The sequence below is a fragment of the Mesoplodon mirus genome (assembly GCF_964341445.2).
Source record: "Mesoplodon mirus genome assembly, chromosome: 6".
NCBI classification, from domain to species: domain Eukaryota; kingdom Metazoa; phylum Chordata; class Mammalia; order Artiodactyla; family Ziphiidae; genus Mesoplodon; species Mesoplodon mirus.
This window is the reverse complement of record NC_138982.1, coordinates 66765964-66838052: the sequence shown is the minus strand read 5'-3', so window position 1 is coordinate 66838052 and position 72089 is coordinate 66765964. Positions and strand designations below refer to the sequence as shown.

The 72089-nt window shown below is 38.4% G+C and overlaps 1 protein-coding gene across 1 annotated transcript; it reads left to right on the top strand.

The window, feature by feature from the left end:
• Nucleotides 1–38434: 38434 nt before the first annotated feature.
• Nucleotides 38435–56051, top strand: OTOL1 (otolin 1). The gene is made up of 4 exons (XM_082625866.1): nucleotides 38435–38803; nucleotides 41896–41985; nucleotides 54159–54230; nucleotides 54898–56051. Exons 1-4 carry the CDS (start codon nucleotides 38443–38445, stop codon nucleotides 55803–55805), a joined length of 1431 nt encoding a protein of 476 aa, XP_082481992.1. The 5' UTR covers nucleotides 38435–38442; the 3' UTR covers nucleotides 55806–56051.
• The last annotated feature ends 16038 nt before the right edge of the window (nucleotides 56052–72089 follow it).

Genomic DNA, 72089 nt, shown 5'->3' with positions numbered 1-72089 from the left:
TTGGGAATTCCCTGGCAGTCCAGCCGTTAGGAGTCCACACTTCCACTGCTGCGGGCTGGGATTCAATCCCTGGTTGTGGAACTAAGATCCTGCAAAATGCGCCGTGAGGTCAGAAAAAAAAAATTGTATTCTTTACTGCCAGTTCTGTCCAGGATGGATTAGCAGGCACAGGATTTATCTTAAACAACTAAATAAACAGACAAAATATATGAAACAATGGTTTTCAGATATTGAATAACAGGCAGTACATGAGAGCGATATCTGAGAGAAGGGAACAAACAAGGTGAACCCTATGATTGCTCAAGCTACAGGCTAAAGAGAGTTTCTGGGCTTCACTGCAGGGTGGGGGAGTTCATACAGAACCTGGCAGACCCTCTTAGTTGAGGAGACAGAGTGCAGAGTTCATGGAGGCCAAGCCACTTATAATGGAAAGAGCAGAGTACTCGAGAGGAAAGAGCTTCACAGCTAGAGAGTTCTAGAGACCTGGCTCTCAGATGTTTATGCAGAAAGGTTCAGACTAGTCAGAATAGTCCATGGAGCTCACAGAGTTCCAGGAGTAGTTTGTGTTTGTACCAGCCAGAGTGAAAAGCCTCTTTATTCCCAGGGATTGATAAGAGAGTCAAATAGCCCTGGACGAAGGGTAGACAACTATGACATGTGGGTCAAATCTGGCCTTTTTTGTACAGTTCATGAGCTAGGAATGATTTTTACATTTTTAAAGGGTGATTGAAAGCAAATGAAGAGTATGCAACAGATTATATGTGGCCCATAAAGCCTAACTAGTAACTATCTGGTCCTTTACAAAAAAAGTTTGCTGAACCCTATTCTAGACTAAAGGCTGTTCTAAACCCGACAAATAAGGGTTAAAAGCAAATCTCAAAAGTACCCATTTCCAAGTAAATTAACCACATCCTAAAGCATAACCTAAAAATACTTAAAGGGAAAAAACTAGTATCCATTTCCAAGAAAATTTCTGCATCCCTGAAAAATGTCCATAAATATTTAAAGGAATACAAAGCATCTAGTATCTGACAATGTAAAAATCACAATGTCTGGCATCTAATAAAAAATTATCATGTATTCAAAGGGCCAGTAAAAGATGGCCCATAATGAAGACAGATGTCAATTAATAGAAACAAAAATGGCATTGATAATATAATTTTTAGGAAAGGACAATAAATCAGCTATTATACATACACAATGTATGTTGAAAAAGGTAGAGAAAAACATGAGCATGATGAAGAGAGAAATGGAAAGTATAAATAACACCTAAACTAAATTTGTAGAGATGAAATATATGACATTTTAGATAAAAATATACTGAATGAAATTAATAGGTTATTAGACACTATTAGGAGGAAAGGTTAGTGAACTTGAAGACATAGTAATGGAAACTATCTTAAATGAAACAGAGAAAAGAAGACAGAAAAGTGAATGGAGCATCAGTGCACTGTGGGAAACCTTCATGTTCCCTCATATATATTCCATTGGAGTCTCAGAAGGAGTGGAGAGAGATGGAAGGAGGGAAGAACAAATGTCTGGAGAAATAATGGCAGAATATTACCAAATCCCATAGACAGCAAAAGCTCAGCAAAGCTCAATCAGAAGACACATGAAGAAAGCAACACAAGGCAGATAATCAAATTACTTAAAAGCAGCAATAAAGAGAAAATAATTAAATCAGTCAAAGGAAAATAATATATTCCATACAGAGGCACAAAGATAAGCATGACAAAGAAAGAATGCAAACTAGAAGATGGTAGAGCAACACATTTTAAGTACCAGAAGACATAATACCCCATCATTCTAGAAATCTTTACCCAACTAGAATATATTCATAAAATGAAGGTAAAATAAAGATTTTTTAAAAGACATACAAAAGCTGATAGAATTTATTACCAGCAGAGTAGTAAAACAAGAAATGCCATACAAAGTCCTTCAAGAAAAAGGAAAATGATGTCAGATAGAAATTTATACCTACTTAAAGAAATGAAGAGAATCAGAAGTAAAAACTATTTATGTAAATATAAAAGTTTTTTCCTTATTTAAAAAATTCATTAAAAGATAATTGACTCTTTAAAGCAAAAATAATAACAATGTATTGTACAGTTTATAACATAATTGTATGACAGTATGGGTAAACTGTATGATGGTAGTGGCATAAAGTCCAGGATGGGGGAAAAGTAAGTAGATAGGGGTCTAATGCTGTCTGTGAAGTAGTGTAATATTAGTTGAACATAGACTGTAATAACTTAAATATGTATACTCTAATCCTAGAGCAAATCCTACATATATTAAAAAGATGTTTATTATGAACAACTTTATGCTAATTAATTCAATAACTTTGATAAACAAACAAATTTCTTGAAAAGATACAAACTGCTGAAGCTCAAATAAAAAGAAATAGATGGCCTGGGTAGCCCTATATCTATTAAATAAATTGAATTTGTAGTTAAAAAATCTTCTCACAAAGAAAGCCCCAGGCCCAGAAGATTTCATGGTGAATTCTACCACATATTTGAGGAAGAAATACCAATTTTACACATTTTTCCCCCAAAAAAGAATAGGAGAGGGAAATTTCCAACTCATTTTATGACTACAGAATAATCCTGATACCAAAATTAGACAAAGACATGGCAAGAAACTAGAGACCAATATCTCTCACAAACATGAATGCAAAAAATCATTTGAGAATTAGCAAATTGAATCTAGCAATATGGTAAAAGAATAATATATCACAACCAAATGGTGTTTATCCCAGGAATGCAAAGCTGGTTTAACATTGAAAAAAGTAATCATGTCATTTTAATATTAACAGAATGAAAACAGAAAAACATATGATTTTCTTGTAAGATACCGACAAAGCATTTGAAAAAATTCAACACTGCTTCCTGATAAAAGTAGAAATACAAGGAAATTTCCCCAACCTGATAAAGAGCTTAAACTTACAACCAGCACTATATTGGGTTGCCCAAAATTTCCGTTTGTTTTTTTCTGTAAGATGGCTCTAGTAGCACTGAGTTGTCATTAACTTCATTCAAAACAATTTTGTTAGATTGTATGTGACAGCTGTCATATCAGCGTGCATTTAAAAAAAGACTTATCTGGGGCTTCCCTGGTGGAACAGTGGTTAAGAATCCTCCTGCCAATTCAGGGGACACAGGTTCGAGCCCTGGCCTGGGAAGATCCCACATGCCGTGGAGCAACTAAGCCTGTGCACCACAACTACTGAGCCTGTGCTCTAGAGTCCGCGAGCCACAACTACTGAAGCCCGCGTGCCAAAACTACTGAAGCCGGTGCACCTAGAGCCCATGCTCCACAACAACAGAAGCCACCGCAATGAGAAGCCAGCGCACCGCAACAAGAGTAGCCCCCACTCGCCGCAACTAGAGAAAGCCCGCACGCAGCAACGAAGACCCAATGCAGCCAATAAACAAACAAATAAATAAATAAATAAATACTTTAGAAAATAAAAAAAGATATCAAAATTGGTGAATTTTTGTGTAGCTGTTTTAATATGGAAGATGGAAGAAAAACAACATTTTCAGCATATTATGCTTTATTATTTCAAGAAAGGTAAAAAAGCAACTGAAATGCAAAAATAGATTTGTGCAGTGTATGGAGAAGGTGCTGTGACTGATTGAACATGTCAAAAGTGGTTTGTGAAGTTTCATGCTGGAGATTTCTCGCTGGACGACGCTCCATGGTCGGGTAGACCAGTTGAAGTTGATAGCGATCAAATCGAGACATTAAACGTTATACCACGCGGGAGATAGCTGACACACTCAAAATATCCAAATCAAGCATTGAAATCATTTGCACCAGCTTGGTTATGTTCATCGTTTTGATGATTGGGTTCCAGTTAAGTGAAAAAAAACCTTCTTGACAGTATTTCTGCATGAAATTCTCTACCTCAATGTAATGAAAACGTTCCATTTTTAAAACAAATTGTGATGGGCCATGAAAAGTGGATACTATACAATAATGTGGAACAGAAGAGATCATGGGGCAAGAAAAATAAACAACCACCAAGCACACCAAAGGCTGGTCTTTATCCAAAGAAGGTGATGTTGTGTATGTGGTAGGATTGGAAGGGAGTCCTCTATTATGAGCTCCTTCTGGAAAATGAAACAATTAATTCCAACAAGTACTGGTCCCAGTTAGACCAAACAAAAGCAGCACTCGACGAAAAGCGTCTGGAATTAGTCAATAGAAAATGCATAATCTTCTATCAGGATAACGCAAGACCACATGTTTCTTTCATGACTAAGCAAAAACTGTTACAGCTTGGCTGGGAAGTTCTGATTCATCCACCATATTCACCAGACATTGCACCTTCGGATTTCTATTTATTTCGGTCTTTACAAAATTCTCTTACTGGAAAAAATTTCAATTCCCTGGAAGACTGTAAAAGGCACCTGGAACAGTTCTTTGCTCAAAAAAATAAAAAGTTTTGGGAAGATGGAATTATGAAGTTGCCTGAAAAATGGCAGAAGGCAGTGGAACAAAACGGTGAATACATTGTTTAATAAAGTTCTTGCTGAAAATGAAAAATGTATCTTTTGTTTTTACTTAAAAACTGAAGGCACTTTTTGGCCAGCCCAATATTTAGTGATGAAAGACTGAATGATTTCCCTTTAACACTGGCAACAAGGCAAGAGTGTTTACTCTCCCTAATTCCATTTGGCATTATAATAAATGTCCTAGCCAGCACAAAAAGGCAAGTAAAATAAATAAAAGTCATATAGGCTGGAAAGAAAAGGTAAAACTGTATTCACAGAAAACATGACATTTTATGTAGAAAATCCCAAGGAATCTATAAAAAGCAATTAGAAGTAATGTGAGTTTAGTAAGGTTGCAGGATACTAAGTCAATATACAAAATACAAAATTAAATTAAATAAACAATATCTTTACATTAGCATCAGTATATGAGATATTTAGGAATATATTTGACAAAAGATGTTTAAAAACTGTATACTAAATACTAGAAAACATTATTAAGAACATTTAAATGAGACATGAATAAATGGAGGGATATACCAGTCTCATGTATGGGAAGAGTCAATATTATTAAGATGTCGATTCTACCCAAATTGAGATATATATAAAACTATATATATATAGTTTTTGCACTGCCACGAGGCATGTAAAATCTTAATTCCCTGACCAGGCATTGAACTCACACCCCCTACATTGGACGTGTGGAGTCTTAACCACTACCCCACCAGGGAAGTCCCCAAATTGATTTATATTTAACTCAGTCCCAATCAAAATCCCTGAAGAAATTTTTAGTAGAAATTGATAGGCTGATTCTAAAATTTATGTGGAAATGCAATGGACCTAGGTATCCAAAACAATTCTGAATGAAGCTTTTTTACACTACTGGATTTCAAGAGTTTTTATATGGCTACAATAATCAGATAGTGTCCAATACTGCCTTGCTAACTATAGCCACTACATTGTACAGAAGATCTCAAGGATTTATTCAGCTTGCATAACAGAAACTGTGTTTTTTTCACAAATACCTCTTGTTTTCCCCTCCTTCCAGGCCCTGGCAACCACCAATCCATGCTCTGCTTCTATGAGTTTGACTATTTCATATTCTTCATATAGTAAACAGTACTATATACTTAAAACTGTGCTGAGAGAATAGATCTTATGTTAAGAGTTCTTATTACACACACACAAAATAAATAAAGAGTGTGGGAGGAAACTTTTATAGGTAATGGATATGTTTTTTAAAATTATATATAGATGGATATGTTTATTGCACAGATTGAGGTGATGGTTTCATGGATGAATACTTATCTCTAAATTCATCAGGCTGTATACGTTAACTATGTACAGATTTTTTCCAAACACTATCCTTTTTTATTTTTCACTGTTTCCAATTACTGATTTTTTCCCCAAATTTACTGAGGTAAAATTGATAAATAAAATTGTTAAGATATTTAAAGTGAAATATGTATAGATGTTTTTATGTCAATCATACCTCAATAAAATGGCTAAAAAATTGTCATAATTGTCATAATAATAGATATCCAGATCAATGGAACAAAATGGAGAGTCCAGAAATAAATCCACCCATACATGTATTGATACAATTGGATTTTTTTCTTTATCCTTTTACCCCACTTTTTATTCTTCTTCATAGCATTCATCCTTGCCCTACAATTCAGTTGTTTATTTGATAATTATCTGTCTCTCTCAACTGGATTTTTTTTTATTGTGGTAAAAATCATACAACATGAAATCTCTCTTCTTCACAAAATTTTAAGTGTACAGCACAGTATTGTTAAGTCTAAGCACAATGTTGTACAGTCGATCTCTAGAACTTTTCCATCTCGCATGACCTGGACTCTATACCCATTGAACAGCAATTCCCCATTTCTCCTGCCCCCCAGCCTCTGGCAACCATCATTCTACTTTCTGTTCTGTGAGTTCCACTACTTTAGATACCTCCTATAAGTGGAATCATACAGCTTTTGTAACTGGCTTGTTTCATTTAGTGTGAGGCCCTCAAGGTTCGTCGTAGTAGCATATGACAAGATTTCTTCCTTTTTTTATGGTTGAATAATATTCCACTGGAAGCATGTACCACATTTTCTTCATTCATTGATGCATACATAGGTTGCTTCTAGCTCTTGGCTATTGTGAATAATGCTGTCATGAACATAGGTGTGCAAATATCTCTTCAAGATCCTGATTTCAATTCTTTAAAATAAATACTCAAAAGAGAAATTCATGGATCATATGGCAATTCTATTTTTAAATTTTCTTTTTGGAATATGCATACTGTTTTCCATAGTGGTTGCTCCATTTTACATTCCCACCAACAGTGCACAATGGTTCCAGTTTCTCCACATCCTCTGCATCACTTGTTATTTTCTGATTTTATTTGTTTTTGATAATGGCCATCCTAACAGATATGAGGTGATATCCCATTGTGGTTTTGATTTGCATTTCCCTGATGAGTAGTGAAGTTGAGCATCTTAATATATTTGTTGGCCATTTGTATGTCTTCTTTGGAGAAATGTCTATTCAAGTCCTTTGCCCATTTCTTAATTGGGCTATTTATTTATTTAGTTTTGTTACTGAATTTTAGGACTTATATATTTTAGATTTTAACCTATTATCAGATATATAGTTTGCAAATATCTTCTCCCATTCCATAAGTTGCCTTTTTACACTGTTGGAGGGAGGAATTACAAAGGGGCACAAGGAAACTTTTTGGTGTGAACGTTTATTATCTTGAGTGTTGTGAAGATTTTATGGGTATATTCATATGTTAAAACTCCTCAAATTATATACTTTAAATTTGTGCAGTCTGCTGAATGTTAATTATATTTCAATGTGTTGTTTAAAAAAAATAGTAAACAAAAGTAAGAGAACCTCATCAACCCCAGAAATTTACATTCAATTACCTAAAGTTTTCTTTTGTTTGTAATTACATAAACAATTTATATATTATGTATAAATTTACAGAACAGTTGATTTCTTCATCTTGAAAATTTTGTTACATGAATATGTATTAAAAATATTCAGAGTTACCAATACTTTCTTATTCATTATATAACACACCATAATTAAATATATACCATGCCAAATTTTGGGTAAGTAAAATGGATTAACTCAAATTAGAAAGTAATCCAATGGAACAATCTTTCGCTTAACATTTTTAAATGTGCTTAATATTGTCTGATTTCACAACTGAGAATTTTTACATTTTTGAGTTCCAGCCTAATCAGTTTCTCCCTTCATCCCTTTATGAAAGGAGGAAATTGAAAGCCCCAGGAAAGCTGGCTATGAGCAAAGAGAAGCCAGTCTGTTTTGTGCAGAGGAAAACAGGCTCTGGGGCTTTAGTACTCTGACTCTTCCCCTAAATCCCAGTTGTGGAAGTAAAAGACCAATACAGACATTGGAAGATAACCAGCAACAGCAACGGACAAAATACCTACTATTGGCAAATACTAAAAAAATAAATCAACTAAGGTAGTAGGAAAAATAGTTAATGCTTGTCTCACTACAGTTTAAAAAATTCCTTTACATGCATTATTTCCTTTAATGGACACTAGTCGTGGTCCCTGGAACAAAGCAAGTGCTCAATAAAAGCTTGACAAATGAATAGATTGAAATTCCTACCAGTGTCTAGCAGATTGTAAGTGCTGTATATTTGGAGATAATTCTGCATAATCTCTCACATCTGTACATTTTGTGGGCAGAGGAACTGACTACCTTTGTTATGAACTATCTTTTCGAGGATATTTGTGTAGTAAACAGCCTTGGAAGATAGAGATAGTATCTCCCTCCAGAGCAATGGGCAGGTTTGCTTACTGTTCAGTATAATAAAGATGTCCCTTTTTGGAGCAAAAGTCACACAAGTTTACTTCCCATTATAAAAGATTTGGGATCCTTATGCTGAGGGTTCCTCTCCTATAATGCACTGTATTTCACATGTATGTATCATTTCATCTTCTGGATGTCACATTGTGGGAACTGAGGCTTGGGAACTGGCACAAATGATGGTACTCAGGTTGTTGCTATTGCTCTGAACAATAAACTGTCCTTTGTCTTTGGCCCAGAAGTCTCACGTCTTCTACCAACATCCATCAGACTGTGGGAGGCTAAGCTTTAGTTTGCAAGTAGGTTAAAATCTCAGGCCCTTCACAGTTCTTGATGCTATACATGCTTTTTGCACTAAAGTGCATAATCTCAGGAAAGCTTGAAAAAAAAAAACAGGATAAGTAGCCTTATATTGGATAAGGAAAACAAAGAAGTAAGTAAAATCTAACCAAAAATACAACTTCCCCACTTCGCAGAACAGAGCTACTATTAAGAGACAAAATAGCCATCATCTTGCACTGGGGAAGAATAAGTGAAAGAGCCAATTGATGGTAACATCAAAACAATTATAGGGACCAGAGAAAATACAGAAATTGGAACACAATAGAATTGTAACACATGGAAAGTTGAAAATTAAGAAGTTGACTCAGGAAGCTCCCAAAGAAGTGTTATGTCATTATGCAGGCATCAATTCTTCTGCAATCTCTGGAAAGAAAAAAAATATCACTGAGTGATTGTTTCTGAAAGGGTGAATATGGTGGGATAGAGATCTACTTTGTATATTTTGAATTTTGTACCATCTTCAGGTAGTACTTATTCAAAAAATACATGTATAAAATTTAATTTGAAAAGCTTTAAAATGATTTTTTGGGTAAGAAAGCACGAATTGTTTTTAGACTAAAAAAACAAAAAACACAGCAGGTGCTTTACCTTTTAAAAGATTTACTGAGGAAACAGATTTTTTGGTTTCATGGAGATAAAAAAGTCTTTACCTTTGGAACACTACTTTTGTTAAGGAAATTCTTCAGAATAGGCTCTTTCATTCCAGGTTTGTAAGAAAAAAAATAGCCACCTATTGCTATTGAGTAGAGGTATGAGGTTACCTTGAATCTGAGAATACGTGCATTGTGCTCTATTTGGTAATGTCAATTAGATGTACGTATTTTATTTCTAAAAGAGGGAACAGAAATAGTTTTCCTAAAAGATATTCAATCAGGACTATTAGTGCCCTCTATTTGGGTTTATTAAGGATTGAATAACTATGAATTTGAGACGGTCTCTTCAGGAGCATAGAGCTTGCTTTTTAGTTGTGCTTCTGGGAAGTCAAGAGGGTGTATTCCAGTCAAGCTTGCATCAGTTGTGAGAGAGGCTGCTGTTGACCACAAAGTGTGGCTCGTGCTTGAACTTCTCTGGCCCAGTACCAGCAGAACTGTAATAGGAACAGCAAATGGGACATTTGTCTGGGTGGCTCCACTGCCATTGGTATAAATTGCAGGGGCTGCTGGGCTGTTTGAGGGGGCTCAGATAGTTATAACTGAGAATGAACTCTTTAGATTAAGTAAATAATGCTGAGGTCCTTAGGAATATCTCAGGAACAGACCCCTGGGGTAAAGATGGGGCCTCTTGCAATTGTAGAATAGGACTTGGAATTATACTAGTAGTGAAAAGACCTTCTTTGTTACTCCGAAATGTTGAAATTGAGTATTTTGATTTGATTACTGACTTAAACATGTTTTATTTGTTTAAATATGCTCAATATTTAAAAAATTTTTTTTTCAGACAAAATAGACTAATTTTTTAACTTTATATTCGACTATAGTTGATTTACAATGTTGTGTTAGTTTCAGGTATACAGCAAGTGATTCAGTTATACAGAAACATATATATACTCTTTTTCAAATTCTTTTCCCATTTATGTTATTACAGAATATTGATCAGAGTTCCCTGTGCTATACAGTAGGTCCTTGTTGGCTGTCTGCTCAATCTTTATTAATTTAATCATTGACGATATTGATAAAGTAGGAACTCCAGCGTGGGTCTAAGTGGGATTTACCTAGAGTGAAGTTGAGGGTTGGGCCAGCCAGATATTTATTTGCAGGGGGCTTGAGGAACCTTATTTGGGGAAGAATGAGTCAGTTTTGCTGAAAACACTCAGTGAACCAAACTTAGGAGGACATACTCTGCATTGAATGTAGTTGCCATTGGATTCATGTTTGAGTCCCATGTAATTCAGAAAGGCTGTGAGAAACATAGGAAGAGCGGTTTCAGTGAAAGTTTCATAAAACATTGAGGCCAATCCCAGGAGTGCTTTGGAATCCTGCTAACAAAGGCAAAGAGAAAGGAGAGACTGTTTCTGTCCTACTTTGCCTTACAGCCTCCTTGAATATAGTCTCTGAGGAAGCTGGGCAGCTTTGCTGTAAGCCTCACCAATATGTTGGATTGTGTGCAGAGCCTCCTTCCTCAAGTTGCTTACTTCCAAACTGAAGCCTCATTGAGTACTTATTGATAGAGTCTAGGTCATGTGAGTGAGTTTTTTGGGTTCTACCTTGAAGATGCAGGTCTCTTACGCTTAAAAATATTTTTAAAAAGAATTATAAAAAAAAAGAGGCACCTGTCAGAAAACTTACAAGTGTCCACTACAGCATGTACCTCCACAGTTGTTATGAGAGTTAGATATTCTTATTTTAATATGCAAATAGAAATAGTTTTGAAAATGTTTTTGTGAAATCTACACATTGCTTTAGATGTGGATAATCACCTGGACCAGAGGTCTTAAATTTAAAGTGGGATCCAGATACTTCTGGGGTTGTATGGAAAATATTGAGTTAGCGTTAAGGAATGAAAAGCTGGTAAGCATAAGGACTAAGAACTCTCCTGGGGGAGGAATTCATTTTTGAGATAAAAGTTGCCACGGACCATATATCCAGGGAAAACTAATTCAAAAAGATACACGCACCCCAATGTTCATAGCAGCACTATTTACAGTAGCCAAGACATGGAAACAATCTAAACGTCCATCAACAGATGAATGGATAAAGAAGATATGGTATATATATATATATATATATGCAATGGAATATTACTCAGAGCATGTCTGATATTGAATTTAAAATGATTGTTCTGGAAAACAGTATGGAACTTTCTTTAAAAACTAAAAATAGGGCTACCATATGATCCAGCAATCCCACCGCTAGGCATGTATCCAGAAAAGACAAAAACTCTAATTTGAAAAGAGACATTTCTCCAAAGAAGACATACAGATGACCAATAAGCACATGAAAAGATGCTCAACATCGCTAATTATCAGATAAAAGCAAATCAAAACTACAATGAGGTATCACTTCACACTAGTCAGAATGGCCAGCATCAAAAAGTCTACAAATAATAAATGAAGGAGAGAGTGTGGAGAAAAGGGATCCCCCCTACACTTTTGGTGAGAGTGTAAATTGGTGTAGCCACTATAGAGCACAGTATGGAGGTTCCTTAAGAAATTAAAAATAGAGCTACCATATGATCCAGCAATCCCACTCCTGGGCATATATCTGGAGAAAAACATGCTTTAAAAGGATACATGCACCCCAATGTTCATTGCAGTGCTGTTTACAATAGCCAAGACATGGAAGCACCCTAAATGTTCACTGACAGATGAATGGATAAAGAAGATGTGGTATATATATATATATATATATACAATGGAATACTACTCAGCCATAAAAAAGAATGAAATAATACCATCTGCAACAACATGGACAGATCTGGAGATTATTATACTAAGTGAAGTAAGTCAGAGAGAGAAAGACAAATATCATATGTCACTTATATATAGAATCTAACAAAATGATACAAATGAACTCATTTACAAAACAGAAATAGACGCACAGACATAGAAAACAAACTTATGGTTACCAAAGGAGATAGTGGGGTGGGGAGGAGAGTAAATTAGGATTTGGGGATTAACATATATACACTACTATATATAAAATAGGTAAACAGCAAGGACCTACTACATAGCACAGGGAACTATATTCAATATCTTGTACTAACCCATAATGGAAAAAATCTGAAAAACAATATGTGTGTGTGTGTGTGTGTGTGTGTGTATAGCTGAGTCACTTTGCTATATACTTGAAACTAACACAACATTGTAAATTAACTAGATATCAATGAAAGAAAAGTTGCCACTGAGGAAGGAGAATTCTAATGCAACCTGTCTATGTATTAGATTTATCTCCCAGGCTAGCCCTCTTTTGTCTCATGTTTGAGTTCTATGTGGAGCGAGAGAGAGAAACAGAAAATATTTTACAGTTGAACTTCTCTAAGGCATCAAGAGAATAAACAGACATCCAAGTGGCTGTACACAGCGGGGAGTGGTATTTCCCCGGCTTCACAGTGCACCGTCACCTCCACTGCTGGAGGGGGAGCAGAAGGGTTGTCCAGTAGAGACTTGGAGAAGGTGGGGTACAGTGGACCATGCAGGGCCTGTGGTGCCACCTGGCAAGACACCCATGAGATGTCTTAGAGATACTTGGGGAGGGGTCTTAGGACATAGATATGAAAGTAAGTAAAATATGAGTAATTACTTTTTAGGCAACATGGAAGCTGCAGAAAAAACATGTTATACACATATTTCATTTTTGATCCATCAATATATTGTTGGGGTTGTTTTGTGGGTAACTGGGATTGTTTCCATATGCACAGACTCACTGCTCTGATGGAATTCAAATAACTGAAGAAGGTTTTCATTTTAATTGGCACCTTACCATGTATTTAAAACAAACACTTAGACATTAATGTATATTACTGAGGGATACAGATTAGCAAAAATTAATTGATTTTATGGAGGGAAAGTATAAATCTGTCAGACCTTAAGAAAATGTATGATATAAAAGAAAATATTTTTAGTGTTTAAATTGAATTGCTGGTATATTGCAATATTTCAAAGGTCCCTGATGAGAGATTTGCCTATATTCTTGAACTCTACTTTATTGAAAAAAATCCCAATGTTATAAAACTTGAATATTTTCAGCAATCAAAAAGCATTTTCAAATATAAGTTGTTCAAGGAACATTAGGTCTCTTATTGCTTGAATCAATGGGAAAGAAGCTAAATGGTTTTAGAAAAAGGTTTGAAGCAACCAAAGAGATAATCTTTCTTTTTTTCTGGTAGTCAATCTGAATGATTAACAAGTATAGTGAAATGTCTAGCTGTTAAAAATTTAACTTTATTTACACATTAAATTACAAAATAGAAGGAAGCTCTCTGCCATTTAAATTTTCCACTATAAGGTTTATAATTTTACCAGAGTTGAAAACAAATGAGTATTTTTGTAATGAGATTTTCAGTTAGAGAGAGGATGAAACAAAACTTCATACAATTAAACTCTTATAAAATATAAAATTAATTTCAAACTATCTGGGACTTTCCAAGCTCCATGGTACTGATGAAATTTTAATTTTTAAATAGGTACATTTAAGGGAAAATTATATTATTAAAATCAAAATGCTCTGAAATATGAAGACTTTCTGCAGTCCTCTTACTCAGGGAAGCTTTCTCCTTGGACTTCTTTTTCTTTCATGTTTGCTCAAAGGAGTCAGGGTCAAGTGTACAGACCTGTTACATGAGATACACATCTGAAAAGTAAAGGTCAGAGGGAGATTCAGTGAGCTAAAGCAGAGAGGTTTTCTGGACTGAAGCCCAACAGGGAAGATTTACTTGGAAAGAAAGAAAGCTGACAAGCTCCTTCAGGTCAGGGTCAGGAATATAATCTGCTTGGTGATGTAGCTGTTTTATAAAAGGAGCTTTATTCTGGGCCTTCATTGTTTTCCTCCTAATAAATTATTTTGAGTACAAATGTACCCTGAAGAGGAACATAAAACAGTTTATGAAGTCATTTGGTTTTATTTATAACTATATATAATGCATATATTATAAAATGCATGTTATAAATATGTATTATGATATATATCATATATAAGATATGTATGTATGTGTAATACACAATTTATGTATTTGTTTTTCTATGGCTCATAATTTAAATTTCACCCTGACACATTTTCTTTTTCAAAATTTAATACACGGAAAGACTCCTTTAATTGATTGTGATGGCCATTAAAGAAAAGCTAATATTTAGAGACTGTACGAGTTAAAAATGCTAACTCTATGCCAGAGTATGGCAGGGTTCTGGTGAGAGCTCTTTTCCTGGTTTGCAGACAGCTGCTCTCTTGCTGTGTCTTCACATGGCGGAGAGAGAGTAAGCTCTCTGGTATCTCTTCTTAAATGAGCACTAGTCCCATCACGATGGCCCCACCCTCATGATCTCATTTAAACCTAATTATTTCCTAAAGGTCCCATCTCCAAATATCATCACATTGAGGAGTAGGGCTTCAATATATGAATTTTTTTTTTCTGGGAGGAGCATAATTCAGTTCATAGTAACTACATAAGAGGTGATAAGAGTATAAAGATATGGTGCATAAAAAGCAATCACAGGGCCTCCCTGGTGGCGCAGTGGTTGAGAGTCCGCCTGCCGATGCAGGGGATACGGGTTCGTGCCCCGGTCCGGGAAGATCCCACATGCCGTGGAGAGGCTGGGCCCGTGAGCCATGGCCGCTGAGCCTGCGCATCCGGAGCCTGTGCTCCGCAACGGGAGAGGCCACAACAGTGAGAGGCCCGCGTACGGAAAAAAAAAAAAAAAAAAAAAAAAAAAAGCAATCACAACCAGTCCATAGTGAGTTGAAACTGTCCAACAACTTCTTGGAGAACATTATTTTCAATTTTTTAAGTGTAAGTAATGTAATGATTTATAAATGCAGCTACATATATTTTATCAGCACTACTGAGGGCTTAGGCAATGAGGTGTTTTAAGCTATCTAAGTTTAGTGGTACATAAATCCATCCAGTGCCAGCACACCAGAGAGGGTGAAGAATTATAGGCTGGCATGGATTCCTAATGTGACTCAGCCTAGCGTGTGATGCCTGTTGAACACTCTCAGATGAACTGATGAAGATTTCTGTGGTCCACGCTCCTTTAAACTTCATGCTCAAGGTTGTTTCTTGTACTTCAATGATAAAGTCCTACACAAATACCCAGAAAAGAGGAAGGATAAAATTCACAGATACGTGTGGACTAGAAATGGAAAATAGTACAAAACAGGCTTATGAGCTGGGCTTTGACACCAGACAGAGCTGAGTTTGAATGCTGGATCTACTTCTCCCTGGCTGGTTTTCTTGAGCAAATTTCTTAACTTCTCTGTGTTCAGTTTTCTCATCTATAAAATGGGGATAACAGTACTTCCTGCACACGGTTTCATTTACTAGTAAATTAATAATTAAATATAATTATTAATATGTTAATATTTATAGCTTTCTCTGTAACCTTCTAACCACAATGAAGATGGGTGGGTCTTTACTCATTTAGCGCCTCTTCTCCTGCTGTCTAAGGAGAAAGGCTATACAGGCAGATTTGGTAATAACAGAGGAAAAATGATAGAAAACCAGACTGTCAGAGCAGCAGGCCAATCACACTCTGACAGGGACAGCACGCATCAGGGACTCAGGCTCTTCAGAGCACATTCTGGGAAACAGCAGTGTTGAGGCAGAGGTGGATGAGGACAAACATAGTGGTGGGATGTGGGTGCGAAGGGGTGCACTGGGAGGGAAACACTGTGTCCATGGGCCCACATATATTTTAGTAGACAAAGTCTGGATTGGAATCCAGATTTAACTGCAACCCAGCTCTGGACTACAGGAGTTATGATTCAACAGGAAGCGTGTGCAAACTCCTCATGCAGAACCTTGTACATACAAGTGTTTGCTAGCTGGACATTTTAGTACATTTTTAGAGACAGACAGCACCTGAGAGCCACCTACTCTAATAGTTCTCTAACTTCACTGTGAAAGTGTTTGTATAAAACATAGGTCCTGGGCCTCCCTGGTGGCGCAGTGGTTGAGAGTCCGCCTGCCGATGCAGGGGATACGGGTTCGTGCCCCGGTCTGGGAGGATCCCATATGCCGCGGAGCGGCTGGGCCCGTGAGCCATGGCCGCTGGGCCTGCGCATCCGGAGCCTGTGCTCCGCAACGGGGGAGGCCACAACAGTGAGAGGCCCGCATACAGCAAAAAGAAAAAAAAAAAAAAAAAAAAAAAAAACATAGGTCCTGGCCCCCATACCTATGGATTCTGGCTCAGAAGGTGTGAGATGGGACCCTTTTCATCTCGTATTATACATTTCTTTATTTTTAGTAAACACTTCTATGATCCAGGTGGTCTACAGACTATAGCTTGAGCCTAGACTCAGATGCTGTCATTTGGTAGTTCCCCTTCCTGGAGCTATTCTAGAGAAACTCTCTTTTATGTGCACAATAAAGAATGTACAAGGATATTTATTGTGACATTTGGTAGAGGTTAAACATTGAAATAAGCCTAAATAGCTTCCAATTGATAAATAGTACACAAAAGTGTAGTGTATTCATATGATGGAATGTTAGGCAACAAGTAAAGAGACTAAGGGAGAGCTATGTTATGATGTGAAAGATCTACATTTACTTTCATATACTTTGTGAGGAAAATATCTACTTCTGCTGCTATACAGGAGATCTGAACAAAACTGTTAAAATTTTTTTAGGTAAAAATGTTTTTAACTCCAAGCAGTATAATGGTTTTAGGTAGTTACAGAGAAAAAGAAATGTAAGCAACCCGAGAAACGAACTTTGTGCAGGTCATGGGCCATTACTTCAACTTTAAACCATCTTCCACTGTTATTCACACACTGCCTATGAAGGTGAGTCCAATTCTAAGATACATTGCTTAGTGAAAGCAAGTTACAGAGCAAGATGTACCATGTGGAGCTATTTATTAAACATAAAGCAAACAATACTTTTTTTTTTTTTTTTTTTTTTTTTTTTTGTGGTACGCGGGCCTCTCACTGTTGTGGGCCTCTCCCGTTGCGGAGCACAGGCTCCAGACGCACAGGCTCAGCGGCCATGGCTCACGGGCCCAGCCGCTCCACGGCATGTGGGATCTTCCCGGACTGGTGCACGAACCCGTGTCCCCTGCATCGGCAGGTGGACTCTCAACCACTGCGCCACCAGGGAAGCCCAATACTATTTTATTTATGAGTAAATATATGTATGTAGACATAGGATGTATTTGCTTAAAAAGGTTTGGAAGGATTCAGATGTGATAACAGTGCTCCTCTTTGGACAGTGGGAATAGCAGACAGCAACTGGGGTGTTGTTGCTTGTAATGTTTTATGCATTTACAGGACAAATGTATTGATATATTACTTGTGTAATTAAAAATCTATGACAAAAGACCTGGAGGAGACCAACGCTTCCATTTTATAGAGAGGAAACAGATATTTGCTTGCCAAGGCTCTCAGAGAGCATGGTAAACTCAAAGGGAGAATTCAATGTGCTTGATTGTTTATTTCAGGGCAGTAACTTTCTTCATCATGCCCAGTTGAACTCATCAGGCATTTTAGGTGAAGATATGGTAGACATAGACATATATATCCTCATCATCAGGAGTCAGTGGTTTTGAAGGAAAGGCCAGCTGGGCCTGGGGTGGGATTCTCTAGGTAGTGCCTTGATTAAACTTGCATTTGTCAATGTCCAGCAGTGATCAAGACCCCAGAAACACTAAAATGAGGAGGAGAGAGATAGCTTTCAGAATGCCTATTAATTTATAATGAGAAATATGACCATATGGGCTGCTGTGTTTGTATTAGCCTGACCACAGCATACTCTCCAAGCCAGCAAGCTACAGGGGAAGCCAAATGATAATTAGAAACCCACTTTGTAACTTACCATGAGTAATCACTATGTCAAATTATTTTAAGCATTATGATTAACACATTCTCTCTGAGGGCAGAATGAGGAAGGACATGGTGAGTGTGGAATCAAAACGAGAGGATTTACATTAATCAAATATTTCATGGCTTCTGGTTAAGCTAACCAGCTGCATCCAGCTCATAATGGGGATCAGGTTACCAATGGGACTGGAATATTGAAGTCCCATTGCCTTAGGCTCCTTGGGCCTGTCTGGGTGGGTTCCAATCCTGTTTGTGCCTCACAAATTCCTTTTTCTATGTTCTGATGGTTGATTAGTCCCTTCTATAGCACCAGTCCTAGGTATGTTAATATATTTAATCATATCACCATTTTGCTGATCTGGGATTTAATTTGGTTTTCTTTGTATCTCTCCTCTGATCTATTTTGTGTTGCTTTCACAGTCTAATGCTTGTTGCCATCTCAGAGTCTCTGCACTTGGGATGTTCTTGCATTATCCTCTGATTTCTCCTTCTGCACATTCAAATTGAAGCAGCTTAAAGTCAGTTTGTTAGAAGGACCTTCCCTGAGCAGTCAATCTAAAGAAGCCACTCGTTCTCTGTCACTTCACTTTATTTTAGTTTGTGTGTAATGCTCATTGGCTTATTAGTATATGATATTTACTATTTACGTCTTTGTGTTTTAATTTTTGGTTGTCTCTCCCATTAGGATATAAGATCCATGAAAGTACGAACCTTGTCAGTCTTTCTTCTTCTCTATTCCCAGCATCTAGAACAGAGTCTGGCACTTGATAGGTTCTCATGAATGCTTGCTTACTTGTTTGCTGAATGAATGATCTTTCAAGAGAACAATGGTGCTTTTGTAATGTATAAGTTCTTGGGAACATCTTATTGTAATCCCAAACAATATGACAAAGTTATCTTCTTAGAAATGAACCTGGCCAAGAATCTACAAGTCTTGGTCAATCCTCAATGGGTGTCAGGCTTATGAAGTAAAGGGGAAGGTTGGGGGGAAGGTGTTTGTTCAGAAATGTCACCCAAGTGATTGTTCTCCTGCAGTGAGGGGTCACTCAGTAGTGGAAGCAGATGCCTCTAAATACCCAAATGCTGCCTGAGTAATAGATTCCAGTGGAGATTCTCCAGAAAACTGTGGCATTTACTAAACAGGAGAATTGTTTGACACATTGGTGCCATGGTCTTAAAGTATTAGGATGAAAGATAATCCTGTAAACCAAGCGGAATGGCAGACAAATTCAGGCCAGTGAAGAGCTAAGGCTTTAATATTCCCAAGATATTTGCATTTCATCAGATTTCAGAGCCTTTTTTCAGAGTCAAAAAAAGTCACCCCTCCCCTCATCATAGGGTACTCATCTCTCATTGGATAGGGGCAAATCTTGAAAGGAGTAAAACAGACCCCTGTCTGATGGTGAATGAGATTGAATTTTCCAGTGTGCTGTCCAGGAGAGGGATTACTGATAAGGAAACATCCATAAGGTAGGTGATGACTACAAACATGGATTTATTTTATCTTCTATCAGGTCTTTTGCAATAAGATCCCAGGCTTAAAAAGTTGTGATGATGTAATTTGCCTCAAGGAAGTAAGAATATGAATAGGCATGATAAAAGCATGCAATTGGTAGAAGGCAGTCTTTCCTCTGTTGTATTAAATCTATTTTTTGTATTGATTTTTGAAATGTGGAAGGTTGTGGTATGGAGTATAAAATCATTCTTAATTTTAAAGTCACTAAGTTTGTGAATATCCATGAGACATGTAGAATAAATAAATTCTAAAGGGAGATTATAATATGTTGATATTACTGGGGTCAAGCTACATATTTTTGGTTCCATGCAATATTTAACTCCCTTTCAGAGATGAAGATCTTAAAAATCAGGTTTTGTTTAGATTACAATACTGTGGTATATCTTCAGTTAAGATGATGTAGGTAGTTGTATCAAAAATGTGGTTTCTATCATAATAATTATCTGGTGAGGAGAAAAGATAGTTTGCTTTCAAAAATATGTTATGCCTATGGTATTTTAGGGAACAATTATGAACAATAATAAAAATTTAATATGCATTTAGCTTCTTATGATAGAATTAGTGGAGCATTACATTTCTAGATCTAATGGTCATTTTATCTTCACCCCCTCTGTAAAGGATTTATAATTCATGAATAAAAATTAACTGCTGGATATGGGGATATATGTATATGTATAGCTGATTCACTTTGTTATAAAGCAGAAGCTACCACACCATTGTAAAGCAATTATACTCCAATAAAAATGTTAAAAAAAATTAACCGCTGACTTAAACTTGACTTGAGGGTTTTCAGGACAGAAACTAATTTTTATATATTATGTTCTTTCTACCAGTGTTTAAGGCAAATCATTGTGGCCATCTCTTTTTGATCCTAAATGCTATTTGCATTTTTGAAATTTCATAAAGAACTCTGTCATTTATTTTTCTATTTTTAAGAAGCCAATTTTTCTAATAACATATCTGTACTAAAAAAAAAAGGGAAATGCTATGCTTCTGTGAGAATGAAGTCAGGCAGATCATTAAACAGAAGAAATCTTATCTAAAGGTCTTTCTAAGAAATAATTTTCCTTCTGAAATTCATATTTTATTCCTTCCTCTTCCTTTCTTCCTCTTTAAGTTCTTTGGCAGAAATCTAAAATGAAACTAATTGCTTTACTTTTTAATCTTTAAAAAACAATTAACTAGAGATATACAAAATACTGCTTAAAAAGGCCAAAGGTAGGAAAGAAGATATTCAATTGAAACATCACATCCTTTATCCCTTATCTTTTATTGTTGAATGAAAACTAGACACTTGGCTGCTTTTTTCAATTTCTGGAATTGATAAGATATTAAGCAAGAGTCCATACTAGAAAAGAAACTTACTTTCATTTATGTGATACCTACTGTAGTGATATGACATTTACTATAATTTAGTCACTGCGTAGCTTATAAGATTTGAAATCTAAGGGCTTTGTATAATCTCCTTCCAAGTGTTTTAATTGACATTCTGCTATAATGAACACCATAGACCATTACCTGGCTAATTGCTTGAGTTACAGTGCTTATTCTTTGTCCTTGATCTTTTGGGGTATTAAATAGCATGGCTGTTCTGGAAGAGGAAATGGACTGCTGGTTTGCATGTGAAGCATTAACCTCTTGGTAGCTTTTTCAGGGACAGACTCCCTTCTGTTCTCTGGGATGATACCAAACCTGATGCTCATCAGAGATCCCTGTTATTCTGGGATTCTCAGCTTTCTCCAGGAAAGCCCTTGACCTCTAAAGGGTCTTCCAGAGCCACTGACACAGGCAGAGCTTTCCATGACGTGCCTCTCAAGTCCTGGAATAGGCCCTGGACCAGGTGACAAAATGAGGATGTAACAATATTTAATTCTTGAGCGATATGATTAGCCAGGGTTTGTTGGGAAAAGAGTCTTAATACTTTAGAATAAGAAAAGAGTTTATCACTCTGGCTCATCTAGTCCAAACTCATTGTTTTTAATGGTAAACTGACTTGCCCCAGGTCTCTCACAGCTGTTAGTGACCCAGGTTCTTGGCTTCATTTTATGGAGTTAACAGAATCCATATCCATGATGAAGTCTTGGAAATTAATGCCAAATTATGGAGTTAGAGCAAAGCAGGAAAGTGCTAGAATCAGCATGTCAGTACGACCCAGAAAAATGCAGTGTGGCCAGTATCCTTGTTTCCTGCCTTTTTTTGGTCAATGGTATGGGTCAGTGACAATGACCTTATAAGTGGTGGGAAGTAATTAAGGGTTTTTCAAAAACTTTTGGAAATGTTTTAGAGGCAGGGTAAGGACCACCTCGATTACCTATAGGCCTAGATTGATTTCTCTTAGTAACTTATGATTAAAATGTTTCTATGGGGCCTGCTCTAGCCTTGATCTAAGATGCTAAACAGCTGTTACTAGTTTGGATTCCAGGGGGCAGGATAGAAACCAATATCTTTTGGGATATATGTAATGTTTGTTGGCATCCTCAAACATTTTACTTTCCTAGTGTTTCTTTATAAGACATTCAGAGCACTGGAATAGGTTTGGAACTCTGGATTTTAGAAAAAGGGAGATCTTAAACACTGCAGAAATTGAAGACAAATGGAAGTTTGGTAATTGGAAATATTTTTGTATAATAAAGCATTTATTTCATGCCACATCTTTAGCAGATTTACTTCATATTTGAGTTCCCTACATATGAGCATGTGAGTAAGCTGATAAAAGGATCAACACCAATCTTTCAACACTGAGAAGCAAAGCTACCAGCAGAAGGTAAGCTACTAGTGATGAAAATTTACATCTATCATGTTATCTGAAAAATACCTTTTGCTTCAAAGACAAACTCCTTGTCTTTGCTTTTTTATTTTTATTTTTTAAATGAAGTATAGTTGATTTACGATGTTTCAGGTATACAGCAAAGTGATTTAGTTACATGTACATATATACATATATATATACTTTTTTAGATCCTTTTCCAGTACAGGTTATTACAAACTTCTTTTCTTTAAACCCTCCAATCTGCTAGATTATGTATCCTCAAGCTTGTCCAGAACCTCCCCATCAGGGTACCTATGGCTAATTTTCGGGTGGACCTGATGGAGCACGAGTGAGCTGGCTTCCACTCCTTTCCATAATAATTCCCTACTGAGGAACACCCACGACGGACCTTCTGCTTCATCGACAGAAACGTGAAGCAATTTGCTTAGGTTTGGTTATACTTATTTAAATGGGTGCCTAGATAATTTATGTCAAGGAAGTAGAAAAATTTCAGTGAAATCTCTGCTTCATGAAGAAAGTTTCTAATATGGGAGCCAGTTTGGCTCCACCATAGATTTTTGTTAACATGCCAAAACTTAACAAAAATGTATTATGGGCATAGGTAAATTTTAAATTCAGTTTTTTAGCAACAACTTCGATAGATTATTAACTGCCACCAGGACCAACTAATAAACAAGTAAGGGAACAAATCAATCATGTTTGGACCCCGTTGCTTTTTTCTTTTTATTAATCGATGGACTTTATCTTTTAGAGTAGTTTCAAGTTTACAGAAAATTGAGCAGAAAGTACAGGGTCCCATGTACCCATCCCCCCACCCCTCACACACAGTTATCAACTACCTTTTACAATCAGTGGCTCACTGTCTACCCACCCAGTCACACTGTCCCTTTTCCCACCTCCTTTCTTTCTCTCCATAAAATAGGAAAACCACTACAGCAGACACACTCAGAATCCCTGTGAGGGAAATAAAAAAAGATGAACCAGAGTAGTAAGAATTTCATTCTTGCCTTTGCCTAATTCCATTCTTAAAGGTTTCTTTTGGTTTTTGGAGATCTGGGGCCAGGGCTTATTTTCATGCCTAAATTAAAGTACACTTATAACCTGTCTGCTCATCCGTGTGGGTTGAGTTGGCTTTTCCACCAGCCAGTCACCTGAATGATTATTTCCTCCTGCCTTAGCTTGATTGCTCCCGGCTCTCCTGAATGCGATTCCTTCTATGCACCCAATTCTGTGCCATGGGCTTCGCCTGCCACTTAGAACATTTTGCTTCCTGTCATACTACCTGGATTTAACAAAAAGTGGGTGGAAAAGAGGTGTAACTGAAAAAGTAGTGTCATGCACAGAAGGAAAAAAGCATCCACATTTGCTGCCGGACTTTTTTTTAAATGGTGTTAAACTCTGAACCAAAGCTAATCCCTTTTATCTAACTGAAAAATGATGAGAATATGTTTTTATTTTACTGCATACTTGTTAAATACAAGAAGCATTTAACAGGGTAGAAGGTAATGTTATATTCAATGTGCTTAATAAAATTGTAATGGATTCACTTATTTTGACACCCTGGGAGAAATAGTTTCCCACTGGATAATGGGAATTATGATGCTTTTGCTGCATCTCTTGACACAAAGGGATGAACAAGGCTTATTAGAGCTGATCACAGTCACTCTGGAGTTGCCCTTAAAAAATAAAGTGGGAAGTAGGAATCTGTAGTTGCAAAGTTTCTCTTCCTTCCTTTTGATGGTGTTTTATTTGCGAACTCAAACTCTGAGCTCAAGGAGGGCTGCCTGAGTTTGCTGGAAGCATCCGGGCAAGAGAAAACAGCTTCTCAGAAATTCTCCCTAATTCTCACTTATGGCTGCATAGCATTGAGAGCTCAACAGCAGGCACCTTAAAAAGGAAAAGAGGAGATTATTCGATGGATGTGGCTCTCGAGGAAGGAGAAGGAGGTAGTGGCAGCAACTGGCCCTCCCTGTTTTCCTCTTCCTGACATCCTTATATAATATGCTCTGTTGTGGGACCTCTACCTTGGGATAAACATGCCTGAAATGAGTATGATGTTAATGATCTCACTTGTCTGTGGCTCTTGACTCTCGACTCCACTTTTGGTTACTTGTTTAGGCGGAAAGGTCACAGGGGGCTGCCGACATCCTGGGAACAAGCCCTGAAGTCATCCCATTTCTTGACTGGGGCTCAGGTCTCTAATAAAACTTCCTCTTTTCCTCATAACCTTCTTTTCCCATATAGGTTGTTACAGAGTATTGAGTATAGTTCCTTGTGCTGTGGTAGGTTCTTGTTGGTTATCTTTTTTATATATAGTAGTGTGTATACCCTAATCCCAACCTCTTAATTCATCCCTTTCCCCCACATTTCCCCTTTGGTAACCATAAATTTGTTTTCTATGTCTGTGAGTCTGTTTCTGTTTTGTAAATAAGTTCATTTGTGTCATTTTTGGGGATTCTACATATAACTGATATCGTATGATATTTGTCTTTCTCTGTCTGACTTACTTCACTTAGTACGGTCATCTCTAGGTCCATTCATGTTGCTGCAAATGGCATTATTTCATTCTTTTTTATGGCTGAGTAATATTCCATTGTATATATGTACCACATCTTCTTTTTTTTTATTAGCTTCTGCTTTATAACAAAGTGAATCAGTTATACATATACATCTGTTCCCATATCCCTTCCTTCTTGCATCTTCCTCCCTCCCACCCTCCCTATCCCACCCCTCCAGAGGGTCACAAAGCACCGAGCTGATCTCCCTGTGCTATGCGGCTGCTTCCCACTATCTATCTACCTTACGTTTGGTAGTGTATATATGTCCATGCCTCTCTCTCGCTTTGTCACAGCTTACCCTTCCCCCTCTCCATATCCTCAAGTCCATTCTCAAGTAGGTCTGTGTCTTTATTCCCGTTTTACCCCTAGGTTCTTCATGACATTTTTTTTCCCTTAAATTCCATATATATGTGTTAGCATACGGTATTTGTCTTTCTCTTTCTGACTTACTTCACTCTGTATGACAGACTCTAGGTCTATCCACCTCATTACAAATAGCTCAATTTCATTTCTTTTTATGGCTGAGTAATATTCCATTGTATATATGTGCCACATCTTCTTTATCCATTCATCTATCAATGGACATTTAGGTTGCTTCCATGTCTTGGCTATTGTAAACAGCACTGTGATGAACATTGGGGAAAGATGCGCTTTTCAGATAAAAATTAAAGTAACACTTGTTTTCCAGAATGGGTTGACCTATTCGTTGTGAATTAACATCAACAAACTGTTGTAAGCCACCCTCATCTCTTATTGCGTGGACTGAAGCAGCTCCCATGTGCTTTTGCTGCTTATTGTTTTGATCCACCTGCAACCATCCTCTACACAGAAGCCAGGGTCTCGCACATGCTTGAATTTTCAGTGACTTCTTAGAGCTTGTAGAAGAAACTCCAAATCCTAATGATGGTCTACAGAACCCTACAAAGTACATCCCGGGTGACCATGCCAGTAATCTCTCTTCCTCACTCCATATGGTCAGGCCTCCAGTACCAAGGGCACACCTGGTTCCTGCTGCTTGGAAAGTTCTTCCCCTTGCCCTTCCTGAGACTGGCTGCTCTGATTCATCAATGCTCCTTCCTCAGGCCTTCCTAACTTCCTAACTTCCTAACTTCACTTCCTTAGATACGCTTTCTCTAGCCACTTGTCTGAAACGATCTTTCCTTGTCACTCTTTATCAAATACCCCTATTTATTTCTTCCATAGCACTATTACAGTCTGAAATATTGGATTTTTTTTTACCATCAGATATTTATTACTCCCACTGAAATGTAAGTTCTATGAGAGGAGATATTTTGTTCTATGACTCCTGCATATAATATGTCTACACAAAATAGGTGTTTAATAAACATTTGTTGACTGAAAGAATGAATGAATGTGAAACATGGGTATGAGAAGGAACACAACATGGAATATTGTTCATAATGAAGTGTTGTGAGAAATTAAAAGTAACTGTTCACGTAGGAAAGGAATGCTATATACATAAAAGTCCATCTTATAACCTTATATAATGATACAAATGTCAGAGGGGAAGAATTCTCTACAAAAGGTCAAAGAAGGCCATCAATGTTACAGCCCAACAACATATCCATACCTATCTGTGTGCCTAAAATTATTTCAAAAGTCTTTATAATTATACTGGAGTCAGCATTCAAGAGTGCAACTGGGAAACATCACCAGTGTGGATGATGTATTTGCAGGCTCAGAACATTGTGGGAGGATCTTTTCACAAAATTTTTTGGGATCTAATTGGATCCAGCTAATTTCTAAGAGATTAAGATGTTGTGGATGGATGAGGAGTGACTGGGTTAAGAAAAAAGAAATGTAGGATTGGATATAAGACAGGCTAAGGCAGGCAGGCTGGGAGTTTATAATAAGAGAAGTGGAAATAAAAGTAAAGGGAGAAGAAGAAGACTATAGTAGGATTTAGCCTGGGACCCCTGTAGCTGTGTCAGGCAGAAAGGGATTTGATAAAGGTAATTAGGTATTCATGCAGTCATTGAAGGGGAAGGAGCACAGGGCAGGAAGGGCTGCCACTAGCTCTCAGGTTTGTCACCTGCCTTCAGAGAATTAAGACTTTGCTAGTGATGGTCACAGCCACCTACACAACCAGGGCAGGAAATCATGTTGTTGTACCAGAGAACACTGCAAAACTTCGATTCTGCCAAAGTCTATACAGTCACTAGCTGCTGACGACAGAAGTATAATGGCTTCTGCTTCCTTTCTCTCTTCCACATCCCATGCAACTGTTTCTCGCTGGCAGAAACTAAGCTGGGGCCCTGATGGCAAGAGATTCTGGGACAAGTAGTTCTCAGGCTCTGAGTTCCTGAGATAAAGGAGAGAGCATATTAAGGGATGGAAATGGGGCCAAATGCCAATCTGGTACAATATGAGAATAGGAAATACTTGTCACTGCTTTAAAATACTATTTCTGGCTAATTTCATTAGTTCTAATCCTCACTAAAAATAATAGCCAACAGTAACAACCAGGTGCACTGTGTTGTCAGCTTTACATGCATTACATCATTAAGTTTCACAACCATAAAAGATGTCTCTACTATTATTATCTCCATTTAAAAAATAAGGAACTAAGACTTTGAGAGGTACAATAACTTGCTCCCAGTCAAACAACTTGTAAATAGAAGATCTGAATCTTGTACTCAGGACTCACTGTCTACAAAGCCAATGGCTTTTAGTCCTTTTACTATATTACTCGCTAGTCAGTTATTAAATTTATTTATAATCCACCTTAGCCTCAACATAAAACTTTCCAGTCATCTTACAAATATACATTATTAAGTTGGTGTAAATACCTCACTTATTTTGGGGAAAAAAACTAATGAATCTTTAAAGAACATCCTCCCAAGCATGGGCACTAACTTAATGAGAGAGAAGAAAAAGTACACCATTAGAAGAAATGTAATGTCTCCTGTATTTAGAATGCAATTTTATGGTATGAACTCATTTTCATATATTGATAAAATGTCTACTGTTATAAAACCACATCATAGAATTTAAGGTTAGACAGGGCATTCAGGGTTGAAGAATCTTCAAGGTTCTTTATAGTAGCATCTCAACAAAACGTGGCCCAGCTTCTGCTTAAGAACTTTCAATGGGGGCAACGTCCAAGACTATGGGGGCGATTGACAAGGGGAGGAGTACATAGGATGCCTGCTGCTGGGAAAAGGTAAGATGGTGCTGCCTGGAGGCTGCTTAGTCATTTTTGTCTCAATGGTAGCAAATATAGTGTTAGGCTAGAGACTGGAACTATTGGTAATATCTTTTGCTGCCTAAACTTTCCCAAACTCACTCCATGGCTTACAAATTATAGTTGGAGTGTCTGTGGTGGATTCAAGATGGCCAAAGATTACTTGGCTCTTCTTCCATTAAGAGATGGGGCCTATGGCCCTTCTCTTAGAGTCTGGCTGGCCTCTGTGACTTATGTAACTAATAGAATTCAATAAAAGTGTTGCTGTGCCACTTCTCAGGTACAGCCTAAGTAGACTGGTAGCTTCCATGCTCTTAGAGCACTCTCTTTGGGAACTCTGAGGTCTGAAGAAATTTGACAATCCTGAGACTAACGTGCTAGGGAGATGATTGTGATTGAAGAGCTCAGCTTTTTTTTTTTTTTTTTTCCATTTTTATCAAGGCATTGGATTTGTAGTGAAGTCTCTCCAGACTAGCCCATGCACCAGCTGAATACTGCTGAGTGACCTTAGTTGATGCCTCTTGGAGCAGAAGAATCAACCTAAATAATCCAGACCCAAATTCCTGACCCATGACATTATGAGCTATGGTAAAATGGTTATTTTAAGTCAGTGAGTTCGAGATACTTTGTTACACAGCAATAGATGACTGGAACATGTCTGTGGGATCAGTGAGGGTCGTCTGATCTAGATTGGCCTCAACTGGTCTCACCTGGGCTCACTCACATCTGTGGATCAGTTGTGGACTTTCATCTAGATTGAGTTGGGCTGGGGCAGCTTACCTGGGGAAGCTCTGCTCCATGTGTCTCTCATCCTCCTTCTGTGACAAGCAAGGTCGGCCATGCATATCCATCTCATGGCAATGGTCAAAGTGCAAGAGCAAGTGGAAACACATAAGGCCTCTTGAGACCTAGGCTTGGAAATGGTATCCTGTCACTTCCACCTCATTCTACTGGCCAAAGTCACATGGCTGAACTCAAAGTCAAGGGGCTGGAGTATAGACATCATTTCTTTTGTGGGAGACAGTGCAAAACTCATACATCAAAGAGTGTGAGTACAGGGAAGGGTGGCAAATTGGAGACAATAATGCAATCTACTACATTTACTTCATTTCATTTTAGCAAACATTTATGAGATACACATTATGCTAGACACTGGGAACACAGAAACAAAAGAGACCTAACTTTCTGCTCTTGAAATGCCTACAGTCCAGGCAAACTTCAGGAGGAGTAAAAGGGCTTTTACTGTATTTAGGTTTATTGGGGACCTGAATCTCCTTTAAGATCTTTACTTCTAACCCCTCTGTTAAGATTTATACCTGTGTTAAACTTCAGAGTTAACATTTGAGTCATGTCTTATTGTTTTAATGACTTAAAATTTGGTCAAAAGCCCTTACTTGCTTGACTCATTGTGGAGGTTTTGTTTGGCTAAGTGTTTGTGTTTTTACACAAACATGAAAAAATCCAAATGAAAAGAAAAAATATATCTGCACCATCAATCAGGTTGCTATCAACTCTTGCTCTACGGTTTTTCAAAGGGCTTCATCTCCAAGTTCTTGGGGAGCTTCATCATAGTCTTAAGGTAGTGACTACATTATCCTTTAATATCTGTATTAAATTGGGAAGCAGGAAGCTACAATGCAAGGAAGACATTTATGAGGACAAGTCACACCCTCCAGTAGGGACACTGAGCACCTTCATAATATTGGTTGGTTCTGCTCATTCCTTTCTGTGGTCCTTTAGCTTCTTGTCAGATGGGCTGTGTTCTCCTCTGTAACTTTGCCCCACACTAATATGTTCCACGGTCAGAGCCAGACTTCTTGTCTTTCCTCTTCCTCATGTCTCCCATTCAGTTCCTGTTTCTTGTCCCACTTTCTTCCACTGAAGGGCCTCATGCTGAGCTCCTTGAAGGGCCTAACTCAGTTTGTTCTGCAGCATCTCTGATCACTCATTAATCCCCAGGCAGCACAGCACAGTGGGGAACACATGGGCTGACTTTGGAGTCAAATGGATTTAGGTTTTAATCCCAGCTCCACTGCCTACTAATACTGTGATCTTGGGCAGGCTACTTAACCTCTCTGTGCCTCAGTTTTATAATCCATTATGTGGGCATAGTAAATCTTACCTTGCATGGTTCATGTGTGAGGTAGTTGTAATAATAGTTACAGAGTGCTTAGAAAATGCCTGTCATGATCTCAGTGTTAGTTCCTTTCCCTGCCCCATCCCAATAGCTATCTCTTATTTGCCACCTCATGACTGGTTTACCAAGGGGCTATCACACCATGTTTTCAGGATCAAAAATACTTTGTGTGCCTAGAAGAATAATACAGATATGTTTTAGTCAGGAATAAGAACCCTGTTTTTTCCCCATATAACCTCATTTTGTTTAAGAGAACATAAACCATGCCTTAGAGCATTAACAGTCAGCATTTTGTAAGCTCAAATTATTTTTATAGCAAAGTGGTAAGAAAATTAAAAGTTACCAATATTTCACTTTGCATACTTTGCACTTTGGATATTTGCCATATTTGAATGTTTACTGCAGATAAGATCCTTAGGGATTGGGCTCGATTTATTTGTCTTTATATTGTATGACCCAGAACAGGACCTGACAATTCTTCTATGCTTAAGTAAATGTTTTTTGAACAAATGAATATTTCATTGAATGCAATTGTATGAACTAATGAAAGTTGAATTATTTTATATCTAAACTGAATATTTGTGTTGTCTGGTTTTGGCTGGATTTAGCTTAGTGATGCACAGTAACCTTGTATATGTGCTCAGTGTTGCAGGGATGGGGGGAGTGGATCTGTGGGATCTGTATTTGGAGAGATGCATTATTATCATCTGCTCTTCACACTTTCCTCTTTGCTTTTGTTGTTTCTCATCTTTCCTACTAGATTGTCAACTCCCAGAGGGCAGAGGCCATGGCTTATTCTGTATTATTGTATGTTACCACATATCATTACTCAGTGCCTGTAATACTGTCAGTACTCAGTAAATATTGATTGAATGGATGAATATGGTAACAAAGGCAGCTTGAAGGAAGATTAACACTTTTGGATCTTTATAGTGTTTTGGAAATGTAGCAACCTTTGTCCCTTCTCATCTGCTTTGATTTATATCTGTCTCCTCCATAGCTGTTTCATTGATCCTACACTTGGATTTATTATTCTTTAATCTCACCCTTATAAATGTCATATGATTTGTGAGAAAGGGTTGAGGCTATTTATTTTATAATTTTTTTCCTTTTTAATTATTTATTTAATTTTTTAACATCTTTATTAGAGTATAATTGCTTTACATTGTTGTGTTAGTTGCTGTTGTATAACAAAATGAATCAGCTATACATATACATATATCCCCATACGCCCCCCCTTCTTGAGTCTCCCTCCCACCCTCCCTATCCCACCCCTCTAGGTGGTCACAAAGCACTGAGCTTATCTCCCTGTGCTATGCAACTGCTTTCCACTAGCTATCTATTTTATGTTTGGTAGTGTATATATGTCCATGCCACTCTCTCACTTCATCCCAGCTTACCCTTCCCCTTCCCTGTGTCCTCAAGTCCATTCTCTACATCTGTGTCTTTATTCCTGTCCTGCCCCTAGGTTCTTCAGAGCCACTTTTTTTTTTTTAGATTCCATATATATGTGTTAGCATACGGTGTTTGTTTTTCTCTTTCTCACTTACTTCACTCTGTATGACAGACTCTAGGTCCATCCACCTCACTACAAATAACTCAATTTCATTTCTTTTTATAACTGAGTAATATTCCATTGTATATATGTGCCACATCTTCTTTATCCATTCTTCTGTCAATGGACACTCAGGTTGCTTTCATGTCCTGGCTATTGTAAATAGAGTTACAATGAACATTTTGGTACATGAGTCTTTTTGAATTATGATTTTCTCAGGGTATATGCCCAGTAGTGGGATTGCTGGATCATATGGTAGTTCTATTTTTAGTTTTTTAAGGAACCTCCATACTGTTATCCATAGTGGCTGTATCAATTTACATTCCCACCAACAGTGCAAAGGGGTCCCCTTTTCTCCACACCGTCTACAGCATTTATTTTTGTAGATTTTTTGATGATGGCTCTTCTGACTGGTGTAAGGTGATACCTCATAGTGGTTTTGATTTACATTTCTCTAATGATTAGTGATGTGGGCATCCTTTCATGAGTTTGTTGGCAATGTGTATATCTTCTTTGGAGAAATGTCTATTTAGGTCTTCTGCCCATTTTTGGATTGGGTTGTTCGTTTTTTTGATATTGAGCTGAATGAGCTGCTTATATATTTTGGAGATTAATCCTTTGTCAGTTGCTTTGTTTGTACATATTTTCTCCCATTCTTAGGGTTGTCTTTTTGCCTTGTTTATGGCTTCCTTTGCTGTGCAAAAGCTTTTAAGTTTTATTAGGTCCCATTTGTTTATTTTTGTTTTTATTGCCCTTTCTGTATGAGGTGGGTCCAAAAGGATCTTGCTGTGATGTATGTCATAGAGTGTTCTGCCTATGTTTTCCTCTAAAAGTTTTATAGTGTCTGGCCTTATATTTAGGTCTTTAATCCATTTTGAATTTATTTTTGTGTATGGTGTTAGGAAGTGTTCTTATTTCATTCTTTTACATGTAGCTGTCCAGTTTTCCCAGCACCACTTATTGAAGAGGCTGTCTTTTCTCCATTGTATACTCTTGTCTCCTTTATCAAAGATAAGGTGACCATATGAGCATGAGTTTATCTTTGGGCTTTCTATCCTGTTCCATTGATCTATATTTCTGTTTTTGTGCCAGTACCATACTGTCTTGATTGCTGTAGCTTTGTAGTATAGTCTGAAGTCAGGGAGCCTGATTCCTCCAGCTCTGTTTTTCTTTCTCAAGGTTGCTTTGGCTATTTGGAGTCTTTTGTGTTTCCATACAAATTGTGAAATTTTTTGTTCTAGTTCTGTAAAAAATGCCATTGGTAATTTGATAGGGATTGCAATGAATCTGTATATTGCTTTGGGTAGAATAGCCATTTTCACAGTGTTGATCCTTCCAATCCAACAGCATGGTATGCCTCTCCATCTATTTGTATCATCTTTAATTTCTTTCATCAGTGTCTTATAGTTTTATGCATACAGGTCTTCTGTCTCCTTAGGTAGGTTTATTCCTAGATATTTTATTCTTTCTGTTGCAATGGTAAATGGAGGGTTTTCTTAATTTCACTTTCAGATTTTGCATCATTAGTGTATAGGAGTGAAAGAGATTTCTGTGCATTAATTTTGTATCCTGCTACTTTACCAAATTCATTCATTAGCTCTAGTAGGTTTCTGGTAGCATCTTTAAGATTCTCTATGTATATATAGTATCATGTCATCTGCAAAGAGTGACAGATTTACTTCTTCTTTTCCGAATTGGATTCCTTTTATTTCTTTCTCGTCTCTGATTGCTGTGGCTAAAACTTCCAAAACTATGTTGAATAATAGTGGTGAGAGTGGGCAACCTTGTCTTGTTCCTGACCTTAGTGGAAATGGTTTCAGTTTTTCGCCATTGAGAATGATGTTGTGTTTGGTTTTGTTATATATGGACTTTATTATGTTGAAGTAAGTTCCACCTATGCCTACATTCTTGACAGTGTTTATCATAAATGGGTGTTGAATTTTGTCAAAGCTTTTTCTACATCTATTGAGATGATCATATGGATTTTAGCCTTCAGTTTGTTAATATGATGTATCACATTGATTGATTTGCCTATATTGAAGAATCCTTGCATTCCTGGGTTAAACCCCAGTTGATCATGGTGTATGATCCTTCTCACGTGCTGCTGCATTCTAGTATTTTGGTGAGGATTTTTGCATCTATGTTCAACCGTGATATTGGCCTGTAGATTTCTTTTTTTGAAACAACTTTGTCTGGTTTTGGTATCAGGGTGATGGTGGCCTCATAGAATGAGTTTGGGAGTGTTCCACCCTTTGCTATATTTTGGAAGAGTTTGAGAAGGATAGGTGTTAGCTCTTGTCTAAGTGTTTGACAGAATTCATCTGTGAAGCCATGTGGTCCTGGGCTTTTGTGTGTTGGAAGATTTTTAATCACAGTTGAAATTTTAGTGCTTGTGATTAGTCTGTTTATATTTTCTATTTCTTCCTGGTTCTGTCTCGGAAGGTTGTGTTTTTTAAGAATTTGTCCATTTCTTCTGGGCTGTCCATTTTATTGGCATATAGTTGCTTGTAGTAATCTCTCATGATCCTTTGTATTTCTGCAGTGTCAGTTGTTACTTCTCCTTTTTCATTTCTAATCCTATTGTTATGAGTCTTCTCCCTGTTTTTCTTCATGAGTCTGGTTAATGGTTTATCCTTTTGTTTATCTTCTCAAAGAACCACATTTTAGTTTTATTGATCTTGGCTATCATTTCCTTCATTTCTTTTTCATTTATTTCTGATCTGGTCTTTATGATTTCTTTCCTTCTGCTAACTTTGGGGTGTTTTTGTTCTTCTTTCTCTAATTGTTAGGTGTAAGGTTAGGTTGTTTATTTGAGATGTTTTTTGTTTCTTGAGGTAGTATTGTATTGCTGTAAACTTCCCTCTTAGAACTGCTTTTGCTGCATCCCATAGGTTTTGAGTCATTGCGTTTTCACTGTCATGTGTTTCTTGGTATTTTTTGATTTCCTCTTTGATTTCTTCAGTGATCTCTTGGTTTTTCAGTGGTGTATTTTTTAGCCTCCATGTGTTTGTATTTTTTACAGTTTTTTTCCTGTAATTGATAACTAGTCTCATAGCGTTGTGGTCAGAAAAGATACTTGATATGATTTCAACTTTCTTAAATTTACCAAGGCTTGATTTGTGACCAATGATATGGTCTATCCTGGAGAATGTTCCATGAGCACTTGAGAAGAAAGTGTATTTTGTTGATTTTGGATGGAATGTCTTATAAATATCAATTAAGTCCATCTCATTTAATGTATCATTTAAAGCTTGTGTTTCCTTATTTATTTGCATTTTGGTTTTTCTGTCCATTGGTGAAAGTAGGGATTAAAGTCCCCTACTATTATTGTGTTACTGTTGATATCCCCTTTTATGGCTATAAGCATTTGCCTTATGTATTGAGGTGCTCCTATGTTGGGTGCGTAAATATTTACAATTTTTATATCTTCTTGGATTGATCCCTTGATCATTGTGTAGTGTCCTTCTTTGTCTCTTGTAATAGTCTTTATTTTAACGTCTATTTTGTCTGATATGAGTATTTCTGCTGCAGCTTTCTTTTGATTTCCATTTTCATGGAATATCTTTTTCAATCCCCTCACTTTCAGTCTGTATGTGTCTGAAGTGGGTCTGAAGTGGGTCTCTTGTAGACACCATTTATATGGGTGTTGTTTTTGTATCCATTCAGCCAGTCTCTGTTTTATGGTCGGAGCATTTAATCCATTTACATTTAAGGTAATTATCAATATGTATGTTCCTACTACCATTTTCTTAATTTTTTTGTGTTTGTTATTGTAGGTCTTTTCCTTCTCTTGTGTTTCCTGCCTACAGAAGTTCCTTTAGCATTTGTTGTAAAGCTGGTTTCGTGGTGATGAATTTTCTTAACTTTTGCTTGTTTGTAAAGGTTTTGATTTCTCTGTTGAATCAGAATGAGATCCTTGTTGTATAGAGTAATCTTGGTTTTAGGTTTTTCCCTTTCATCACTTTAAATATGTCCTGCCACTCACTTCTGGCTTGCAGAGTTTCTGCTGAAAGATCAGCTGTTAACTTTTTGAGGATTCCTTTGTATGTTATTTGTTGCTTTTCCCTTGCTGCTTTTAATATTTTTTCTTTATGTTTAATTTTTGATAGTTTGATTAATATGTGCCTTGGTGTGTTTCTCCTTGGATTTATCCAGTATGGGACTCTCTGCACTTCCTGGACTTGATTGACTATTTGCTTTCCCATATTAGGGAAGTTTTCAACTATAATCTCTTCAAATATTTTCTCAGTCCCTTTCTTTTTCTTTTCTTCTTCTGGGACCCCTATAATTTGAATGTTGGTGAGTTTAATGTTGCCCCAGAGGTCTCTGAGACTGTCCTCAATTCTTTTCGTTCTTTTTTCTTTTTTCTGCTCTGTGATAGTTATTTCTACTATGTTATCTTCCAGGTCACTTATCTGTTCTTCTGCCTCAGTTAGTCTGCTATTGATTTCTTCTGGAGAATTTTTAATTTCATTTATTTTGTTGCTTATCATTGTTTGTTTGCTCTTTAGTTCTTCTAGGTCCTTGTTAAACACTTCCTGTATTTTCTCCATTCTATTTCTAAGATTTTGGATCATCTTTACTATCATTACTCTGAATTCTTTTTCAGGTAGACTGCCTATTTCCTCATCAGTTTTTTTGGTCTAGTGGGTTTTTACCTTGCTCCTTTATCTGCTGCGTATTCCTCTGTCTTCTCATTTTGCTTAACTTACTGCATTTGGGGTCTCCTTTTCCTAGGCCGCAGGTTCATAGTTCCCATTGTTTTTCGTGTCTGCCCCAGTGGGTAAAGTTGGTTCAGTGGTTTGTGTAGGCTTCCTAGTGGAGGGGACTAATGCCTGTGTTCTTGTGGATGAGGCTGGAATTTTCTGGTGGGCAGGACTGCACCCAGTTGTGTGTTCTGGGGTGTCTATGAACTTAGTATGACTTTAGGCAGCCTCTGTGCTAATGGGTGGGGTTGTGTTCCTGTGTTGCTAGTTGTTTGGCATGGGGTTTCCAGCACTGGAGCTTGCTGATCGTTGAGTGGAGCTGGGTGTTAGCGTTGAGATGGAAATCTCTGGGAGAGCTCTTACCAATTGATATTACGTGGGGCCAGGAGGTCTCTGGTTGACCGGTGTCCTGAACTCGGCTCTCCTACCTCAGAGGCACAGGCCTGGCACCCGGCCAGAGCACCAAGACCCTGTCAGCCACACAGCCAGGTACGTGGGGATTTTCTTTCCTTTTGGGAAGTCTGAGGACTTCTGCCAGCATTCAGTAGGTGTTCTGTAGCAGTTGTTCCACATGTAGATGTAGTTTTGATGTATTTGTGGGGAGGAAGTTGATCTCCACTTCTTACTTCTCTGCCATCTTGAAGGTCCTAAGGTTGAGGCTTTGATATTAAATAGACGTGGATTTAAGTTCTGACTTAATAACTTGTGGGTTGTGTGATCTTTAACAAGGTATGTAACCACCTGGTGCCTGTTTCCTCATCTGTGAAGGTGAGTGAGAGTGTTGTCTACCTGGCAGAACTATTTTGAGAACAGATTGCATTGATGAATATAAGGCACCTACTCTTTGTAAGGATTCTGTAAATAGTAGGTGTTGTTACTATCCTTATTTCCATTCTCTTTTCTCTCTTACTATTTATCTTAAAAACTCCTTCCTTTTCCAATCAGAAATCATGCGTTTCTAACCCTGGCTATCTGTTAGCAGCCACTGGACTGCTGGGAGTTTCTGGGGAATGGAATATTATGAACTCTCAAAATTTCATTTCATCAGGAACCTTATATCCCTTTGAACAGTGATAAAAGCCTTAATAAGAATAACCACTATTTGGCCCATTAAAATAATACAAAGATAAATGTGAGTTTTCAGAAAAAACCCTTAAATTATAAAGCAAAGAATTGGAGAGTTAAATGGCATGTGAAGAATCTGAAGACATAACACATATTTAAATTTATGATTTTTTATTCTCTCTCTCTCTCCATTTATTACAACAGATTCTAAAAGATTGTTCTCATAACAAGACCATTATCCTGAGTAGATTTAAGGACTATTTTACCAGTATTTTTTCTTGAAATAATTGAGTTTGCTGAAATAAACAATTCAGCTCAATATTTTCCATCTCCCTCTAATACAGATGTATTTGATTCCTGTAAATCTGAGTGAAGTCAGTCATGATTTTATTCATATTTGTTTTCCACAGGGTATATGAGCTATTAAGTCATGTTGCATTTATTATAGATCATGTTTGCTTTTTGGCAAGATAATTTTAATGATTGAGAACAATATTTTAGTACATGTAACACTGGGAAAACAACCAGAAAGGAGAATTGAAGCAAAATGTTCCTTACAATAAATACTTTAAGTAAATAAAATATTCTGTTGTGAATCAAGCATACATTTACATATGAAATGTATAAAAATCATTTAGTATTATGCATACTGTTCATTCTTATGGTTCATATATGTATATATATTCCTCTCATATAAGAATATATCTATATCACTTTGTCTTTTTGTTTGTAATATATGTATATATTCCCATTATATCTTTCTTCCAGCCTCAAATATGTGGATATTTTCTTGGTTTTGTGCCATTTTAATTATCTTGGCTATTGCTGGTGTGGACACAATAGTAAAGACCACACCATATACCAAATTCACGAAGAAGTCTGAGGGAAAAGAGATGCCAAAGGGTACAAAGCCGTCCAGTGGCCAACCTCCAGAAGAAGAAACCCCCTTCACAGAAGCGGCTGAAATGGCAGAATCAACCCCTGACCCCTCAGCTTTCAATTCTGTCTTTGGTGCTGCCACCCTCTTCCCCTCTGAAAACCTCACTCTTGACACGGCTGATTTCTTCTTGAATTGCTGTGATTGTTGTTCATCTGGACCAGGGCAAAAAGGAGAACCTGGAGAGACTGGAAAGCCAGGTATTTGAAAATATACGAGGCCCTATATTTCTCACTTGTACATCCTTACAGTTGAGTGGTGGTGGATTGGTGATGGAATTGCCCCAAGGGTTTCTACATTGTCATGAGAATGGGACAAGCCTAGGTGTAACATTGTGACAAATGCAATGGGTTCTGTTGCCCAGTGCGGTAGCCAGAGCCCCATGTATGGCTATTAATATTAAAATTAAATGAGATTAAAAATTCAATTCCTCAGTTACACGGGTCCCATTTTAAATGCTCAGTAGCCACATGTGGCCAATGGACAGCACAGATATAGAGCATTTCCATAATTGCAGAAAGTTCTAATGGATGGTGCTGGTTAGAGCAGAGACTGGCCTACCAACCCTAGCACTGTTGTGTAGTCCTTCCAGTTATACAATCTTTTCATTAATGGCTGATGTAAATAGGGTAAGTGAAAATTCTGTGGTCTGGTAAGAATGTGTACTGACTGATGGGTTTTTGGAGTGCTACTTGTCGTTAGGATTAGAAATGGAATGCCTGTGAGGTGGAGAATAAAGGCAGGATTCAGTTCACTTCTCATTGAAATTCTGAGGCAACACAGTGTCCTTGCCCAGCAGTTTTCTCCATTGAACGTCATGGTTAAACATTTAAAAATTTCAGATGTCTTTCATGTATGCAGTATGAATATACTCTCACTTTTATTGTAATACAGTTCAGCTTTCACATGTCCTACAGCAGAGAATTCAAGGAAAAAGTGAGATCAGAATGTCAATTTCAAATCCACTATTCCCTGAAAGAATTACATATAAATATTTGTTGTGTCTTGCCTGAAGAATTTAAAGATATAAAATCAGGAATTCTGCATCCTCATTAAGCTTTTCATTCATTTCATCCCATTGCAGGAAACTTTTGGGAAATGTGATCAGTGTTTATGTGGAGGCGGTATTGAATGGGAAAGAAGCTGGGCAGGGGTCTGGGGAACCAAGATTTCAGGGTTGCCGAAACATTACTGGAGATCTAATTAGACTGAGAAAATTATATTTACCAGGATTTCTCTTAGTATCATGTCTGGCAAGCTGCTAGCAGGGAGCAGGAGGGGGTCATGTAAACACAGCTGGTTGCTAAACTGTCATAAGTCGTAGCATCAGGGCTTTTGTCTTACCCAGTGGTGGATTTAGCTGTGCTGTTCTTAGAGCTCAGCTTATTACATACATTAATTAACACACATAGTACATACACCACATTTGTGTTATCTACTGTAATGTGAATAATAAATGTAGACTTTAAAAGTTATGAGCCTAATTTTACAGAGTTTCTGAATGAAAGTCTAATAACTCATAAAGGTAAAATTCCATTTGAAATTTTATCTCCAGCTTCTCTCATTAATTCAGTTATATTATAACTACCTACTATGTGCCAAGAACTGTTAAGCACTTTATGTTGTTTCTCATCTTTGTAGAAAATGATTAAAATATTATTACATTTCAGTGGATAATTTAATTGCGTTTCAGAGAGTTTCAGGTAATTCTAGAGGTTATAGCACCTGAGAGTATAGAACCTGATGTCAAACTCAGTTTGTGCACCCTCCAGCCCCAGCTCTTCCATTAGGTCCAGGCTTCTGATATTTACACTAAACTAACCAAGATGTACACCTTGTCTAGATGGAAGGGGCAGCCTGCCTGCCCCTTGTGCCCTTGCAGGCACTTGCTGTGCTCCCTGTGCCTTTCCCTCATAACCACATTGGGCATTTGGGGGTCGTGAGGAAGGGGGGTCACTGCACAGTGAACTGTAATTGTTCATTTTGCTTGCTTCTGCCTCCCCTGCTCTTTGTTCTCCATTCCTTTCCTCTGCTCTTCCTTCTTTTTTAGACAGAAGAGCTTAACCACCACTTTGGCTTCTTAAGCTTGCCTTCAGCCTTAACCTCCATTGCATGCAATATATTAAAGCTTTTCATCTAAACAAATACAGTGTCCTTTCAAAGAGGAAATTCAACAGATTGAAAATAATTTTCTCCATCCCATCAACTTAATTATAATAATTAAGATGAAAGATTACAATGTAATTGAGTGTACTTATTTATATGGTTAACTTTCAAAGAACCTGGCCATAAATTATTCCAATCAGAGATTGCAAAACAATCCCTAAGCTTGAACAGGGCTGGGGTTGCAGGAACGATAACTGTCCTAGGCTTGGGTGTCTGTGTGGCCTAGGTAAGTGGAAGGGACCTGGACTGCTGGGATGAGCGAGGACACCAGTGAGGTCTGAGTCCTGCAACATCTGCCCCTCGCCTGCCCCTCAGCCTCTTTTACCCTGGTCACTAGCTCCGCCAATGGTACTCTTCTTTCAGTTTCTTAAAAACACCATGGTCTTTTCTACTCTTGTTTTTCCTGAAATACTCATCTATGGTTTTTTTTTTTTTCTTTGTCTCAGAAATTTCTAATTTGTTCATTGGGTCTTAGCTTAATGACATTTTTTTCCAGGAGGTATCCTCTGATCCCATAAATCAGGTTTTTTTTTAAACCACCATCTACAATAGTAACTTTCTCTTTTCTTTACGTAACTAACAACCGTGTGGCCATTTCTATTTATTTGTGTGGTTATTTGTTCATGATTATCTTTCATGGACTCTCAGCCCCATGAGGGAAGGGACTGCTGGAATGTTGATGGCTGATTCCTGACACCTAGTAGGATGCTTCATGTGTAGGGGGGCTCAGAAATTTTTCCTGAATGAGTACATAAGTGAAGGAATGGGAAAACCAAATGTGCTAGGTATTGTGGTTTTACTGCTAATTTGAAAGTGTGGTCCACATGAGGTTAAGTGTCAGATAATCATCTTTTCTTGTTGTTTGATATAGTACTGAATCATTTGATCACTGCCATGAATTCAGTGACAAGTACTAATGGGCTCAATTTATCTATTCAGGTAGTGCAAAATTGCAAATCAGACAAAAATATTGTCCTTAGAACTCTGTAATAGTTTATTCTCACCCAGATTTTATCATTAGGACACTGACAGTCATTGGCCTTAACAAAATGACTGATTTTTTTTGAAGTAATGAATTTCAAAAGAGAATTTTTCTACCCTGATGGTTTTTAAATCTCATTTCCAGGTTTTAAGGGAGAAGCTGGTGATATGGGGATCCTAGGGCCACCAGGAGTCACTGGACCCCAAGGTCCAAAAGGCCAGAAAGGAGAGAAGGGTAGGTAATTATATCCATTTCATGTCAAAACTCAAGAGATGTCCTGCGTCATTTTTAAGAAGAGCAGCTTGCTAAGTAAATACCAGATTCTTGCAGGTGGATCTATTTTTTAAAATGTAAAAACTTGGTAAAGCATATTGTGAGTTATATTTGATATAAAAATGTTAACTTTATAAATAGCCAATTGAGAAATTTTAAACTTGCCTGGTAATATATGCCCCCCCCCACACCCATACCTTTTCTGTTCCTTGTAGTCCACCTGGCTGACTCAGTGACTGGGAGCCACAGGGCATAGACTCTGGGGAAGGGTCCTTTCCTATATACTCCTGTTTGAGTTCTTCTTTATGATGCAAATTAATTTCATACTACATAAAACTAATCAGAGCAGGCAATCCTTTAGAATATTCTATATAGATGGATAGCCTACCTTCTAAGGAGAGTATGACATATCCTTTGGCTTACTCTCAAATCAGGGGCAGTGTCAACGGTGGGAAGAGAACTGAATTAAAATGGAAGAAGTCAAGCTATTTGCAGTGACCTTGGACCCGTCACTTTACCTCATCTGGAAATTGAGAGGACTAGACTAGATATTTATTTATACTCTGTTTAAAGAAGATTTGTCATTATGTGGGCTTTCCTAGATCTTTTCCAGCTCAGAAATTCTGTAATTCCATAGATGTATCAGCAAAGAGGGTGCTCTGCTCTGGGAAATCCCTGGTTCTATAAGTGCTTCAAGGTATTGAGGGAAGGTTATAGATTCACTGGGACATTTAGAAATTCCTCAGGGAATACCACCAGCCTGTAGAAATACTATATATCCATCAAGTTAAATGTTTTAGCCTTAGTGTCACATGTCAAAAGACATAATATCATCTATACATCACCCTCTGCATGGCTCAGGAACTGCCTAACTCATTTCTGGTAGAACATTCAGTGAAGTAATTACTCAAAAAATATGCTAAGGTAAGAGAGCCACTTCACACTTGTCAGTTATGCGATTTTCATTCTTGGAAGCATTTAATCCTTTTGTGGCTGAATTATGTTAGCAGAAAGACCTGTGAAATAAAGATGAGTGATGAACCTCCCCAGTGATTGTTACATTTTGAAAGTTAGACTTCTGGAAGTAGAAAGAAAAAACAGGGAAGTATTATAAAATGAGGTTCTTAAGAGTATGCTTTGATGAAGGATCAAAAGTAGAAATTCATTTAGCCAGTCTCTATAAAGTGACAACTGTATTTTCCTTTTACTTCCACTTAACTTGGACTCTTGATTAAGCCTTAAAGTTAAAAAAATAAATGAGTAGAGTGACTGTATTTTTTACTCAATCATTATCTGATTGAGTAAATTCATTATAAGCAGATAAACTCTTTAAATGAACTCGAGAACCAGAATAACTGTGCAGTGAATGTCAGGATATGAATATTGACAAAGACTGGGAATAGAATTATTCCTTCACTTCCATTCATAGTTATGTTCTCTTCAAAGGTATACAGATGTTTTCCTGATGGCCTATGGGTTAATTTCCAAATTTTAAATTTTAAATGGAATGATAGGGCTTCCCTGGTGGTGCAGTAGTTGAGAGTCCGCCTGCCGATGCAGGGGACACGGGTTCATGCCCCGGTCCGGGAAGATCCCACATGCTGCGGAGCGGCTGGGCCCGTGAGCCATGGCCGCTGAGCCTACGCGTCCAGAGCCTGTGCTTCACAACAGGAGAGGCCACAACAGTGAGAGGCCTGCGTACCGCAAAAAAAAAAAAAAAAAAAAGGAATGATAAAGAGGAGCAAGCTACTTAGAAAACTCTGTTGAGCAGCTTATGGTGATATTTCTCTAGCTAGTCTTAGGAAATTTGGCTGAATCTCTTTTCATGACTTTTATTTATGTATTTATTTATTTATTTACAGCCATACTGCTTTTATTGTAAAATTAATAAATTCTTTATAGTAGATTATTAAATACTGGCATATTGTTACAATGGTAATGAGAACCAACAAACAACTATATGCAACAGTATAAATCAATTTTACAAATATAATGTTGAGCAAAAGAATTCAGACACAAAAGATTACATACTATACAATTTCAATTATATAATGGTTAGTACAAATCCCCAAAAGTCTATGATGCTAAAAGTCAACTGTGAGTTACTCTCAAAGTTTAGGCTGTGACAAAAAGGGGGCACAATAGAGTCTTTTGGGACACTGATAATATTCTGGTTTCTTACACAACAGTGTAAATCAACTATATTTCAATTAAAAAATAAAATAAAAGAGATTAAGAAACTAAAAAAAAATTATTTTGGTTTCTTCTTTGAAAAATTTTTATTGGGGTATAGTTGCCATAAAGTGAATCAGCTATACATCTACATATATGCCCTCATTTTTGGATTTCCTTCCCATTTAGGTCACTGCAGAGCATTGAGTAGAGTTCCCTGTGCTTTACAGTACATTCTCATTAGTTATCTATTTTATATATAGTATCAATAGTGTATATATGTCAATCCCTATCTCACAATTCATCCTACCCACACCCTTTTCCCCTTTGGTATCCATATGTTTGTTCTCTATGTCTGTGTCTCTATTTCTGCTTTGCAAATAAGATAATCTATACCATTTTTAAAGAATCCACATATATGGGATAATATATGATATTTCTTTTTCTCTTTCTGCCTTACTTCACTCTGTATGACAGTCTCTAGGTCCATCCATGTCTCTACAAATGACACAGTTTCATTCTTTTTTATGGCTGGGTAATATTCCATTATATATATGTACCACATCTTCTTTATCCATTCCTCTGTTGATGGACATTTAGGTTGCTTCCATGTCCTGCCTATTGTAAATAGTGCTGCAATGAACGTTGGGGTGCATGTGTCTTTTTGCATTATGGTTTCTCTGGGTATATGCCCAGTAGTGGGATTGCTGGGTCATATGGCTGTTCTATTTTTAGTTTTTTAAGGAACCTCCATACTGTTCTCCATAGTGGTTTTATCAATTTACATTCCCATCAACAGTGCAAGAGGGTTCCCTTTTCTCCACACTCTCTCCAGCACTTATTGTTTGTAGATTTTTTGATAATGCATTCTGACTGGTGTGAGGTGATACCTCATTGTAGTTTTGATTTGCAATTCCTCTAATAATTAGTGATGTTGAGCATCCTTTCATATGTTTGTTGGCAATCTGTATGTCTTCTTTGGAGAAATGTCTATTTAGGTCCTCTGACCATTTTTGGATTGGGTTGTTTGTTTTTTTCATATTGAGCTGCATGAGCTGCTTGTATATTTTGGAGGTTAATCCTCTGTCAGTTGCTTCATTTGCAAATATTTTCTCCCATTCTGAGGATTGCCTTTTGGTCTTGTTTATGGTTTCCTTTGCTGTGCAAAAGCTTTGAAGTTTCATTAGGTCCCTACCATTTGTTTATTTTTGTTTTTATATCCATTTCTCTAAGAGGTGGGTCAAAAAGGATCTTGCTGTGATTTATGTCATAGTGTTCTGCCTATGTTTTCATCTAAGAGTTTTATAGTGTCTGGCCTTACATTTAGATCTTTGATCCATTTTGAGTTTATTTTTGTGCATGGTGTTAGGAAGTGTTCTAATTTCATTCTTTTACATGTAGCTGTCCAGGTTCCCCAGCACCACTTATTGAAGAGACTCTCTTTTCTCCACTGTATATTCTTGCCTCCTTTATCAAAAGTAAGGTGACCATAGGTGTGTGGGTTTATCTCTGGGCTTTCTATCCTGTTCCATTGATCTATATTTCTGTTTTTGTGCCAGTACCATACTGTCTTGATTACTGTAGCTTTGTAGTATAGTCTGAAGTCAGGGAGCCTGATTCGTCCAACTCCTTTTTTCTTTCTAAAAATTGTTTTGGCTATTTGGGGTCTTTTGTGTTTCCATACAAATTGTAAAAATCTTTTGTTCTAGTTCTGTGAAAAATGCCATTGGTAATTTGATAGGGATTGCATTGAATCTGTAGATTGCTTTGGGTATTATAATCATTTTCACAATATTGATTCTTCCAATTCCAGAACATGGTATATCTCTCCATCTGTTTGTGTCTTTTTTGATTTCTTTCATCAGTATCTTATAGTTTTCTGAGTACAGGTCTTTTGCCTCCTTAGGTAGGTTTATTCCTAGATATTTTATTCTTTTTCTTGCAGTGGTGAATGAAATTGTTTCCTTAATTTCTCTTTCTGATCTTTCATTGTTAGTGTATAGGAATGCAAGAGATTTCTGTGTATTAATTTTGTATCATGCAACTTTACTAAATTCATTGATTAGCTCTAGTAGTTTTCTAGTGGCATCTTTAGGATTCTGTAGGTATATTATCATGTAATCTGCAAGCAGTTTCAGTTTTACATATTCTTTTCCAGTTTGTATTCCTTTTATTTCTTTTTCTTCTCTGATTTCTGTGGCTAGTACTTCCAAAACTATGTTGTAAAATTGTGGTGAGAGTGGGCACCCTTGTCTTTTTCCTGATCTTAGAGGAAATGCTTTCAGCTTTTCACCACTGAGAATAATGATTGGTGGGTTTTTCATATATGGCCTTTATTGTGTTGAGATAAGTTCGCTCTATGCCCACTTTCTGGAGAGTTTTTTTTAATCTTAAATGGGTGTTGAATTTTGTCAAAAGCTCTTTCTGCATCTCTTGAGATGATCATATGGTTTTTATCCTTCAATTTGTTAATATGGTGTATCACATTGATTGATTTGCATGTATTTAAGAGTTCTTGCATCCCTGGGATAAATTCCACTTGATCATGGCGTGTGGTCCTTTTAATGTGTTGTTGGATTTGGTTTGCTAGTATTTTGTTGAGGATTTTTCCGTTTATGTTCATCAGTGATATTGGCCTGTAATTTTCTTTTTTTGTGTGATATCTTTGTCTGGTTTTGATATCATGGTGATGGTGGCCTCATAGAATGAGTTTGGGAGTGTTCCTCCCTCTGCAATTTTTGGGAAGAGTTTGAGAAGGATAGATGTTAGCTCTTCTCTAAAATTTGATAGAATTCGCCTGTGAAGTCATCTGGTCTTGGACTTTTGTTTGTTGGAAGATTTTAAATCACAGTTTCAATTTCATTACTTGTGACCGGTCTGTTTATATTTTCTATTTCTTCCTGGTTCAGTCTTGGAAGATTATGCCTTTCTAAGAATTTGTCCACTTCTTCCAGGTTGTCCATTTTATTGGTATAGAGTTGCTTACAAAGGATCTCTTATGATCCTTCGTATTTCTGCAATGTCAGTTGTAACTCATCCTTTTCAATTTCTAATGTTATTGACTTGAGTCCTCTCCCTTTTTTTCTTGATGAGTCTGCCTAAAGGTTTATCAATTTGGTTTATCTTCCCAAAGAACCATCCTTTAGTTTTATTGATTTTTGCTGTTGTTTTCTTTGTTTCTAGTTCATTTATTTCCATTTTCCTTTATGATTTCTTTCCTTTACTAACTTTTTTTTTTGTTCTTCTTTCTCTAGTTGCTTTAAGTGTAAGGTTAGGTTGTTTATTTGAGATTTTTCTTGTTTCTTGAGGTAAGATTGTATTACTTTAAACTTCCCTCTTAGAACTGCTTTTGCTGCTTCCCATAGGTTTTGGTTCATCGTGTTTTTATTGTCATTTGTTTCTAGGTATTTTAGCTTTTTATTTATTTATTTTTGGCTGTGTTGGGTCTTTGTTGCTGCATGCAGGCTTTCTCTAGCTGTGGTGAGCGGGGGCCACTCTTCATTGCAGTGCACGGGCTTCTCATTGTGGTGGCGTCTCTTGTTGTGGCTCTAGGTGTGTGGGCTTCAGTAGTTGTGGCACGCAGTCTCAGTAGTTGTGGCTCGTGAGCTGTAGAGTGCAGGCTCAGTAGTTGTTGTGTGTGTGCTTAGTTGCTCTGTGGCATGTGAGATCATTCCATACCAGGGCTTGAACCCGTGTCCCCTGCATTGGCAGGTGGATTCTTAACCACTGTGCCACCAGGAGCCCCCTCGTGGTGTTTTTTGATTTCTTCTTTGATTTCTTCAGTGATCTCTTGGTTGTTTAGTAGCATATTGTTTACCCTCCAAGTGTTTGTGTTTTTTACTGTTTTTCCCCTGTAATTGATTTCTAATCTCATAGCCTTGTGGTCGGAAAAGAAGCTTGATATGATTTCAATTTTCTTAAATTTACCGAGGCTTGATTTATGACCCAAGATGTGATCTATCCTGGAGAATGTTCCACGTACAATTGAGAATGTATTCTGCTGCTTTTGGATGGAATGTCCTATAAATATCAACTGAGTCTACCTGGTCTAATGTGTCATTTAAAGCTTGTGTTTCCTTATTAATTTTCTGTCTGGATATCTATCCACTGATATAAGTGGGGTGTTAAAGTCCCCACTATTATTGTGTTATTGTCAATTTCCTCTTTTATGGCTGTTAACATTTGCCTTATGTATAGAGGTTCTCCTACGTTGGGTGCATAAATATTTACTCTTGTTATATCTTCTTGTTGGATTGATCCCTTGATCATTTTTAGTGTCCTTCTTTGTCTCTTGTAATAGTTTTTATTTTAATGTCTATTTTGCCTGATATGAGTATTTCTACTGCAGCTTTCTTTTGATTTCCACTTGCATGGAATATATTTTTCCATCCTCTCACTTTCAATCTGTATGTGTCCCTAGGTCTGAAGTGGGTATCTTGTAGACAGCATATACATGGGTCTTATTTTTGTATGCATTCAGCCAATCTGTGTCTTTTGGTTGGAGCATTTAATCCATTTACATTTAAGGTAATTATCAATATGTATGTTCCTATTACCATTTTCTTAATTTTTTGTGGTTTGTTTTTGTAGGTCTTTTTCTTCTCTTGTGTTTCCTGCCTAGAGAAGTTCCTTTAGCATTTGTTGTAAAGCTGGTTTTGTGGTGCTGAATTCTCTTAGCTTTGCCTTTCTGTAAAGCTTTTGATTTCCCCATCAAATCTGAATGAGATCCTTGCTGGGTAGAGTAATCTTCGTTGTAGATTTTTCCCTTTCATCACTTTAAATATGTCCTGCCACTCACTTCTGGCTTGCAGAGTTTCTGCTGAAAGATCAGCTGTTAACTTTTTGAGGATTCCTTTGTATGTTATTTGTTGCTTTTCCCTTGCTGCTTTTAGTAATTTTTCTTTGTGTTTAATTTTTGTTAGTTTGATTAATATGTGTCTCAGCCTGTTTCTCCCTGGGTTTATCCTGTATGGGACTGTCTGTGCTTCCTGGACTTGATTGACTATTTCCTTTCCCATGTTAGAGAAGTTTTTGACTATAATCTCTTCAAATATTTTCTCAGACACTTTCTCTTTCTCTACTACTTCTGGGATCCCTATAATTTGAACATTGGTGCATTTAATGTTGTCCCAGAGGTCTCTGAGACTGTCCTCATTTCTTTTCATTCTTTTTTCTTTTTTTGTTCCATGGCAGTTATTTCCACCATCCTATCTTCCAGGTCACTTATCTGTTCTTCTTCCTCAGTAATTCTGCTATTGATTCCTTCAAGCTTATTTTTAATTTCAGTTATTGCATTGTTCATCACTGTTTGTTTGTTCTTTAGTTCTTCTAGGTCCTTGTTAAACATTTCTGTTTAACAGAATTGGATCATCTTTACTATTATTACTCTGAATTCTTTTTCAGGTAGATAGCCTATTTCCTCTTCATTTATTTGGTCTTGTGGGTTTTTACCTTGCTCCTTCTTCTGCAACATATTTCTTGGTCTTCTCATTTTGTCTAACTTACTGTGTTTGAGGTCTTCTTTCCACAGGCTGCAGTGTTATAGTTCCTCTTGCTTCTGGTGTCTGACCTTGGTGGGTGAGGTTGGTCCAGTGGCTTGTGTAAGCTTCCTGGTGGGAGGGACTGGTGCCTGTGTTCTGGTGGGTGGAGCTGGATCTTGTCCCTCTGATGAGCAGGGCCATGTCAGGTGGTGTGTTTTGGGGTGTCTGTAGCTTAGCACAACTTTAGGCAGTCTGTCTGCTGATAGGTGGGTTTGTGTTCCTGTCTTGCTTGTTGTTTGCTGTGAGGCATACAGCACTAGAGCCTGCAGGCACTTGGGTAGAGCCATGTCTTGTATTCAAGATGGAGACCTCTGGGAGAGATATCATCAATTAACATTCCTTGGGGTCAGGAATTCTCTGGCAGTCCAGCATCCTGGACTCAGTGCTCTCTCCCCCAAGGCTCAGGCCTGACCCCTGGCTGGGAAACCAAGACCCCAGAAGCCACACATCACGGCAATAAAGGGTATAAAAAAGGGGGGGGGGAGAAAACAAAGGAAAACAAAAAGAGAAACAAAACCCAAGAGAAATAGCAAATACAGAAACAAATAGTAACAACAGCAATAACACCTAAAAACAAAGAGAACTCCAGGCAAATGGTAAAAGCAAAACCAAACAAACAAAAATGAAAACAAACTCATGCACACACACAAAGAAACAAAAACAAAACCAAAGAAAACAAAAACCAAGAGAACAACCAGACAAACAAAAGAACGCCAAAATGAGGGCTTCCCTGGTGGTGCAGTGGTTGAGAGTCTGCCTGCCAATGCAGGGACATGGGTTCGTGCCCCGGTTCAGGAAGATCCCGCATGCCATCGAGCGGCTGGGCCCATGAGCCATGGCCACTGAGCCTGCATGCCCGGAGCCTGTGCTCCACAACAGGAGAGGCCACAACAGTGAGAGGCCCGCGTACCACACACACACAAAAAAAGAGAACTCCAAAATGAAATCAATTAAAAACAAAACTGGGCTTCCCTGGTGGCACAGTGGTTGAGAGTCCGCCTACCAATGCAGGAGACACGGGTTCGTGCCCCGGTCTGGGAAGATCCCATATGCCATGGAGCGGCTGGGCCTGTGAGCCATGGCCACTGAGCCTGTGCCTCCAGAGCCTGTGCTCCACCACGGTAGAGGCCACAACAGTGAGAGGCCTGCGTACCAAAAAAAAAAAAAAAAAAAAAAAAAAACTACAACAGAATGCAAACTGAAGAATAAAGCAAACAAAACAGACACACAAAAACAATTAAAAAAAGGATAAAAAGAAAAAACAGAAAAAAGAGGAAAAAAGATAAAAACAAAATAGAACAAAGAAAAGGAAAAAAACAGAACAATGAAAAAGCAAAGTAAAAATAAAAATTAAAAAAATATTAACAAAATTAAAAAAAGAAAGAAAAAAAACCAGAGAAAAACCAAACAAACCTAAAAACTTCAAAAATACTAAATAAAAATAAAGAATAATTACAAAAAACAAAGCCAGCAACAGAACAAATCAAAACATAATAATAATAATAATAATAGTAATAATATTTTCCTGGGGTCTCAGCTCTCATTGTCCTAGCCCCTGCTGTGAGCCACAGCCCACCTCCACCTCCCCAGTAGGCCCTCCATTTCCTCTAGGTTGGTCTCTTGACCTGCTGTGGGCACTGTGAGGACAGGTCAGACTCTGACCTGGCCCAACTCATGTGTGTGCTTGCCCCCAAAGTCCACAGCTGCCAGAGCTAGACCATTTTCATTTGTGGGAACACTCATTGTTCATTCAGATCCATAGATGCAGGGTCTATGAAGCTGATCACAGGGCTTTAATATGTAGCTTGTGCAACTGATGGGAAGATTTTTGCTCCTCTTCCTTAGTCGCCCTGCCCCTGGGGCTCAGCTGTGATTTTAGCCCCACTTCTTCATGTGGGCCACCCACAGGATTCTGCTCCCAAGGCTGCCCTCAAGCCCTTGGGCCTGCTCCAGTGAGGACAGGGCGTGGAGGTGGCATGGCTGCCTGGGTCGCAGGATCCGCAGTGACAACAGGCGCACAGGGAAGCAGCAGCAACAGGCACAAGAGATCTGGCCCTAGTGGAGGCATTTTCTAGTGCCCAGTGACAGGTGCTCGAGGGCCAGCCCTGGCAGGGCCCTCTCCTAGCACCTGGGGGGATGGCAGGGGCTGGTGCATGGGGAGAGAGGCTGCAGTGGTGTCTCCATCCCCTGCATGTCACTCAACAGTGGTGCCTTTCTTCCATGGCAGTCCAGGTTTCCTCAACAGGCATTCCCAGTTGCATATTTCCTCCCTCCCGTCCCCATAGTCTGTCTCCTTGAAGCCAACAATAGTACTCCTCCTGGGTTTGTACTCCAATCCCCACCCTCCAGCTCCCAGCCCCCGTGCGCACCAGTGGACACATGTCCCAGTGTGCAGCGTGCAGTTCTGTTGCATGGACTGTCTGTGTAGGTCTCACTCTGTGCTGTCTGTCACAGACAGGCCATTCCACCCTCCTCTGACAGCCTCAGATGCTTCCCTTCTGTCCCAACCGATTTCTCTGTTGGTGAGGGGGCTTCCCCAGATGTGGAAACCTCTCTGCTGCTTCAGCTCCCCAACTGGGGAGCAGGTTCCATCCCGTTTCCTCTCCCCTTCTTTCTCCCTTTCTTTCATCCTACCTGGTTATGCAGGCATCTTTATTGTCCTTTCTGGTGTCCAAGGTTTTCTGCTAGTGTTCAGCCCATGTTCTGTGAGAATTGTTGCATCTGTAGATGTATTCTTTTCTTTTCTTTTTTTTTTTTTGTGGTATGCGGGCCTCTCACTGTTGTGACCTCTCCCGTTGCGGAGCACAGGCTCCGGATGTGCAGGCTCAGTGGCCATGGCTTACGGGCCCAGCTGCTCCGCGGCATGTGGGATCTTCCCGGACCGGGACACGAACCCGTGTCCCCTCCATTGGCAGGTGGACTCTCAACCACTGCACCACCAGGGAAGCCCTGTTGATGTATTCTTGATGCATTTGTGGAGAGAGATGAACTCCATGTCCTCCTGCTCCTCTGCCATCTTGAAAAGCCCCCTCTTCTCATGACTTTTAATTTGACTTAGGGTTTCTTTTTCCCTGGCAAAAATGAAACAAAATATGTTGGTTATATCATAAATAATATGGCTGGTAAGTTGATGCCAACCAATATTATATACACTTATGTTTGACTCCGTACAGATTGCTAAACTTTTTCATACCTCAGTTTCTTTTGTGATGAAAGTGGTGACAAAAATATGTGCTCTACCTTTCTTGATGGGAGATGCTACAATCTTTTGTAAATGAAAAATATTCCAATTGATGAAATGTGCTCTGTTATGTGAGCCTCCCTGTTATATGAGAGGCTGTTTTACTATCAAAAAAAATTAATATTAAACTAAAAGTTTGAAATTTAAAAATTGATGTTAAGAGCTTGGAACATTACCTGGTGCAAAGTAAGTGCTCAATGAGAGTTAACTATTATTGTTACTGTTATTTTTGCTATTATTAGTTACAATTAAAATAAATCTAGGGTGGCTGCACTGTAACAGGATGGGCCTTTGGCCAGGCCCAGTATAAAAGTCCATTTGTGGTAATATGGCAAATATCTAAAAGCCAAGATATTTTTATTTTTTCAAACATGAATTTTCACAGCTTTATAATTTGCCCAAAGAGTGTATGAAAAAGATTCCAAACAAAATGAAAATTAGCTTTTCCTTGGTGCTTTATGTATATCAAGGACAATATTTTTTATCCTGTGTGGGTTTTTTTTTTTTTTTTTTTTTTTTGTGGTACGCGGGCCTCCCACTGCTGCGGCCTCTCCTGTTGCAGAGCACAGGCTCCGGACGCACAGGCTCAGCGGCCATGGCTTATGGGCCCAGCCGCTCTGCGGCATGTGGGATCCTCCTGGACCGGTGCACGAACCCGTGTCCCCTGCATCGGCAGGTAGACTCTCAACCACTGCGCCACCAGCGAAGCCCCCTGTGTGGGTTTTTATCATGAATAGTTTTAGCTGACTGCAGAGTGTTGTGCTCTGTGTTTCAGCTTATATGGTGCATGGTACGATCTCTCACGCATTGTGAGGGATATAAAAAAGAGGACCTTTTAACTGCCATTCAGAATTCGTAATAAGAGGAGCACAAACACGGACATACATAATGTAAGGCAGAATGTCATAGGTTTTGTAAGAGATTTGAAGAGCTACAAGAATGCTGAGGGAAAAGCTGAAATCTGAAGAGATTTGGCACTACCTCCAAATATACTTTAAATGGTTTACCATCAATTGGAATGAAATATTCCGAATGTTGCTCAATAAATTCTTTTTCCATATTGTTTTACCGTTACAGATTTTGGTAAAGGAAGCATTAGAATGTGACAGAGTTGTGAAATGGGTGTTTGTTATATCATAGCTAATATAGTTAGAAAAAAGTTAATCTTGGTATCATTTTAGGACTTAAGGGAGAACGTGGGGAGCAAGGAACAAGTGGAGTTCCAGGATACCCAGGAAAACCTGGAGTACCAGGTAGTGTATAAAGTATATCTACTGTGTGTAGTCATGTGTGCAGTATGGCCCTTAATTTTCTTCCTGTTTGTATTTAAAGTTATCAGGGAGGTAAGATGGAAATATCAATTAGTAATAATCTTCTAATAATTTAGTGTACTGATTGGATGGAGTGTTATGAGCACTAGTCTAGGAGTCTAGGAGTGGTAAAAGTATCTGAACTCTGCACCTCTTTCTTGCTGTCCTTGGGAAAAAGATCTCTAAATCTTTCTGGGTTGCAGATTTTTTGCCTGTAAGATTTTGGGTTTGGATGGACAATATGGAGATTTAGAAGAATAGCTGGGTTGGGACAAAATGCAAAGTGTAATGGAACACAATGGGCAACTATAGTTCTAATACTCTCCATTATCTTAAAAGTCAAACAAACAAACAGACAAACAAACTAGATATATAAGATCTAAATATAAGCTGTTACTTCTCAGTAGCATTAACTCTTTCCTTTATGAGGGAGTAGCTTGATTTGAATGGCTCAGTGTAAGAGTCTCCTCTGCATGGCCATTGCTCAGGCAAGAAGCAGGTTTCCAGCTCCAGTTCAGAGGTTTTGTTTCATTTTGTGAGCTCTCTGATAATAGCATACTGGTCATACCGTATGGGAGCCTTAACCATTATTTTAATTTTTCCATTTCAGGTGGACTTGGTCCTAAGGGGGATAGAGGAAACATTGGCCTGGCAGGAGTGAAAGGACAAAAAGGCTCGAAGGGGGACACGTGTGCCAATGGTACCAAAGGAGAGAAAGGAGATAAAGGAGACCGAGGGGTTGTGGGTGCACCAGGCTTGAATGGAGAGCCTGGGGCCAAGGGAGACAAGGGGGAGATGGGGGATAAGGGCTACTGTGGAGATTCTGGGGAGAGGGGGGGAAAAGGAGAAAAAGGCGAGGAGGGCATGAAAGGAGAAAAAGGTAGCAAAGGAGATATTGGAATGGAAGGGAAAAGTGGTTCAGATGGGCTGCCTGGTCCCCAAGGTGATCCAGGAGTTAAAGGAGAGAAGGGAGAGTTGGGGCCTCCTGGTCTTGTGGGACCTGCAGGGCCAAAGGGTGAACTTGGGAGCAAAGGGGTCCGAGGGTCTATTGGGAAGAAGGGCTCTCGGGGCCTCAAGGGCTCCAAGGGGGAGGTGGCCAGAGTCCCACAGTCAGCTTTCAGTGCTGCTTTATCCAAGCCTTTCCCTCCTCCAAATGCCCCTATCAAGTTTGACAAGGTTCTCTATAACGACCAAGGGAACTACAGCCCTGTCACTGGGAAATTTAACTGTAGTATTCCTGGGGCATATGTTTTTTCCTACCACGTCACCGTGAGGGGCCGACCTGCTCAGATCAGCCTGGTGGCCTGGAATAGGAAGCAGTTCAAGTCCAGAGAAACGCTCTATGGTCATGAAATAGACCAGGCCTCTCTCCTCATCATCTTGAAATTAAAAGCAGGGGACCAAGTCTGGCTGGAAGTTTCAAAAGATTGGAATGGGGTGTACGTCAGCACTGAGGATGATAGCATTTTTACTGGGTTCCTTTTGTACCCAGAGGAAAACCCTGGCATTTCACCATAAACTTGTATCTTCAACACTGTAGTTTGGGTTTAGTGGAATAAGTCAGGTAACATTGGGTAGTGCTATTGAAAAGAATAACCTTCATTCATTTTTTTTCATGATTATAAAAATAATACAGAAAAATTATATCACCTAGAGTCAATAATTCCTATTTTAAAACATCACCTTTAAAAAAATATTTATATGTATTTGAGAGCATGTTTCTATTAATTTTGTAGCTAGCTTTTTTCATTTAGCATTATAATGGCATTTCTCAAGCCCTTTAAATAATATTTGTATACAAAAATATGAATGAAATTTGTAATAAATAAATATATTCTTACTAAATATTTTCTATGTCTCATAAAAATGTGTGTAACTCTTTTCAGTGTGAATGTGAGGCTAACAGCTGACATATGATGGGTAGGTATTTCTCAAAAGTTTCTAATTCCATTGGGAGGATTGCCTTCCAACAAAATAGAACTATTCCCATGTTAGTTTAATTTAGGGAGAATACACAGAAAGAATAGTAAAGACTAGCTAAAGTATTTTTAAGATTAATCAGTGTGTAAGTGTTTGCTCATAAAAAACCTGTATTATATGGACTTGTGTGTTGGGTAAAAGGTAAAAAGAAAGTTGATATAGATACTGCTTCATCATAGCAAAGATCTAGCGATTCATCTAATTATTGTGCTTAGAAGACTGAATGTTCCCCAAAGACTTCAGAGTAAAATTAAATCATTATTGATCTAAAATTTCAGCCCTTTCTTCATGGAAGAACACTTAATTTGGATAAATTCTTTGGCTTCATTATCATCATCTCTAAAATAATTAATTCTAGTTATTCAGTGATAACATTGCTGGAACAGGTGGGTATTTGGGAATTCACTTGCAATGTGAATATTTAAAGCTGTGAATATATAATAACTCAACAGCCTCATTTATTAAGAAGTGAATTTGTTGACTCTAAATTGAATTTGGTTTAATGAAGGCATATAGTTATGCAGATTTGCAAATCTTGGTGAGTCAAATCAAGGAGTGGGTGATGGGAAACTTTTTGGTCTTGCTCTGCCAGATAAACAAACTCTGAAAAACATAATTTATTTTTGATCTTCATATATATGTATATATATATTAGAATAGTGTTTCTCAAACTGTGTTCAGAGGAAAACCATTACTGGAAGTTGTTATTATGAGCTACTGCAAAGAGTGGGTTCTGTGTCAAACAAATGTTGGAAATGCTATATTCTATCTCCCTTTTAAAGATTCATAGAGCATGTTAGTGTAGTCCCTGATATTCCCTCAGAAAAGAAATTTGTTTAATTTTGTTTTATCCAGTGATATTATATTTATTTTGAGTATAGAATTCATCAAGCAGCTTCCCATGGAACAGTGTTCTGTAAGATGCCAATTTTGGAAATGTTGCATTAGCTTCTCATCCAAAGATTACCCAGCAGGCTGGAATAAAGTTTACTCTTGACATTTAGCCCTTGCTTCAGCAATTCTTCTCTATTTAGATTGCAATATTGCTTTAATTGGGGCTTTGCTTGTATTTGTCACAGGGAGAGTAAGAATTCACAAATGATTAAGACAGCGATATTTGCACTTAGACTTTTCTTTTCCAGTTTGAGGACGGGATAGTGAAGAGATTCCCGGAACTTAGAGTTTTGTCTCTCTGTATTTTCTTATAGATATATTTCTTTCTTTATGCCTTCTCCATCTTTGGGTCAGAGGGATTTGGGAGGCTGAGACCAACTAACCTAGGAAGATGGAAGAGAAACCACATCAAAGGATGTAATGTAAAAGGCAGCTGGGCAGAGGGCCAGTAAGAGAGGAACAATTCACATGGAGGATTTATGATATCCAGCGGTGTCTTACATGTGTGTTTGTGGTAAACATTTTATAGGAAGTCTGAAGTTAAGAGTTTAGGGTTAGGATCCAGGGTTGGTGGTTAGTTATGAATTTTTCCCAGGGCATCCCAACTAAGGAAGTTCTTAGTCTTTGGGATGGCTTTGGGAGGTGACTTCTGGGTTCTATACGCCACTCTCTGCTACAAGGGTGAAGTGGCACAACAATGTCCCTTCTTTCAACTATACCATGTCTTCCATCCCATTGAAAGCTCCAAAACAAAGAGTGGATCTCTTGCATCCCAAGGATTTGAATGCAACCCATATCCTGTTCCTACCCTAATGACTGTTGCATATCCTGACCTCTCCCCTGAATGCCTGCCCAGAGTATTAAACTGCTGAGAGGACTTCCCTGGTGGTGCAGTGATTAAGAATCCGCCTGCCAAAACAGGGGACATGAGTTCGATCCCTGGTCCGGGAAGATCTGACATGCTGTGGAGCAACTAAACTTGTGTGCCACAACTACTGAAGCCTGCACACCTAGAGCCCGTGCTCTGCAACAAGAGAAGGTACTGCAAGAGAAGTCCACGCACCGCAATGAAGAGTAGCCCCCACTTGCCGCAACTAGAGAAAGCCTGTGCACAGCAACGAAGACCCAATGCAGCCAAAAGCAAATAAATGAATGAATAAATAAATAAATAAATTTATTAAAAAAAAATTGCTGAGAGTTAAAATACATCTCAGGCTTAACATGACAAAATAAGCTTCTGAAAGTCTCCCCAAGCTGCTCCTCCTACATCCTGCCTTAGCTCACATAAGGGCAACTTTTTATGGAGCTGCTCAGGCTGAAAACCTTATGTAATTTGATTTTTCCCTTTCACACTTAAATCCAGTCTGTCAGGAATCCTTCTGGTGCTTCTTTCAGAAAGTATTCAGAATTTGATGACTTCTCACATCTTCGTTGTCATCACCCTGATGAGACCACCGTCATTTATTGCCAGGATTTTTTTATTGCAGTAACCTCCAAATTGGATTTCCCTAAGATACAGGGGGCAAAATACAAATGGGACCCAACATAACAAATATCTAAATATTTGAACTTTATGAGTCAATCTAACAAAGTTATTTAAAATATGTTCTATCCTCCTACTTTAATGTATACTCTTATGTTGAAAAAGTAAGAAACAATTAATGATTTTTATATGACCATCAGTAAGCAAAACATAACAGATGACTGAATTACTGTTGTGTGTGTCTGGGTGTTCTCTTAATGGGTAGGTGATATTTGGATGAGTACAGAGGAGTTTAAGTTATGAATTACTATATGTCTATCCTGTAGATGTTATTTTTAAACCTTAATTTCAGTAAAATATATGCCACATAATCAAGATTTCCATGTAATTGATGTTCTATTGATAGTTTTATCAAATTAGACCACTCTTGTTGAGTCCTTGTATTTTAAAAATTAATTAAACATATTAATTTCAATTCAGTTTGGAGAAACTTTGCTCATCTGAACTAGCAATAAGAACCACAACTTCTACATATCATGTTCAAATATTGTAATTGGGGTTGCAGATGATACATTACCACTATTGTAAACAATATTTCAAAATATTTAAATTTCATCCTATAAACTATGATCACTTATATTGCCATTTTCATCATCTCTTGAAACAATATTCTAGAATTTAGCTCCAGCATGAGTTTTGTTTGGACCTACATAAATACAAATTTAGAGAGATATGAATTGTTTAATATTTCTAGCCGTTAAGTACACAACCATTGCAAACCCTGGGCCATTCGTGAATATCTCAAGAATGCTGAATTGGAACACAAAGAGAAGCAAGAAAATGAACTCTCAGCACAACTGAGACATAATATGTTGTTATCTATGGCACTTATGCTCTCCAAGAGGAAGTAAGTGAAGTTGTACTTCTCTTAATTAGGCACATCCATTTCTCAAATCCTCCCCACATTCTTAAGCAGTGTCCAGCTCCCATGTTTGCAGCCTTGATGGCATTTGGAGGCAGTCACCTTTTGTTTGATGCACACGTGGCAAGAGGTGTGGAGAAGAGTCTAAAAGGGTCTAAAATGTGGTAGTCATGGGAATACATATTTAAGACTGCAGGCTGTACTGTGCCAGAATTGAGCCTGATCGCTAAGAAGGTTGCCCTGGGTCCTATCATAAATGTACATGTTGTGTGTTTGTTTTATGCAGGACCCTGTACAACATGGGGCCCAGGGAAGGGGCCCCTCTTGCTTGGGTCTAAAGGCAGTATCTCCTATTTCTGTCTCCAACTCCTTTAATCAAAACAATCCAGTTAAAAAGGAAGTTAGATCATCTTACTCCTCTGCTCAAAGCCTCTTGAAGCTCCTATCTCATCGGGAGTAGAAGCTGAATCCTTACTATGACCAGAAAGGCCCCTGTGTGATCTGGCCCCTGCTTATCCTCTGACTCTGCCATCTCCTTCACGCTCACTCTGGGCATTGCCCTCAATGCTATTTCTCAAATTCACTCACATATTTCCACTTAGGGCTAGGACTTTGCACATGCCATTCTACCTAAATGGCTCTTATCCCAGGTAACTGCATGACTAGCCCCTTCCTCTCTCTCGAGCCTTTATTCAAATATCACCTTTTCAGTAAGGTCTTTGACTACTTGATTTTAAATTGCATTCCCATACCCTGCCTCTCATCCTTGTTTTTTTCTCCACAGCACTCACCACATCTAATATATATTTCCCTTACTGATCTTTATTTTCTGTCTTCCCACTAGGAAGTAAGTTCCAGGACTCCAGGGATTTTTATCTGTTTATTGCCCTTTCCCCAGCACCAGCACATTAACCATGTGTTCAGTGAATGAAGATTGATGGGGTCCAAACTGCTGTGGTGGTTGTAAATCTCTCCACAAGTTGATGCTCACAGGTTATCTTGCTTTTGGTTTCCATCTTAATGTAAAACAACAATGACAAACTACTAGTCTGTTGCAAAGTAACTAAAACTGTGACTTAGATTTCATAATTAAGGAACTGGCTTCATGAAATGCCATGTTTTATGTTTCACTGTGTTTCAAAGAGCTACAGATTTTTTTTTTCCCCCTGTGGGGACAGGGGACTACTGGGTGGTTCCACGGGTTTGCAATGAGGAGCTTACAAGTATGGAAGGGGGACGTGTTTCCTGTTGCTGGCGATGATACTCCTTTTGAGTGGGCGTCTAATCCATTGTTATCTCTTAACCCAGCCCCAAATGGATCATCCTGAGTCCTGGGAATTACTATATTCTATATCTGTGAAGCCACTTACAAAAAGATTTTAAAATGAGGCAAGAAGACTGTAAGACTTTAAGATTTAAGAATGCTGTAAAACGTGGAAGGAGGACTTAGGGAGAAGGAAAAATTGAGAGCAACGCAGTTACCAGTGACAAAGATGAGGGTGGGGCAGGCAGGAGAGAGAGAATTATGGAGTCACAGAAACTGCTATTTCCTAGGTCCCAACAATGTGCCAGGCACTGAGCTTTATGTCTAAAGTGCCTTAAGTGATAGAACACGTGAGGAGACTGAGGCATGGGGTTATTAGGCAATGTGCCAAAGGACACCCTTCTGGTAGGCGGGGGAGCCAGGAGCCCACACTCTTTTTTAAAAATTTTATTGAAGTAGAGTTGATTTACAATGTTATGTTAATTTCTGCTGTACAGCAAAGTGATTCACTTACACATATACATATTCTTTTCCATTAGGGTTTATCACAGGATACTGAATATAGTTCCCAGTGCTATACAGGAGGACCTTGCTGTTTATCCACCCTGTATATAACAGTTTGCATCTGGTAATGCCAAACTCCCACTCCCTCTCTCCCCCACCCCATCCCCCTTGGCAACCACAAATCTGTTCTCTATGTCTGTGTGTCTGCTTCTGTTTTGTAGATATCATGAACCACCCTCTTAACCAATGGAGCAAAGCAGTGTTTACTAAAAAGCTTGGCTGGTAAGACCTGGTACTGATATAATGGGAAAAAGAATGGTAGTAGCTCAGTTTCTCAAGGCTATCACCCCAAGTGGGAAAGGGAATGAGAAGGGGACAAGAATCCACTGATATTTCAGCAGGGGATACAAGAATGGGTTTCATGCAAAACTGCAGTTGGAACCAATGGGGTTTACTGATAACGGAGTGTGTAGTTGGGTGCTCTGATCAGCCTAGTGAATAATCCATGTGAGTTTGGTGGGAAAATTTAGTAGGAGTGCTTGATTGTTCTAGGAACTAGAATTAAAGCATATTTATTGTTGCTTGAAGTATAAGAATTACCTTGTGTCTAATAGAGATGGCATGAGAGATTTGCATGTTCAGGGTTCCTTGCCTCTAAGGTAGGAAATGCATGGAAGCCATCTCTCTTGTCCTGAGCTTGTGGAGGGTGCTGAGGAGACAGAAGCTTCCTTCTTTTACTCTCTGTGTAGTCATTCATTGCCTTAGGGTTACTGTGTGCCAGGCACTGTTCTTGGTACTGAGGATAAATCAGTGAGCACAACAGGGGAAAACATCCTCTGTCTTCATAGTGCTTATGAAGAGAAAGAATTAAAAATATATAAGCCATCGACTATATATTATGTCAGAAGCTGATAAATGGTATGGAGAGAAACACAGCAGGAAGAAGGGTTGGGAGTATCAGAGTACGGTTGGGGGGTGGTGAGAGAGATTTAAAATAGTGTTCAGAAAACGCTTCATTGAGATGTAATATTTGAGCTAAGATATGAAGAAGCCAAAAGAGCGAATCATGTGGACATGAGAGCAAGCAGAGGGAACACAAGGACAAAATCCCTCAGGTAGGGGCTTGCTTGGCAAGAAGACCAGTGAGACTGCAGGAAGCGGGGGGTGAGGTCAGAGAGGCAATGGGGTCACAGATTGTGTAGGACTTTGAGGCTAGAGTAAAGACCTAGGTTTTACTTTGAGTTTGGTACATGTGGAGTTGCACCACCCAGACCTCCTTCAAGGAAAGTCTAGATGCCCTCCTGAGGGACTGTGCTCCCTCAAGGTCTGCCTTGGCTGCAGAGCTACCTCTTTTGAGGCTGCCCTTCGTGGGGCAGCCCCAGACTTATAACCGAGCAAGGTGGGTAAGCAAGGCCCAGCTGCCTCAGCCCTTGGTGGTTACCTGGATGACCCATACGTGCTCCAGACTCTCTGCTGCCTGACTGAGGCTTTGCTGGGCCTTCCTTACAGCTGGGATCTTCCCTGCTCAGTTCTGCCTCCTTTCCATTCCCTTCACAGGGGTTGATAAACATCTTGTGCCTCAGATTCTCTCTGAACATTTGCTTCTGGAGACCCAACTGGTGACCATGAGATGGAAAATGTGAGAGACAGTGGTAGAGGTACAGTTTTGTGGACCATTTGTTCATTGTGCACTCACACATGTGCACATCCCCCCACATACCCACACCCACACCTACACATACCCCTCTCCTTTGTTCTGAGCCAGGGCTGAAAGAATTGATTAGGTAATTAAGTAAAGTTGTCAGAACACTACTGGAAGCTTTGGGCCTGACATTTAGGTCCAAAGACCCCTTATTGTCTGACTGTAGTGATTGATTAAGTGCATGGACTCAGGAATGGGATGCACTGGGTTAGAGTTTCATTTACTAGCCATGTGACCTTGGGCAAGATGCTTAGTCTATCTGTGCCTCCCTTTCCTTATCCATCAAATGAGATTCTGGTGTTATAAACGAGTTTATATTTGCAAAACTCTTAGAACTGTGTCTGGCACATAATGAATGCTAGACAGATGTTTGTCAGATAAGAAAGCCAGTTCTATTCAAGTCAAATGTGAGAGGGTGCACTTTGTATATGGTTCAGATTCCTTTTTGCGGTCAGGAATGTTTCAGTTATTCAGCTGAATGGAGGGGGAAGAGGACTGATTTGGGTTCAGGGTAGTAACAGAGGTGACAGCGTTGGTAGAATTGGAGCTATACATTTAATCAAGGTCTTTCCATAGAATATGTGAGTTATTAAAAAAATACAAAAGATATGTTCTATAAAGGATATATAAAAATAAAGTGTTACTCTTTTGAAATGAGACTGAGGTTCACCCTTTCCTCAAAATTACTATTGATAGAGTTAGTATATCAAAGTGCATGAATCCACCCTCATATTGAGGCACCGAGGACCACTGTCCTGGATTGCCGTGCTGACCATGAGCTTCCTATATACCTGAACAAGGCACTGAAGGAAGGCCCAACTAAAGATGGATGTTTTGCTGATCTGAAAGGTAATGACAGTGACAAATGAGACCTCCCAGTGGACCATAGCGAGGGTTAGCAGCAGGAAATTGCATTGGCTCAGTGATTAAGGCAACATCAGCAGTCAGAAGACAGCAGGGCAGTTGGCCTTGGTCTTGCTGCTGCTTAATCTGATCTGTCACACAGGGTGATGGGTCTGAGATGTGTCTGCCACGCCCACAAACATGATCTTCCCCTACTTCCCTTTTTTCCTGAGGATAAATGAGCAAGAAGAAATTTGGAACATCCAGATTATTCAATGTCAGAGCCAAAGCAACACGCCCACTCTCCTTGGATGTTGAATGCAAGTTAAAATTGCCTCTGACAAAAGGTTTTGTGAAGGTCTTACTCATTCATTTTAATTCAAGAAAAATTAATAAGCACCTACTATGTACCAGGCACTGGGCTTGATGCCAGGGATACAAAGAAGAATGAGATAATTTCTTGTCTTCAAGGAAGTCACAGTTGAATGGAAGTGGTGACTAAGTAAAGACAAGGGTTGTTCCATCTTTTTGTCTCAGGGATGACCAAGAACCTAAATGCCATAGCTATTATAAGAAAACTGGAGAAAACACTTAATCCAGCAAGTTGGTTGATTGATGTTCTTATTTAACTACCCCATGGAGTACTAGATAAGCAATTTATTTCAAAAAGTTCAGTCTCAGTAGGAAAAAAATGTTAAACAAAAATCCAAGAATGACATTTTCACATTTGGGTATTACCATCTGGGTCCCTAAGTCTTGTTTCTAAGATCCTGGACTGACAAGCAGGAGAGGGCTAAAGACTCTGTGGGGAAATCAGAAGTTGACCTGGCAAAGTCCAGAACCAAAGGAGGCAGAAGCTTTCACCCAGGCCTGGAAAGGATCTCTATAGTCACCTTACCAACTCCTCATGAGGGAAGAGAGTCCAAAGCCTGGATTCTGTAACTCAAGATGTGTGACCCAAGGACCCAAATATTGCATCATTCACATTGCAACAAAAGGCTTCTGATTTGAAAAAGAAAAAGAAATTATTGGTATATTATATACCTTCAGAAAAGTGCAGCTGTGTTGAATGTATAGCTTGGTGGCTTTAAGCAGATGGTGATACCCATGAAATCACCACATGTCATGATATGGAAAATTTCCAGTACTTGGAAGGCTTCCTTGTGCCCACTTCCAGTCAAATCACCCCATCCCACAAACATGACCATGACTCTAATGTCTATTACTATAGATTCATTTTGCGTGTTATTGAACTTCATATAAATGGAATCATGCAGTTTAGAGTTTTTCATATCAGTCTTCTTTCCTCAACATCTGTCTGGAATATCATCTATGCTGTTGCGGGTATCAGTAGTACTTAAAATGTTGAACATCTTTTCGTATACTGATTGACCACTTGAAAATCCTCTTTTGTGAAGTGCCTGTTCAATTTTTTGGCCAAATTTTAGTGGATTGTCTTTTTCATTTTGATTTATAGGAGTTCTTTAGACTGTCTGCATGAAAGACTCTTGAGTTTTAATCTACTTCTCTTTTTCTACAAGTGGGTCAGTTTGTTTCCTGAGCCTCCTCCTCCTTTTCATTCATTCCTCTTAGATTTCCAGAACTCTCAAATGTAAGCTCCCCTAGTGGTTCTCTATTTTTGTGGGACTAAAATTGCTCCCAAAAGTGAATTAATGCTTAGATATAAGTGAATTAATGCTTAGATATTAATGAAAATTCTTTGTTACTTTAACCCCTAGATATTTATCTTTTGAAAGGAAATGAAACAAATCAACAGAATACTGATGGTGGAATTTCAGAAACTGGGAAGCTGATGGAGAATTTTTTGAGGGAAATTGGGGAGCAGGAATGACCAACAAGAGGTATTTTTTATATCTCTGAAATCCAACATTGCTGTCATTTCTTAAACTTTTCTTTGAATGTGGGCCATTTAAATGTTGGACAAAGGAAAAAGACACTTATTCATCAACAAATTATTGCTTCATTAAAAAAATAGAAAGGATTAAGGAATATAGGGCTAAACCTGGATCACTGGTTTCAGGACTATTTTCAAAGACTGGGCATCAGTGGTTAACACCAACCTGGGAACCTTATGGTGTGATGTTCCAGGGAGGCTTGTTGTCCTAGAAACCAGGCTTCATGTTGCAATAATGACTTGTTAGGAGATAACAAAGCATGCTTATTAAGTTAATGAGCAGTGTTACATTGGGAAGTGGAGTCTAACACCTTATAGGCAAGAAAATGATTTAAGATAATTTGAAAGCGAAAGCAAAACTTGGAAAAAAATAAGAAATATCACTGAAGGCAAAAGTTTAGTGATGATAAAGAGGGCCAAAAATAGTGAAAAAAATTAAAATAGAGGTGTGTGTGTGCCTAGCCAGACCCAAAGCAGTCTCTGGTCATCCTTGAGCTGAGAGTGTGCTAGAAAAGAAAACAGGGTTTGGAGATGACCAACCTAAGTAAACTGTATTATTTAATCTCTCACTATAAAACCAGTTCTCAGTGATGTGTGCTAAAAAAAAAAAACCCACAGGCACAGATTTGAGAATCTTAGTCTGTTTCTGCCATAAATATTTCACTCCTCAAATATTTATTGGTCATTAACAGTTGGGGACTGTGATAGATAGTTATCATACAGTTTTGTCAATTCCTTAATTAAAGTATTTATTAACTATAATAGGATACCAGAAGAGAGGTTAAAAGCAGTCTGTGAGGATTAGGGGAGCTTTTGCATTAATTTATTTCCCCATTCAAGAAGTATTCATTGAGCATCTACCTCATACCAGGCATCAAGATAGATGCTGAAGATACAGCTTTGAATAAGAAAGATGAGTCTTTGTTTTCATGGAGCTGGCAGTTTAGTGGGAAAGACAGAGGAGATGACTTTAAACCATGTCTTGAAGTATTTTTTTGGCGAAAAGGGAGGAAAGTCATTCCTGTAAGGGGCTCCTGTAGATAGAATTACAGTTTGGAAAGAGATTGGTGAATTTGCAGAACTGCAAATAGGGGGATGTGGGCTGACGTCATGTGGAATGCATGTTATGAGAATCCAGTGAAGTAGATGCTTCTCGTAATGTTGCAGTTAAATCTACCAGAGGCTGGGATAGCTAGATGCATCTAGCTGTCTCTCTGTTTATCATCCTATCTATGTAAGGCCTACTCTATGGATGGCACTAATAAACACTGGGGGAATTCATTCAGCAATGAATATGATAGGGTCCCTATCTTATCCTTAAAAGTTGTTATAATAGAATGTAGGAATGTCATATCCCAATGACATGAAGGTGAGAGTAGCTGAGAGGCAGATGAAAATGGAAGGAGCTAGATTCAAGGTTTGACTTGGCTCCATTGTATCCTAATCAAGATAGAATTTTAAACTCTTTCATAGGGATTTCCCATCCTTTACCCTCAAGTGTTCAAAGACTTGTGTAGCAGTTTTGGGCTATTTGTCTCTACTGAGAGGTGTCAGAGCAGACAAAAAATAAGTCTATTAAAGTGAGAAGAAGAAAATGGCCCTTTGGTTTTCCAGTTGACTATGTTCTGGTCAAATAACTTTTAAGTATCTGATTCAAAGGGGTTAATTTAGGGTTACATTTATTATATATCCTCTTAAATTGCCCTTCAGAAGCATTGGGTATATATTAGTGAGCTTTTTCTGCAGTAACAAACAACCGCCAAATTTCAATGGTTTATAATATTTATTTCTCACTCGTGTGTTTACAGGTTGGTTGTAGTTTTGCTCAGCTCTGCTTGGCTGCTCTGGACTGGGCTCCAGGCTGTGGACTGGATTCAAGTCTGTTTCATATATTCTTTCATTCTGGGACCTAAGTGGAATGAGCGGCCCTTATGTAGGGAAAGTTTTCTTCATGGTGGAGGGCTGGAGCTCAATGAATGATAGAAACTTGTACTAAAAGTTTCTGCTTGGACATACATCATATTCATTTTGCAAATTCCATTTGCAAAGAAAGTCTTCTGACCAAACCCATAACTGGGCTGAGAAGTTACTCTTCCCACAGAGCAAGGGTGGGGGTAGGTAGCGTGAATGTTTGCTGATAAATACAAGCTACCATGATGTAAGTATATATGTATTTATGTACTTTTTTAAATAAAATAACTTCTACAGATAAACTGAAATCACTTTCAGAAGTGTTGTGATCAGAAGTTATTAGAAAATACTACAGTGCAAAGGAAATGTTCTAAGATTTTCTTTCATGCTATATTAGATGAGTTGATATTAGAAGAATATGCATTGTCATGATCTGAAATACTTGACTTGGGGTAAGATTGCTATGGGGGAAAAATTAAAATTTAGACTGTAATAATTTGGTGGTATCCATGTGTGAGAAATATCTGAGCAGTTATTCATTAATTTAGAACTGATGTAATAATACTAATCATCCAGAAGGATTAGAGTGATCCATAGGTCTTTAGACATAGGAACACATTTTTTAGGGGGGAGGTTGGGATGAACTGAGGGATATGGTGAATATTTTACAGTGTAGATTAAGCTACATATAACTGTAATATTACTGATACAGTCTTTATGTTTTGTTTGCCTTACAACTGATTTCCCCTGCAAAATCAGGTGGTATATTGTATGATTTCTGTTTTTTTTTTTTTTTTTTGCAGTAAGTGGGCCTCTCACTGTTGTGGCCTCTCCCACTGCGGAGCACAGGCTCCGGACGCACAGGCTCAGCGGCCATGGCTCATGGGTCCAGCCGCTCCGCAGCATGTGGGATCTTCCCGGACCGGGGCACGAACCCACATCCCCTGCATCAGCAGGCAGACTCTCAAGCACTGCGCCACCAGGGAAGCCCTGATTTCTGTTTTAACGAGTGACAGAAATAGTCATTTTCCTGGTGTGTGGCAAAAGCATACGTCCTTGTAATGGGACTGTAAATATGGCTCTGGCTGAGGTATGAACTTATGAGTTAAACTTGGTTATAGAATTAGGGATTAAAACTTAGAACAGCTTAACTGCAGTGTATGCTGTGTGGATATTTAAGTAATTGCAGGGCATTACATAGCATGATGAAAACATTGCATTTTCATTCCTTCTTGTACTTTTATGCTTTATGCTGATATTAGGTGTTGTTCTTAATATACAATGATGATGGTTTTAGATTATTATTCACAATTCTGCAGCTTCACTGAACACTACTTACAACTAAGCCACTGAGCAATTTTAATTGACTTAGGGATTACAATGACCCTCTGTAATTAAGATGTATCACTGTGTACCACACTTAGAGAGACCTGCAATTCAGCACAAGGCAGCCCATCCTGTCAGGGGCATCAAATTAGTTCTGTTTTCAAATACAGATGATGTACAACATTCCTGTAGAAAACTAAGAATTTACTGAGAGGATAAAGTAAAAAGCAGTAGAGAAGTTTGTTCTTATATCTAAAGAGAAATTAAAGCCCTCATTAATTATTGAGGTCAGTGGAATCCAGCTGCTTCTCTCCTTCCCTCCTCTTGTTTGTCTTTTGGCCATTGTAGTAGTTAGATTCTTTTCAGCTGCAATTAATGGGAAACCTAATTCAAACAATAAAGAAATTTATTATCTCACCTAACAGGTGGTTAACAGATAGCATGGACCTCAGTCATGAGGAAATCAGGATGCTTGCTCTGTTTCTCTGTTGTTCTCTTGGCTCTTCCCTCTTCTCTGCATTGTCTTTATTCTCTGGCTGGCTTCTCCCATTGTGTTAACATGCTTGCCAGCAACATCCAAGGAAGCATGCTTCCTTGGTCATGTCCAGAAGAAAATATCTCTTCTTGAATATGTCAGACACCTTAGTTATAACCCAATATCTATTCTTACTTGTGATGGCTAATTTTATGTGTCAACTTGACAAGGCTAAGGGATGCCCAGATATCTGGTAAAATGTGTCTTCTAGAAACACACATTAGAAGAGATTAGCATTTGAATCAGTAGACTGAGCAAAGCAAATAATCCTCACCCATGCAGGTGGGCATCATTCCATCTGCTGAGGGCCTGAATAGAATAAAAAGGAAGAGGGAGGGTGAATTTGCTCTCTGTGTTGAGCTAAGTGCCCTCAGACATCAGTGTTCCTGGTTCTTGGGCTTTAAAACTTGGACCAAGACTTACAAAGTTGGGCCATCCCCCCCCACCTTGGGCTTTGGAACTCCTAATGGGACTTATACCACTGACTCCTCTGGTTCTGAAGCCTTTGGACTTGGACTGAATTAAACCATTGGCTTTCCTGTTCTCCAGCTTGTGGGACTTCCATGGCTTCCATAATCACGTGAGTCAATTCCTATAATAACATTTCTCTTCCAATCTCTCTCTCTCCTTCTCTCTGTCCATGTGTGTGTGTGTATATATATATATATATATACACACACACACATACATGATGGAATGAGGGTTTGTTGGTGGGCTTAGTCCTTGAGATGGTCTGTTATGGAAAAGGGCAGAGCAGTAAGGTAGAAGTATCTGGGGCATCTGACAGTTTTGTGGAGGAGAGCAACCTTACCAGCTTGAATTTTACATTAAAGAATAATAAACTATCGGGGTTTGTGTGTGTGTGTGTGTCACGCGGGCCTCTCACTGTTGTGGCCTCTCCCGTTACGGAGCACAGCCTCCGGATGGGCAGGCTCAGAGGCCATGGCTCATGGGCTCAGCCGCTCTGTGGCATGCGGCATCCTCCCGGACCGGGGCGCAAACCCGCGTCTGCTGCATTGGCAGTCGGACTCCCAACCACTGCGCCACCAGGGAAGCCCATAAACTATCGGTTTTACTTCAAGTTTTTGTGAGTTAGGTTTAAGTTTTCTGAAAAAAGTTCACTCTCCAGGTTTTGTGAATCACTTTAGATCACCTGCTCATCCTTGGGCCAGAAATTGTCTCCAAGGGAACCTATGGAGTGTTTTAATTGGCTTAAACCTAGGTTGCTGAACCAATCACTGGCAAGAGGGATGGGATTACAATGATTGGTTAAGACACTAATTGCACAGAGGTGAAGAGATTGGGCTCTGAGTTCCAACTCATGGTGTAAAAATTTTGCCTCCTTCACTGGCTAGTTGTATGACTTTGGACAATTGCTCTATCTTTCTCTGTCTCAGTTTCTTCACTCAAGGGCAATGATGATAGCACCTACCATGTGGGTGACTGGAGGTTTAAATGAGAGCAAGGTATTTAGCTCAGGGTCTGTTACAAAGCAGAGCTGACATCACAAAAGCCACTGCTGGTTACATGGGTCCCCAGCTTCTTTTCCAGCAGTGTCTTCATTTTGAAGAATGTGCAGGTGACACAGAAAAAGGGATTTTATTTTTTCTCATAAGTTGAGGACATCATTTTTTTTAGATGCCATCTCTCAGAAATGCTGATCAAGAATGTTCTTCATCCCAGGTTTTACTCATAAAGAAATTACACACACACACACACACACACACACACACCACACATGTGCTTGTAAAGTTTTAAAGCACACAGGCAACTTAAAAAGGGATCAATTTTGATGCCATTGGCAACAATTGTCAACTGGCTTAACTATAGCATGCTACCATCTGGGCAGCATTCATCTTAAATGACATCTTAGCTGAGGTCTCTGGGCAGATAAAATTGGAATGGCTGTGTTCATAGGTATCAGGTGGCAGTGACTGGAGGGATCTCTGCTAATGAGCCAGTTGGTTTAGTTCAATATAAGGAAACAGTCTCTAAAACTTACACATGTTTTAAAATTTAATCAGATGCTCATGGTCGTGGTGAATTGTTTTATTGGAGGTTTCCAAGCAGAGGGGGGACAATCATTTATCAGCAATATAATTGAGAGGTTCACACACAGAATGCATGGTTAGACTAGGTAACTGCTTTTATGTGAGCTGCTTTGATTATGTCTTAATTCCTAGTCATGTCAACATAAATATGACCTTCATTTAGAATTTGATCTATCAACAGGCCATTGTAACTCTTCACTTGGTGAGTTGTCAATGTCAGTCAAGAAAGTGTAATTCCACAGAAAAGCCAGCAGTTAAAACTACTCATTCAAAGACAAAGCTTAATCACCCTGAAGCTACAGTTATTGAAATAGTAATTGAAAAGGACCTTAATATGACAAAAAACAAATAAAAATTGATGAGGCCAAGTGAAAGGTAAACAGTCCTTTGGAGAGAATTAAAAAATTTCATGCATTCACCTTTACTCACTGCAAAAACAAGGCAATTACAAGACTTTTGACTTTTTAATTAT

Excerpts from the sequence above, each read along its gene's own strand:
- OTOL1 (XM_082625866.1), top strand. The coding sequence starts at position 38,443 with ATGTGGATATTTTCTTGGTTTTGTGCCATTTTAATTATCTTGGCTATT. Across the intron at positions 41,986-54,158 it reads AGGCCAGAAAGGAGAGAAGG|GACTTAAGGGAGAACGTGGG; the intron begins GTAGGTAATTAT and ends GTATCATTTTAG. Across the intron at positions 54,231-54,897 it reads AGGAAAACCTGGAGTACCAG|GTGGACTTGGTCCTAAGGGG; the intron begins GTAGTGTATAAA and ends TTTCCATTTCAG.